Source organism: Terrapene carolina, unplaced genomic scaffold (assembly GCF_002925995.2).
Source record: "Terrapene carolina triunguis isolate 2854851 unplaced genomic scaffold, T_m_triunguis-2.0 Scaffold231, whole genome shotgun sequence".
Taxonomy (NCBI): Eukaryota; Metazoa; Chordata; order Testudines; family Emydidae; genus Terrapene; species Terrapene triunguis.
This window is the reverse complement of record NW_020664582.1, coordinates 13,648,624-13,720,468: the sequence shown is the minus strand read 5'-3', so window position 1 is coordinate 13,720,468 and position 71,845 is coordinate 13,648,624. Positions and strand designations below refer to the sequence as shown.

The 71,845-nt window shown below is 44.0% G+C and overlaps 2 protein-coding genes across 4 annotated transcripts in view; both read left to right on the top strand.

The window, feature by feature from the left end:
* DHRS11 (dehydrogenase/reductase 11) overlaps positions 1–6,422 on the top strand; it is a 70,504-nt gene extending 64,082 nt beyond the window's left edge. Inside the window, exons 6-7 of the mRNA XM_024195362.3 lie at positions 927–992; positions 4,510–6,422. Coding sequence (XP_024051130.2) covers positions 927–992; positions 4,510–4,551 — 108 coding nt within the window. The 3' untranslated portion in view covers positions 4,552–6,422. The remainder of the gene's footprint in view (positions 1–926; positions 993–4,509) is intronic.
* A 16,169-nt stretch (positions 6,423–22,591) lies between these two features.
* On the top strand, positions 22,592–42,916 carry MRM1 (mitochondrial rRNA methyltransferase 1). Of its 3 annotated transcripts, XM_026656437.2 has the most exons (6): positions 22,593–22,760; positions 23,977–24,852; positions 27,890–27,983; positions 33,238–33,358; positions 37,737–37,856; positions 37,962–38,482. In XM_026656437.2, coding segments are annotated over exons 1-6 (1,254 nt in total). In that variant the 5' UTR covers positions 22,593–22,758; the 3' UTR covers positions 38,003–38,482. The 3 variants fall into 3 exon arrangements, with proteins under 3 accessions (XP_026512224.1, XP_026512223.1, XP_026512222.1); XM_026656439.2 differs by lacking the exons at positions 37,737–37,856; positions 37,962–38,482 and adding an exon at positions 41,589–42,916 and having other exon boundaries at positions 22,592–22,760; XM_026656438.2 differs by lacking the exons at positions 37,737–37,856; positions 37,962–38,482 and adding an exon at positions 34,526–35,567 and having other exon boundaries at positions 22,592–22,760.
* The last annotated feature ends 28,929 nt before the right edge of the window (positions 42,917–71,845 follow it).

Genomic DNA, 71,845 nt, shown 5'->3' with positions numbered 1-71,845 from the left:
AGGAGTCTTGCTGGGGTGATTTTCCCACGTGTGGGCTCTGCTACTGCTGCTGCCCTTTGCTTATTGGACCAGATGTTTTTGGACACACCCTGGGACTTGTCCCTTCATCTTTAACACAATGACAATAATGGGAGTTTTATTCTGATCAGCCTTTAAGGTTGTAAATATATTAAGCAAGTGTCTAAATAAACAAATCCCATTAAAACAAGCTTAAAACCCAATCTGAGCCTGCCAGAGGGAATCCACGGAGTGTGATCACAATTTGCCTAACCTAGGGAGCAGGTCTTCCTTGCAGCTTGAAAACTCTCTCTGCACATCACAAACTCATTAGTCACACTGGTTAGCTCATGGTACCTTTTTTGTTTATACACAGTATGGAACATAAAAGTATCCAGCACAAGTGAGTGAAGTGCATAGGGTATGTTTAACTTTGATACTGAATAGTCTGCTGCTGACTAAGGCAGGAAGAGAAGAGTGTATATTTTTCCTTAGCAAACAGCCCAGTTCTGAAAATCTATTGCTCCGGTAAAATCATCTTTGCAGGCATTAAATTATGACTGTGCCACTGGTTGAAAATCTGCTAGAAGTATTTGCAATGTGTGTCTCATAGGGATAGTGTCCGAGGTCCAGAAAGTTGAAATACACTTTCTAGGGGCGGCAGAGTGATCTAGTGGACAGCACACGGTACTAGAAGCCAGGAGATCGAGGTTCTAGTTTCTGCTCTTCTGCTGCCCTACTGTGTGACCTTGGGCAAGTCACTTTCTCTCTCTCTGCTTCTGTTTCCCTTCTGAGTCTTGCCTGCCTCATCTATTTAGACTGTAAGCTCTTCAGGACAGTGTTGTTGATTGTTAAAAGCTGAGCAGTTTTACTGTTCAATTTTCCTAAGTAATCCTTTGTCTCAGTTAATATTGGTTCTGTCTTTCCAGTGTCTAAAAGCTGAAGATATGGCCAATGCTGTCATATATGTACTAAGTGCTCCACCTCATGTACAGGTAAGTTGCAGCTCATGTGAAATAACATCTCTGTTGTAACAACAACGAGGAGCCCTTGTGGCCCCTTAGAAACTAACAAATTTATTTGGGCATAAGCTTTTGTGGGCTACAGCCCACTTCATCAGATGCATGAAGTGAAAAATACAGGAGCGGGTATCAATACATGAAAGGATGGGGGTTTCTTTACCAAGTGTTAGGTCAGTCTAATGAGAGAAATCAATTAACAGCAGGATACCAAGGGAGGAAAAATAACTTTTGAAGTGGTAAGAGAGAGGCCCATTACAGACAGTTGACAAGAAGGTGTGAGTAACAGTAGGGAGAAATTAGTATTGGGGAAATTAAGTTTAGGTTTTGTAATGACCCAACCACTCCCAGTCTTTATTCAGGCCTAATCTGATGGTATCTAGTTTGCAAATTAATTCCAGTTCTGCAGCTTCACGTTGGAGTCTGTTTTTGAAGTTTTTTTTGTTGAAGAATTGCCACTTTTAGATCTGTTATTGAGTGACCAGAGAGATTGAAGTGTTCTCCTACTGGTTTTTGAATGTTATGATTCCTGATGTCAGATTTGTGTCCATTTATTCTTTTGCATAGAGACTGTCCGGTTTGGCCAATGTACATGGCAGAGGGGCATTGCTGGCACATGATGGCATATATCACATTGGTAGATGTGCAGGTGAACGAGCCCCAGATGGTGTGGCTGACGTGGTTAGGTCCTATGATGGTGTCCCTTGAATAGATACGTGGACAGAGTTCGCACTGGGGTTTGTAGCAGGGTTTGGTTCCTGGGTTGGTGTTTTTGTTGTGTGGTGTGTAGGTGCTGGTGAGTATTTGTTTCAGGTTCGCGGGCTGTCTGCAGGTGAGGACTGGCCTGTCTCCCAAGGTCTTTGAGAGTGAGGGATTGTCCTTCAGGATAGGTTGTAGATCCTTGATGATGCACTGGAGAGGTTTTAGTTGGGGGCTGTAGGTGACGGCTAGTGGCGTTCTGTTACTGTCTTTGTTGGGCCTGTCTTGTAGTAGGTGACTTCTCAGTATCCTTCTGGCTCTGTCAATCTGTTTCTTCACTTCACGTGCGTATTGGAGTTTTAAGAATGCTTGATAGAGATTCTGTAGGTGTTTGTCTCTTGTCTGAGGGATCGGAGCAAATGCGGTTGTATCTTAGAGCTTGGCTGTATCTTAGAGCTTGGATTGTGTGATGTGGTCTGGATGAAAGCTGGAGGCATGTAGGTAAGTATAGCGGTCAGTAGGTGTCCGGTATAGGGTGGTGTTTGTGACCATCGCTTATTAGCACTGTAGTGTCTAGGAAGTGGACCTCTTATGTGAACTGGTCAAGGCTGAGGTTGATGGTAGGGTGGAAATCCTCAAGGGCCTCCTTCCCATGGGTCCAGATGATGAAGATGTCATCAATGTAGTGCAAGTAGAGTAGGGGCGTAAGGGAACGAGAGCTGAGGAAGCGTTGTTCTAAGTCAGCCATAAAAATGTTGGCATACTGAGGGGCCATGCAGGTACCCATAGCATTCCTGCTGACTTGGAGGTATAAATTGTCCCCAAATCTGAAATAGTTGTGGGTGAGGACAAAGTCGCAAAGTTCAGCCACCAGGTTTGCCGTGATGGTATGTTGTGTGTAACTGAAAGAGTAAAGGGGAATTTTGCAGACCTGACATCTGTTCATCAGCATTGCAGTCTCCATATCAGCTGTGTGCTCAGGAGCGTATGGCCTAGAGATTAATATTGATCATTTTAGTTACATGTACCTTATGGCAATGTTGAAACTGCAAGGATCCAACAGCTAAAGCCTGCACGTCTACAAGATAACTTTTCTCTGGGGGTAGGAACTTTTTATCAGGGACTCCTTCTAGAACCTAGATTAAAATGGAAGGAACATGGACCTCTCTTGCCCCTTCTGAACTGAGTCTTCGGCTGTCCTGCTGACATTCTTGGGGCTAGATCAGATTCTACCAGTCACTAATTTAGGGCCCAATCTTGCTAAGTGCCCAGAGTCACACAGGATGCGTGTGGCGGAGTAGGAATTGAATGCAGGTTTCCTACAGGGCTAGCACTCTACCCACTTGAACCATCCTTCCTCTCCCTCCGCTCTTTCCAAGGGGTACTGAGTACCTCCCACAATGACGCCATATGGGCTGTTAACAGGTCTGATACATATGCTAAGTGCACCCGCTCCCCTCCAGTGGCTGGTCCACACAAAAGATAAGAGGCTACTACTGCTGCTCCTTTAGTCCTAGAAGCCTGTGCTTTTAGTGCTAAAGAGCACAGGTTCTATTACCAGTGAGGACACCTGCAAGCTGCCAAATTCAGAGTGAAGTTTCAAATTTCCAATACCTCAGCACAACTAAATCCAATAGTTCCTAGACACTTAAGAACTGATCCTCCGCTCCTTGCTGTCTTGCTTTAATGCCTCTATTAAATTTGCATTTGAGGTAGTTTTTACTTGGTAAATTCCCTTGGGTACTTTCAGTTGCTTTTAAAATCACAATGAATTTGTGGCTCAGACATGAAATAACTTTAGTGTCTCCCTCTGTGTTATGCACAAACTCCACTCATTCCTCAGCTATATGGCCAGATTTTGGGTGCTGAGCCCCTTAGGAAATCTGCCTGATATCTATTTTGCACTCGCAAAGGGATTAACATTGATCATTTCAGTTACACGTACTTTATGGCAACATTGCACTTGTTCCTCTTGATCGAGGGTCCCAAAGGGGTTTTCAAATCTTTTGTGCTTTCAGACTTAGTTTTCACCCACTACATAATAAATAAACAAACAGTTTGCTTCTCTGCTGCATTTCAGCTCTATGCTGGTGTGAAGTGACAAACCCCTGGCAATCCAGGTTTGTAGAGACTCTGAAAAAAATATTTGTGAGAAGGCTGAGTGGAGACCCATGTAAATATCAGGTCCATATCATGAAAGCAAGAAAACGTGTCAGATGACTTTGGACATGAAAAAATGACTAGCACGATCTTTACATGGGCTCCTGCAAAGGCAGGGCATGAGACACTTGGATATAAGAGCTGTCTTCCTGAATCATTACATTGGCCCATTTAGTCCAGTGTCCTGTCTCTGACACTGGTCACTACTTGCTTCAGAGAAAGTTTGCAAGAATCTGTGCAATAAGCAGTTATAACCTGGCCATGAGCAATGTTCCTTCGTGACTCTCATTAGGTAGAAGTTGGTTTATGCCCTGAAGCATGAGGATTTATAACCAATATCAGCTTACACTGTCTTCCTTCGCTTCTGTGTACTAAGATTAAAATCATTGTAATTCTGTTAGAAAAAAAAAATCATTGTTAAAAAAAAAACTGTTATTAAAAACAAACCAACAAAATCTAATGACTGGTGGTTGAATAACTGAAGGGATCTATATCTTGTCATATGCATTGTGTTCATTTGCAGTTTGTCATTATTATGTTTCACACATGTTTAGCGTGTTTATGTTTAGCACACTGTGAACCTCTTAAAATGGGCTTCAGTGCTACTGTAAAATCATGTATTGGTCTTTTCCAGATTGGAGATATTCAGATGAGGCCTACAGAGCAGATTTCATAGCAAATGAAGAGGAATGCAAGCAGCACCATGCATCAATCCCCTCTTCACACCCTCCAGCAGTTTAGGGTTTCATCTGCTGGTTGACGAAATTTTAATTGGATTCCAAGGATCACATTTGAAGAATTAATTTTCTCTCTCTCTCTCTCTCTCTCTCTCAGCTGGTGCTGAGCCAGTAAAAAAAAAATTCCTATTGGTCTTGGGTTTCTCTCCCCCTCACTATTACCGTAAATGTAATTTGAAAACACTGCAGGGAAGCAAATCAGTGGAATACTGTATATTATTGGTTTGGGTTTTTAGTTTTGTTTGGATCTCGTTTGCTGATGCTCCAGACAGACACAGGTGAAGCGTCATGAGATATTTGCCAACTTCAAAGCATCACTTGGTTGCTGATTCCTTTCTGCTGATGCACATTCTTTGAATTGTTGCAATTAATTAAATGGCACATGACCTGTCACTTTCTTCTCTGTTTTTTAAGTATTATTGTCAGAGGTGTCCCAACGACTTCATTTGGCAGATGTGATTTCCACCTCCTCCCTGTTCAGCTGTGACATACTAATGCATTGGAAGGAGATTTCCTTTGTACTTAGAACAAAGGATTTGTCTTAATCCTAGTCCTCTCTTCTAAAGTCAAAACAAGAGACAAGACATCCACTGTCCACCTTTTTCAACATACTTAATGCTTCAGATTTTTGGTGTATATCGTGTATCAGTCAGATCTAATTTCTGTTTCTCTTGCATCTATTCAAAGCTAATTTTGCTTGTCAATAATGGTGCATGTGACTCCCCCTTTCCCATTGTATCCCACGGTGCCAGAAGAAGTGTAAAGAATACTCCTTTCCTGTTTACATGAATTGTGCCTGACAGATCTGAAGAAGTATCTCTTGTGATTGCCATTACTCTCTCTTTCTAGGTAGGTAGATAGATGGAGGGATACGCACCTGAATTTCCACAGGTTAGGGAATGACTATCTAACATATAAGTGGCATAGTTAAAGTATGAGTGAGTTGTTTGGTCTTTTTAATAAAAGTAAAATAAAATTGTGTACGGTCTTCTTGTGATCATATATATCCTTTGTACCATCTCATAGCATTCTTGATGTTTTTGTATGTTTGATATTTGCATGTATTGACACTTTTTGGAAATATTGACAGTCTTAGAAATGCTGTATGGTGCTGTTTAAATGCTGATGCTGAAAGCTAGTGAGTTGGAAATGTTGAAACTGTGAAATGGTATATGATCAAATTCTTGGGGTGGGGGGGGGAGAGAGAGAGAGAGAGGGGTGAACCATACTGAAGCTGTCCAGAATACATGACTTCTAAACTGCAGGTATAAAGCCTCATTCTGCTCTCATAAACAGTTTTATGCTGGTGTAATTCCTCTGAGTTACACCTGATTTACACTGGTTTAGAACTGAGGAGAGTCAGGCCCATAGCTGATTACACTTACAGTTGCAAAACTACTTTAGCGACCATGTTTAGACTCCGTTAGAATGGTATAAAAGAGACATAGGTGTGCACTCCAACCTGATATGCAATTGTGGAGCTGTTAATATGTGTTGCCTTAAGATTCTGATTTCACTTCTGCTGTGCTCCGAATTTCCTGTAGCATTTCCGGTGGTGAACCTGTTGTATTAGGTGGAGCAGGTGTGGTCAAGTGACCTGAGCACAGGACTGGGAGCCAGGGAACTTGATTCTGATCTCTTCACGTACATCAGTTTTACACCATCTATGGGTGTTACTCCTTGTTTATATTAGTGTAAGAGAGACCAGGATCAGGCCAAATACCTTCTGTATTCCAACTCCCTCATTAACCATGGGCAAGTCACTTAACCTCTCTGCCTCAGTTTCCCCATCTGTAAAATGGGGATAATAATACTTACCTACCTCACAGGGGTGTTGTGAGGACTCATTATCTGTTTTGTAAAGCACTTTGAATATGAAAAGCGCTATGTAAGTGCTAAGTATTGTTATTAAGTATTATTAATTACATCTTGCGATACACAGAATTACTTGTGCCAAAGGTTGGCAACAGTAGACCGATATGGCCAGAATAGCTGGTAACGCATACGTTAGTAATGCTGGCATAAATGAAAAAAAATATAACTTTTTTTTCCTCTTTAAAAGTGTGTTCATTATTATTTTTTTTTCTTTCCATTCCTGGTTTCTCATCCCCTCCCTGCTGGGTAAGGCAAGTGCTGACTCAGCTGTTTCTGGATTTGGCTTTTTAATTCATTGTAGGTTATATTCATCACTGTGCAGAGAACTCGAACCAAGCAAATGCACCACTTAAGTCCCACTTAACTGATGTATTGGTCTTTGTGTAGGCCCTCTGCACAGATGTGAATTTTACCCTGGGTGCTGAATGTTTAGAAATTGGAAACCTGCTGGTGGGGGAAATCCTTAAGCCCCTGTCCAGCAAAGCACTTAACCACATGCTTAACATTGAAGTCAATGGGAATACTCACATGCTTAAGTGCTTTGCTGAATCAGGGCCTAAATTGATAATTCTGCTTTGACTTCAGAGAACATTACCTAAGGTATCTTCCTATGATTTAGTTGGTGTTGGTCCTGCTTTGAGCAGGGGGTTGGACTAGATGACTTCCTGAGGTCTCTTCCAACCCTAATCTTCTATGATTCTATGAAAAGGGCCATTCCAGTTTGCTAGTGTTCCTTAAAATATGAACTGGCGGCCTCATGGTTTTAAAAGTCCCATTCAAATGTTTTTCTACATTTGTAACCTTCTCAGACTGATAAAATAATGTGTTGTCTTTCAAATTATTTTGCTCCCAACTGTCCAGTATATTTTCCGTTCCAAATTTTTTAGGGAATTTTTTCCTGCTGCCAGTTAACTTTCTACCTTTGGCTGATTTCCTAAAACACGTGCAAATCTTAAAGGGGCTTGAAAACAGATGGCTACTTCTGCCACTCTGCCTCTCATTTATACTTACCTAGATGGATTGCACTTTGAACCATCTTTCCGGAATGATGTGGCATTGGCAACACTACTATGAAGAGGAAGAGTTGTTTTGAAACCCCCAAAGAGGAGGGTGAACTGTTTAATTTATCGATAGGTTTCTAATTGTGAACTGTAAAATAAAAAAAGAGAAAAATACTATGGCTTTGTCCTACTTTTTAAATATCTTAATATACAGTTAAATCCTTGTGTAAAAAACCATTTGTCTTATGAAAGCAGAGTGATTTCAGGGTGGGGAACATAGCTTCCTTTGTTTTTGTACAGGGCCTAGCACATTGTTGGCACTCTTGAAACCAATAATAATTCTTGATGTTAAACTGTAGCAGTGATGTGTTTTTATTAAAGATACAGATGTTCTTTCTGACAGTATCTGCCAATGCCTGTGTCCGAATATGGTGGAGGGAATATTCTCGGGTTACATGCCTAAGAATGGGTGACTCAGAAACTGGTATAAGAGTTGGTGGTGGTTTTGCGAGCCGTTAAGTGATGCAGCAGGCAGGCGGAGTTGCAGGAGAAAGACTTTTATTGAACATGCATAGAGACCAGTGTTTACACGCTGAGAGGCCACTGTTTGTCAGGTAGCACTGGGCCACCAACATACAATCCAGAGCCCCTGGTGTCACACCTAACTAGGTCCCTCCTGAAAGCTGTCCCTCTTCCTTCAGTCCCACTCTTCATTGTACAGGGGCAAAACGAACTATTTGTCTCAGTATTTTAAGTAAACATTTTCCAGCAGAATGGTTTTAAAACGATTGGGCCTGGGTCTGATCCCTTCCTTGGGTGAGTAATCCTTAATCAGGTGGGCCCCACGCCTGCAGTCAGGCCCCAGGGGTTGGCCTTGCACTTGTAGAGAGCCTTATTGCATTCAACAGGGGTCCACCAGAGCACAAGTTGCTACCCAAATGAATCCCACTGCAGGGTCTGTCGTCTGTGCTGTGGGTACTCTCACTAAAGCCAAGGTCTCAGATGAGTAAAGGCTGAAGGTTGGGCCCTTACTTTCATGGCAACCATTTGTGTAATTGCTTTAAAACATACAGGGGATGATCCAAAACCCACTGAAATCAATGTAAGGAGTCCCAATGACTCCAATGGTCTCTCGATTAGCCTCATGGATGTTCATCTGTCAGAGGGAGATGTTTGCAAAAAGAGCATTCTGTTATCTCGTGAATAACCAGTTTAGGTTGGATTCTGCTACTCGTCCTCACATTGAGTAGTACCTTAATCTGCAAGTACTTGCACTGATTTCAGTGGGACTGTCTATGAGGTAAAGTACTAAACATCGGGATGGCAGAATCTGACTCTGAATTGCATTTTTGAACTACTCAAGGAATGAGGTACCACCACCCTGGAAAACATAGATTTGCATCTGAAACTAGCACTGTATCCTTGTAGGGAGTCTTTCGTTCGTTACTGGGGGGGCAAACAATACAGAAGACTCTTTTTTTCCATCACGGCTATTTATTTATGAATCACCTTCCAATTTACCCAAGTGCAAAGGCACATTTAACAGCCAGTGTTTGCTGCCATCACAATAGAATTGTTTGCAACGACAAACAGGTGGCTGGAAAAAAATTGTTAACTGAGTATTAACAAATGGTTGGGTGTCTTGTGAGCAGCCAGAAAGACCTTGTGAAATAGAAGGGCAGTGTTGCCAACTCTTGTGATTTTTATCACACGTCTCCCATTATTTGCTATTTATCATGAAGCCCTAGCTCCAGGAGTCATGTGATTATGTGGGAATCTCAGCATTTATTTAAAAATAGTAAGTTGCTAGCCATCTGCAGAGAAAACCTTGGAAAGGTAATGTAAGTGCATCCTAAAGGTTCAAAAACCAGAAGGCAAATAAACAGAGTCCAGTGTTCCTTGACATTTTATGATTTTAAAGCCAATCTCATGATTTTGGGGGCCTGAATCATGTTTTTTGAAAGTTTCAGGTTGACAATACTAGAAAGGACTAAAAGAAACTTGACTGGTTCTATTAAATCCTTTGTTATTTAAAAGATTGTCCCAACGTTGGAATACACGCTCGAAGGCCTTGAACCTCCAGGTTTGCAGGAAGGGCTCAGCACTTTGCAGGAGAGGGGCCTAAGAGGATTACTTGTGTGAGCAAGTTGGACAGGAAAAAACCCTAAAGGTCCAAAAGCTCGAACTAACATTTATTATGGACATGATCCTGCACCCACTGAAGTCAATGGGCCCAGTTCACCTTTGCCCCGCACCCAGTTTAGTCATTTACACAAGTGTAAAGTGGACCTAAAAATACTTCCAAATAAGAATGGTAGCATTTTGCACTGGTGTAAAAGTGCAGGGTAATAGTGAATTGGAGCCAATGGGAGCAGATTTGGCTGATTCAATGCATCGTTTATGAGCCATTCCTATTTGTAATCCTAAGATTGCAAATATGATACAGCTCAGTTGTAAACACTTAGGGTAATATCCCAGCCTCAGTAAAGTCAATTGTAGTTTTGCTGTTGATTTCAGTGGGTCAGGATTTCACCTTTACAATTTATATTTCCAGCTGGTTAGACATTGTTTGGACAGACGCCACTGTCCACTGCATTTTACAGCCTGCCTGACTGCACAATGCCTAGCAGAAGGGAGTCACCGATCGTTCTGGAGTAACTGAAGTTCTAACACTTGCTTTTTAATATTTAAGGCGCTGCTTGGGCCTCAGAATGTACGTGTGCTTCGTGCCAGGCTGAGAGGCTCCTGAGTTCTCAGCATTCGTTTTTTTGCTGTTGGGTTTCTTGGGGTGGTGTTGCTGGAAGTGAGGAGTTCAAGAACAGCACTGGAAACCAGCAACACATCAGAGGAGCCTTCTAAGGCCCCGGTCCCACAGAGGGACCCTTCTGCCCACGGAGAGTCCCACTAACTTCACTGGGGTTCGGGGTGGACAGAAGAGACTGCCCGTGTGGGTCCCACAGTGGATCAGACCCCAGAGAGATGGTGTGGGTCCAGGTGTGTGCGCGCAGACCGATATCTAAGGCCAAATTCTGCCAGCCTTAAATCAATCTGTGGGCCAGGCAGTGGCGTGCCTCTGTGCAGCCATGAACAAGGCCTCCATCTCAAGCCCTCTCTACAGGGCCCAGCCACAACCACAGCCCTTATGCTCTCACAATCAGGAGCTGCTCAGAGCCGGCACCCACATGGGCTCAACAATAGGCAATGGAGTTACTCCAGATTTATACCAGCATACAAAAGAGGAGAATCCAGCCTAGTTTGCCTGCATGCAGTGCAATGCGTCCTCTGCCCGGAGCTCCCCTGGGGGCTGATATGGCTCCACAGAGCCCCCTGGTTGTGTCTGTGGCTTAGTGGCACAATCTGACCTCAAAACCGGAATAAATCCGTTAGTTTAAAGGGATACAACTGAGAGCTAAATTTAGCCATCAGTCCCCTCCTTAGTGCGCCTGTTTTCCTGGCTGTGCTGCCTCAGGCTGCTAGGTACACCTGACCCCTGCCTGTAAAGTTGTGGAGGGAGGAAACACTGCTGGATAAGGCAGCATTGTGCAGTCTCTTCCTGTTGCCTATCCCGGAGACTCATCGGTGCTTTCTGGCAAATACAGCAGCCTGCTCCCTTCTTTTATGTTGTTTGTAACCTTGCCCGTGAAATACAACATTGACCTTTACCAAGCCATATACGTTCCCCGTTGATAAAGGTCAATTGTCCAGCTAGCTTTGTTCTGCCCAGCTTCTTAAGTATTTTCCCTTTTTTTCCAGCTGTGCTGATGCTAATTTTCCTGTCCCCGTTGTCAGCCCGTCGATGACATGGCTTTCTGTTTGATTCCACTCAGCATTTGGATGCTGTTGTTGTCTACCATCCTGGGGGGATCCTCCGTGAAGCAGTGTCTGTGTGGGCTGGTTTCACCTTCTGCTGCACGTTGCCGGTGTCTACTTCACTTTGCAGAGGACAATGGGATCTGGGGGACAGAGTTCGTGGGCTTACCAGCCCTGAGGGAGGATCAGTTCTCTGCTCTCCAGCCATGTAGAGACTAGGAAAAGAATCCATGTTTAAAATGTTAGCTAATGTGTGTTTACATGCTAGTGTAGACGGGGTCTAACATCTTAAAAAAAAAAAAAAAGCATCAGTTGATCTTGTTCAAGCCTTGGAATTTAACTTGTTTTCCAACATGACCTATATTCCTAGTCTGGCTTCTGACTGCAGCCGCCTCAGCACGACTGCTGAACGCACCGCTCCTACTCTTGCTTTCCCTCCTGAGCAGTGTAGGCTCTGCTCTGGCTCACAGGCCTGAGCCCCAAGGCTCACTGCAGGTTCACGGGCGGAGTGGTGATCAGAGCACAGCAGCTGCTGCTGGGAAGCAGGAGAATGGGGATGGGCTCAGCACACACCTGCTCTGACCCCAGCCTGTGACATGTGATAATGAAGTGGTTAAAAAAATACCGGTGAGTTTTCCGTTTAATGTCTTGACAATGAAAACCTGATAATTGGATAGCGGGCGCTTGAGCTCAGCGTTAATGAGCTTAGAGGCACCGTGATGCACCATGTCCTTCATTGTTGTTAAGAATAATCTCTTTAACCTAGTAACCCCTAGAGGTATTGGAAACAAACCACTGGTTACAAAAATGCTGCTGGTATATGACCCTTTCTTTGCTAGCTCTCTGGGTGTCCTGCTACTATACCTTTAAGGCTCCCGTGAAATCAAGGAAGGGTCAGCCCTTACATATTACTGCCTGCTATTACATCCCGTTTCTTGTCCACTCAGACCTATGGTGCTCAGCACTAGCTGGGGGATTAGCATTGGGCACAAAAGCCCTGGTGCCTAGGTAGTGCTTTGGAGCTAAGGGACATGGAAACACTGAGGCAGATGGGCAATGGTTGGAGCAGGAGATTGGGAATCAGCACCTCTGGTTTCTACTCCGACCATTGCTCCTGATGCACTGTTTGAGCTCAGCCGAAGCCCTTCTGTGCATAAGTATCCCCCATCTGTAACCTGGGAATAATATTAATACCCACTTCATGGTGCCCTGATTGTCTATAGGTTGGAACGGGGACCTTTGGTGTTGCTATGTCCTAATTTTTCTTTCTTTTTCTGGTGTGAGTTAAACCATGCAAACGGTTGTTGCTTTGCAGAGCAGTTCCCCTCGCAAAGCCTGTCTCTCTGCCAGATGAGTATCTAGCTCCATCAGCGGGACAGACTGATGGATACCTCACGGTGACAAGGCCCAAATGTGGGATGCAGTGGGGAGAGAGATCCCCAAAACGAGCAGCTGCCCCTGCCTTAAAAAAAGAAGGCTCTAAAGAAATGGTTTGTATTGTCTGTAATGGCAGCTACATGACCCGCTGTCAGGAATGTCAATTCTGGATTATGATGAAAGCGAGAGGCTACAATATTGGATGGGACCGAAACAAATTTGAGTCTAAACTGAGGGTCATCCCGCCTAATGAGGGGCAGTTAAGAGGCAACCGGAAGGTACCAAGTTCAGACTGTCAAACCCAATCAGGGAGAAGACAGAACGTTCCTTTAACTGTGGTCAGCAAAGCAGAAGTCCCGGTTTTGAAAAATGCTTTGAGTTTGGCAGGCAGACAAAAGGCACTAGTGGAATCCAGTATATGGAGCACATCCTGCTCGGGCTAAAAGGGAAGGTAAAAACAAAGCCGCCTCTGAAAGATCATGGTAAATTAGGAGCCCAAAGAGTGTTCTTAGGTGGATTAGGTGGCGATGATATTTATCAGGGTTAGTTACAAGCAATAAATGCAAAGGTAATAAGGATTGCTCAATACCTCTTCCTTTGGGTTAGGGCTTGTTGGCACTCCAGTTGTGTCCAGTTGAGCATTGACAGGTTGTTCAGATCCACAACCTCTACCCAAATGCTACCGTGATAAGTATATCATAAATCAATGTACAGGAGCTAGACAGGTATAGCGCATGTGTCTGCTCATTAAAATCAGCGGCAACACTATCATCCGTTTCAGTGGGCTCAGGATCAGGCCTGTAGACAGATGCACGTAGACAGGGCACTGTCAGGTTAAAAATCAGGTTTCAATGGACATTTTCTAGCTGTGTTACTAATGGCAGAGGGAGAGCTCTGTACCTGCTTTGATGTTGAGGAATGACTTTGGTGACTTGTTCTCTTCTGGGAAGCAAATTAAATGATTTCCCCCCCCCCCCCTTAAGTAAATGGCATTTCTATTGGGAGGGGAGGAGACTGACTCTTCTGGAGCAAGGCCTTGATCTGTTTATAAACTCACGCAATGGCAGATGGATACTACCCTGATGGGCGCCTTATAAATGCGGCGGGTAATGTCTCATGAGCCCTGTTGTTGCCGTTGCAACGTGCAGCCTTGCTTCATTATTACATTGGAGTGAATCAGGAGTAATCCACTGAAGCCAAGTGGGTTACACCAATATGAAACTGGTGTGAGACCTTGGGCCTGATTCTCAGTCACGCAAAGGTCCCTTTACACCTGACAGCATAAAGACACCTAAAAGTCTGCAGAAAACAGACCCTAGCCGATGGAAAACTGCTGGCCCTGCCCAGTGGAGGAAGCTCATCAGGACATGGCCGAAGTGCATTGTACTACAACACAGTAACTTTTCTCTCTCACTTCCCAGGGTCTATTTATAAGGCGAGAAGGCTCAGGAGAGCAGAGGGCCAAATACTGCTGGAAAATGGAAGAGCTCCCAAAGGATCCCAGTCTCGCTGACCTGCTCTGTCCCCCACCAATGCCTTTTTGGATCTGATCTCCAGGTGCTCAGGCATAAGAGTAGAATCTGCCTCTGCACTTCTAAGTTTGATTTTATTTTTGTGGGCGCAAAGAGTGTGTGTGTGTATGTGTGTGTGTGTGTGTGTGTGAGAGAGAGAGAGATTTGCACAATAAATAAATAAAGCTGGAGAGAAACATATGGGCCTGCTTGCAAATGCCATCTGCCAGCAGCAGCCTGCAACTGCTCTAAATACCAGAGGGTAGGAAAGGCAAGTTGCTGTTGCATCTTTCTATTTCCTAAATGAACACAGTTTTAATGAAGAGGGCCTTAGGCCTTCTGATTTACACCCACATACATAGAACTGCTTCCCACTGCCTCTGGTCTCCAATGCACGGCTGTAATTCAGCGATGGGTCTGAAATTAACTGTCTGCCTTAGCATCACAACAAGGAGGTAGAGCCAGGTTAATGCACGCTCTATAGAAATGAAAGATGAAGTAATCTATAAGTTCCTGTATCTGTATATATCTTTTGTTTTTAAAGTGAGTTGCTAATGATGTAATGTCTTTTAATTGATCCGGGATAATAATAGTTTGTACTGTTACCCTGTGTTTATCACATGGTGCAGGGCAGAAAGGACAACTGGATTCACCTCTCCTATGTAGCATGCTAGACTTTTATGGAGCTGGCTAAAAGAGGTAGATGTAACAAATACAGCCCACAAGGATGAGGCAGAAAACCCCTAGAAATGGTTTGATTTGAAATACGCACACAGTAGGGACAATGTCCGTGTTTTTATGCTCAATGTTTGACTAAGCTGAAAGTAGCGAATGTGTTCCCCAGACACGCACACTTCTGATCAGGAACAGCCAAATCTACAAAGGTTTGTGTTTGAAAAGGGCTAGCTTTTGGGGTCTAAATTAGCTGCTACCACTTTAGAAAGAGATCTTGGAGCCATTGTGGATAGTTCTCTGAAAACATCTACTCAATGTGCAGCAGCAGTCAAAAAAGCGAACAGAATGTTGGGAATCATTAAGAAAGGGATAGAGAATAAGACAGAAAATACCATATTACCTCTATATAAATCCATGGTACACCCACATCTTGAATACTGTGGTCGCCCCATCTCAAAAAAGATATATTGGAATTGAAAAAGATTGAGAAAAGGGCAATAAAAATGATGAGGGGTATGGAATGGCTTCCATATGAGGAAAGATTAATAAGACTGGGGCTTTTCAGCTTGGAAAAGAGACGACTAAAGGGGGATATGATAGAGGTCTATAAAATCATGACTGGTGTGGAGAAAGTAAATAAGGAAGTGTTGTTTTACTCCTTCTCATAACACAAGAACTAGGGGCCACCAAATGAAATTAATAGGCAGCTGATTTAAAACAAACCAAAGGAAGTATTTTTTCACACAATACACAGTCAACCTGTGGAACTCCTTGCCAGAGGATGTTGTGAAGGCCAAGATTATAACAGGGTTCAAAAAGAACTAGATAGCCATTGATGGACCTATGCTCAATGGACTTATTAGGCAGGATGGGCAGGGATGGTGGCCCTCGCCTCTGTTTGCCAGAAGCTGGGAATGGGTGACAGAGGATGGATCACTTGATGATTCCCTGTTCTGTTCATTCCCTCTGGGGCACCTGGCATTGCCCACTGTCAGAAGACAGGACACTGGGCTAGATGGATCTTTGGTCTGACCCAGAATGGCCAGTCTCATGAGCCCTAATGTGGTCATATAGGGCAGTGAGTTGGGAAGGAAAACCCATCCTCCGCCCCGGAGCTATGTTGGGGGGGGGCCCTGGATCCATGGCTCCAGAGTGCAGCCTTTCTACACAGCTGCAGCTTCCCTTCAAGTCAAGTAGGTGGGGAAGGGGCAGAGATGAGCAGGGAGTGAACGGAGTCAACCACTATGGCAGCCGGCAGAGCTGGCTGGCTGGCTGCAGGGAGATGCAGGGGGGGGATGGACACTGCACCCTTTTCAGGGCTGCAGTCAATTATTCCCCCTCCCCCTGAAGCAAACGGGATGGCGGGGAGAAGGGGTGACCCTGCATTCCAGAGCAGCACACGCTGCCCCACCCCCACGTCTGTGTCTAAAGGCTCAGTCTGGCCCAAATAAACTTGCACTGATGTTGTGAACGTTTTTTGAGTCACTTGTGAAGACCCCTCCCCAATGCTTTGTGCCCGCTCTGGGCACCTACTTAATGCCACGAACGGCACTTGCTGTGGTTATTATTTGTTGCTTAGACAGCGCCGCAGCTGAGCACAGGGCTTTACCGTACTTCTCGCCGATGGAGCGGCTGACTCGGTGCTTGCAGACTCGGTGTTTAATCATACAAACCCTTCCAGCTGTGTGCTGGGCTTCCGACATGGAGCAGTCCCATTGAAGTCACCGGGGATCTTGCAGTGGGGGTGGAATTAATAGACTCTAAGGCCAGACGGGCCCCTTATGATCATCTCATCTGGTCTGACCTGCATAACACAGGCTGCAGACTCTCACCCAGGAATTCCTGCATCTAGCCTGATAGGCCTGGTTCAAACTATAGACCTGTTACTGCTTTCCTTGAAACCAGTGGGTGTTTTGCCACTGACTTCAATGGCCATTACCATTAAAATCCTACTCTACAGAGCTTGAAGATCCTTCAGGATAGAAAGTCCTAGATAAATGTAAGTTAGCACAATGGGCTCCTGGTCCATGACTGGAACTCCGTGGTGCTGTGGTAATACAAATAAGAAGAAATAACGGTACTGAACTGAAGTGAGTGGAGCTGCATTGCTGTGGGCCCAGTGGCTTTGAAGGCAGTCGCTTAAGAAAGGAGATTGTCTAAATAAAAGTGGCTTGTACAGGGTTCACTGAACACATGCGGAGAGAGAACGCTGGCTCTGTTTAGGGGAGTCATGTGCAAGCTGCCTGTGTAAATCAGCAAAGCTCCATTGAAATCAATGGAGATAATGCCAATCTACACCACCTGGGGGCTGGCCGAGGAAGCACAGCTGTGCAGGACTGAATGCCTCTGACCATACGCCTCTCGGAGCCCAGAGCCAAGCAGTCTGAAGATAGCTCCTGACACCTCCTGACACTTGATGGCGAAAGCCAAAAAATTCATTATGATGTAGAAAAAAGTTTCATTATCGCTGCAGCCACTTTGCTATTTAATTGAGCCGAGGGGAAAAAATCTGATTTATTTCAAGGCGTGTTAAAGGTCTGTGCTCCCAAACAGGCACTTCCCATCCCAGCTGAAATTGCCCATAAGGGCTTTCTAAGGAGACAGAGCACTTATCTGTCCCTAATAATATTTTTTATGTAGAGTAAAGAGAAGAGCTAAGTGGCAGGGTTCCAATTCCACCAGCCCGATAGTCAGCCTAACATGCTATTCCATTGCAGATTGCGACGCTGAGGCCAAGGAATTGTTTTCTTCTGTTCAGTTACCTTGCCATTGGTTCAATCACAACCCTACTCCACCTGGGTGGTTCATGTGTTGTCTCTGGGTCACAAGCAAAGTGTAACAGAAGTAGCACCTTCTACGATCACGTTGTGCAGTCATTCACACCTGCAGTTTTATCCATCTGCAGAGTTCGAGGGGTATGTCTTCACAGCACAGACAACCCTGCAGCTAGCCTATGCCAGCTGACCTGGGGTTACAGGGCTCAGGCTGTGGGGCTGTTTCACTGCTGTGTAAACTTCTGGCCTCGGGCGGGAGCCTGGGCTCTGGGACAGTGCAGGGTGGGAAATGGGAGTTAGGTGCCTAAATGCCTTTGATGATTTGGATCTAAATACTTGGTGCAGAAGTGCAGCTTGCGAGCTGAAGTGTGTACGTACGCCATCCAAGCTGCTGCTGTTCCTGAACACACATAATCAATGAAAGTACATTTGCCTTTATGCACACTGCGGATAGTGTATTATTACAAAAACTAACACTCAGCTCTTTCCATGTTCAAAGTACTGTACAAACATGAGTTAGTGCTCCAAACATCCCAGAGAGGCAAGTAGTATCGTTCCCATAATACAGATGGAACAAATGAGGGGTTAAAAGAGATGGCCAAGTCAGTCAGTGGCCGGGCCTGGATTAGAACTGGGTTTGTTCTTCTAGATGGTGTTGCCTCTCTTCACATCATCAAAGTCCTTTACAGGCATTAATTAAGCTTCACAACACCTAGGTAAATGGTATTATACTCATTTTACAGAGGGGTAAGTTGAGTCCCATATCGTTGGCTAACTACTGGACATCAGTGTCTATGGTATGTCTACACTAGCACTTTTATTGGTATAACTTATGTCACTCCGGGGTGTAAAAACACCACCCCCCTGAGTGACATAAGTTACACCGACAGGTGGGCTCTCACCAGCACTCCAAAGAAATAGCAAATGTAATAAATATAACACAAGAAAACATGTCAGATGCCCCTGACTAGGAGCCATGAAGAAATGTGGAGTAATGGCCTCCTGTGGTGCCTCGGAATGCGGCATAAGCAATTGTGAAGAGTGCGTAGGCAGAACCATCAAGAAAACAGACCCCAGGGGACAGAATGGCGCCTTTCCAGGCCCTCAGCCCAGCTAGGTTATTTGTAATCCTTATATGCTGCAGTCTCAGCCTTAACTGCACTGAACATCACAAGTAATCTGGGGGGAGAAGGCAGCAGCAAAGATTGATTTGGTCTGTTCCTGTAGCAGAAATCCAGAGGGCGATGTCCCCAGGACACTGCAGTTAGCGTGCAAAGATTCCTTCTGTTTCTAGAACCTCCTGTCCTGGAGGAGAAAACAAAGCGAGTCTGCAGCTCTGAACCTAGGATGTCTCTTTCTGTAGATCCTCCCAGTCTGCGTCTGGGCACCATAACGGCTCAGCAGTGCTGCGAGGACAGCTGCTCCACTGGCTGCGCAACAGAGGGGGTGTGGATGACTAGCAAAAATACAGACTTTGCTTCTGTTTTCAACAATGCAGCCCAGGGGGACTGTGACTGAGTGTTTGTAGGACAGCTCCTTCCATGAGCTCTCTGCCTACGTTGAGTCTAGTGCTACATACTGAGCTCTGCTGCAAGGCCTTATTCAAATATCTTTGATTATTAGAGATAGGAGGAGAGTCACTTCCCCGCCCTCTTGTAATATTTAAACAACATGCCTTAGAGGGAAAGGCAGACAGAGCACTCATTAGAAGGTGATTGTTACTGGGGGCGCAAGTGCGTCAGGCAGACCCTGGGCTCCTGTGGGAATGTTCTAATGAGACCATCATTAATTATAACGAGTTATTAACAACAGTAATCTAGAGCAAAACCCTTAACCTGTCTCCAGGCTCCTGCAGCTCATTGAAAGAAACACTTAATTCCCCTTTCCCCCCTACATGTACACCCATCCCACTCCTCAATGCTCCACCTGATCTTTGGATGGAAGGTCCACATAGAGTATTATTGTTGTAGAAGTATCCTGAGCACAAGGACTTGCTGGGTTGTGACTGTACATAACCAGCTGTCACTCTGCTTTCTCAGCGTCAGAAAGCAGGATGTGCATTGCTTTCGAGTGCCAGAGAACGCAAACTGGCAGGAGAGCAGGATGGCACATTGAGGGCACACACCTGCCATGTATCACAGAATTTGTGGGACAGCCTAGATTTTGTCCAATCAATCCCACATCCTGAAAGCTCTGCTTGTAGCACACTATCCAGTCCCTCTGATACTGTAACAGTTTTGTGACTCAAATGACACTAGGGGTAGATTTGCACTTGAAAGTTGTACTAATATAACTATGTCTGTTAGGAGTGTGATTTATCCTGGTATAACTGTAGTTTAGGTAGAGTTATACCATTATAAAGTTGCATTAGACTGGTATAGTTATTCCCCTTCCTGTATGAAAATAGCTATACCAGTATAAAGGTCCTTTCTACTGAATCCACGGGAGGAAGGTTCCACTGCTTTGCCTACACAGGTTTATTAAAGGGTACAACTTTCTATTGTAGATGAGGTCTCTGTCACCAAATTGTATCAGTATGTGATGCCACCGCCTTCTGACGTCATGACACAGTCTCACCTGATCATGTAACATACTATCTTGTATCAGGACATGGCAAATCCGGAGATCTGAAAAGTGGCAACCTTAGTCCATCATCACTGTGCTTTTAGCAGCAGGCCACGCCCAAGCCGCGAGCTGGCATTTTAAAACTATTGCAGCTTTTTCTTTGAGAGGAGCTGAGACGTTTGATCTTTAGCAGAAGAAGCTGCATTTTTAAATGTGCATTTTCAAGCACAAGACTGAGCCAGATTTCACTGAAGCCAATGGAATTACACCTGGGATGAATTTGGCTCTGTAAGATTTGTTTATACTGTCAGCCTTGTCAAGCATCTCTTTACCCTAATTGGATTTTAACATTGTTTATCAGGAGGTTTTCTGTGTATTGGTAGAAGCCAAGCTCCCTCTGCTGGCAACCAAGGAATCAAACATCTTTAGCAACTTGGCCCATTCTCTCCCATGTCCGAGGTTCGCTTGACACTGGGGGAAATGATATCAAGTTGTCAAACTAGGACAGATAAAGAGCTGGTCCCTGTTTTGGGGAATTTCTGAAGACATGCATCACTTTACAGAGAAGGGCCGTAATAATTGCCAAGAAGTTACTTTTTCCAAGAAAATATCAGCAAAGCTGGAGACCTGGATACCCCTCCCAGCTCTGCTGAGTGACGTTGGCAAGTCACTTCACCTCTCTGCCTCTGTCTCCCCTTTAGCTGTCTTGTCTATGTAGAATGGAAACTCTTTGGGGCAGAGACTGTCTCAGAGCACCTAGCGCAAGGGGGCTCTGATTGCCGTTGGGGTCTCAAAGTGCTATTGTAATACAAACTAATCCATACAATAAAGGATAGAAAATCATCATCATAAATGATGTCTTTACAAAATAAGCTTCTCTCTCTCAGGCCGTGGAATCATTTCGTGTGCAACTAAAGCCACAGTAGGTGGATCGGAGTCAAAAGCTTGTGCTCATCGTGAGATGGTGTGGTGGTGGTGGGGGGAATTTTCCTGAGTGGGGCAAGCAGGCAAATTTGCAGGTGCCAGGCAAGGTCTCTCCTCTCAGAGCACGCTGCCAAGGTGCTGTTTTCACTTTGATATTCCGGCCATGGGGCCTGAGCATCTGCCAGAGTCAGCATAATTATTCCCAGCCTCCGGGCACAGCTGCCGGGCAGGGGTGGGCCCTAGGGTGACCAGATGTCCCCATTTTATAGGGACAGACCTGATATTTGGGGCTTTGTCTTATATAGGTGCCAATTACCCTCCATCCCTGGTCCCGATTTGTCACCCTTGCTATCTGGTCACCCTAGCGGGCCCGCAGACGCCCTGCCGGGGATGGGGCACTCCTCTGGGATATGGCTATCTGCAGGGAATGGTGCTCTCTTGGGCACAGAGCACATGCTGGCCGGCCCACTCCAGGGCACATGCAGGGTGACCCCACCATGGGAGATCCTTGGGGGCGTGCACTGGCGCTCTCGGGCTGCGCCAGCACATTGCAGGGCATGCAGGGCGCATTGGTTCCCCCGGGCAACCTCCAGGGCGCAGCTGAGCTGCAGCACTGGTGCCCCCTGCCCAGCTGCCCCTAGAGACCTGAGTGACCCCAGCCGCCCACGCCACCAGGCCGCCCACCACGGGCACGCTCTGCACCGGACAACGCCTACCAGCAGGTGGCGCTGCAGCGCAGGGCGCCCCGCTGTCCTCTCCTCTCGCTGGTGGCGCGCGGACCCGGAAGTGGAGTGTGAGGTAGGGGCGTGTGTTTGGGGGCGCCCAGGGGAGGAGGCGGAGGTTGGTGCGGGGGGAGGGGGGGAGTTGCTGAGTCCTCAGCCCCCCCCCCCGGGCTGCTGCCGAGGGGTCACCGCTGGGGGGGGCGGGGGTCTGGGTGACCCCTCCCCCAGCCCGGGGAGACTGGAGCCGCTTCCCTGCGGGTCGCCCCCCCCCTCTGCGCTGCCCCCGGCGCCCAGGCCCGGCTCCCTTCCCCCGGGCAGAGCCCGCGGGTAACGCGCCTGGGGGGCGGTGGGGACGGGACCGCCCCGCTGCGCACGTGGGTTTTTCTAGCCCCGCAAAACTCCGTTTCCCTCCTGGGGTTTGGGCGGAACCCACCTCACCCGCGGGGAGAAAGCGTCAGCCCGGCGCAGCCGCCCGGAGGTGGGTCCCGTTCTCGTTTTCTCCCTCACAAGCCCCGTCTCCACTGTACTCACAGGCCCCCTGTCACCCGCGCTGCCTGGGCATCCCCTGCCCCACCGCCCCGGTGACACAGCGAAGCGGCCTCCTTGGGACAGACGACGGGCAACTGAGGCAGCGAGACTAGGACCTGCCCCGAGTCGCGTAGGAAGTCCACGGCAGAGCTGGGAATGGAACGGAGCGCCCTGGAGCCCCGGCCCTGTCAGCCCTAAAACCCACTCTTCTTCCCCCCTGGAGGCTGTTCGTTTCCATCTTCTTGTAATGCTACTGGATAGCAGACTAATGCGTTGGTGCTCCGGTTTGCAACAGCAGCAAGCACTGAAGATGACTGACGTGTTTGCAGCGAGGATCTCTGCAGACTTGGTGCAGCTGGGTGCTCAGCCCTGCTTATTGTTTTTATGTCTGTCGCAATATATTAACTAATAAAGCTGTGTCCAAGAGGGGAATGGGGATGGTCCAGTGGTTAGGATATAAGCCTAGAACGTGGGAAACCTTGCGTCATGTTCCTATTCTATTACAAGCTTCCTGTTTAACAGTCACTTAGCCTCTCTGTGCCTCAGTTCCCCATCTGGAAAATTGGGATAATAATAATAGCTAGTTCTTATCTAGCGCTTTTCAACAATAGATCTCAAAGCACTTTACAAAGGAAGTAATTATCATTAGCCCCCATTTTACAGATGGGGAAACTGAGGCATGGAAGGGGGACGTGACTAGGCCAAGGTCATCCAGTGGGAGAGCCCAGAATAGAAAGGACTTTCCTACCTCATGAGGGTATTGTGATAATAAATACGTTACAGTTTGCAAGGTGTTCAGTATGACAATGGGAGCCATATAAGAACCTAAAGTAGACTATATTCAGTGAACAAGTTCTGCTAGTTCAGTTTATCGCTGTAAATAATATATATATTCTTCTGTATATTTCTTTCATGGAGATCATCAATAATATATGATGTAGACAGGTAATACTCAGTATGACAACTTTATTGCAAATCTATGAAATACTCTCTCATGTGACATGGCACAACCTATGGCTTCTTAAGTCTGTTGATACAGTCAAATGCTTGCAGTATATAGATGTGTATTTAAAAGAAAATCATGCAGGGAACATTCTTGACCATGACTATAAGTTAATGTTATTGGCCAGAGGTTGAGGTGGGCTGGAGTGGTGAGATAGAGGACTAGATCATAAACTGATCTAAATTGGCATAGCATCTTCTATTTGAATGGTGCTAAACCAGTTTCCACCAGCTCAGAATCTGGCCCAGAGTATTTAACTATATTTTGAGAGTCAAGCGGGCCACTTTCTGTGGCTTACATGTGGCCAGCAGTGAAAGATTCGGCAGTTTGAACTTAGCTAATTCTGTTTGTGATGCATGAGTCAGAATGGAATCCAGCTCATTCTCCCGTGAGCATATTAGGCTAATATTAAAAACTTATTTTAGTCAACAAAGAGCAGCTATGACTTGGAACACAGGCAGGGAGTAGAGTGGAAGTTAAGTGTAAGGTTTCCATTTGTAAATAGTCCTTTTTCTGATCATAAGCATGTTTTAAAATTGTAAATATTAGTGGGATATTAACCCATATTGCATAACTAGCCCATTATCTCCTTTTTCAAGGGATAGCCGTTCCGAGGGAGGAGACTTGAGCGGTAGAATGGCCTTTGTGGTGGTGATGGTGAAGACCTTTAAGTTCAACATCTGGAAAACTGCAAGACTTTCATTTGCTTTTAGTTGCAACAGTCATTTTCGGGCAGTCAAACATTTTTTGGCTCAGGAGAAGGAGCCATCGCAATCTTCATCACCTGCGGGGTTCGGGAATGAAGGACATTCACAGCACCACGGCAGCCACCAGCTTCCAGTATCGGGACTTGGGGATGCTGCTGCACGAGTGATCCCCAAATCACATCCTCCTCCCAAAAGCTATAAAGGCCTCGCCCCTCAGAAGAATTTGCGGTGGCAGTGGAAGTCTAGAAAGAGCAGCACTGAGCAGGCTGCATCTTCCAGTGAGGAATTTAGGAACCTGAGAGAGGATGACTTTTCAAAACAGCAGAAAAGACCAGTGCCAAAGCCTATGTCCATTGAAAGGACCAAAGGTTCGGAGATCTTGTTTGGCATTGCGCCCTGCTCCCTGGCTTTCTCGCAGTCAAAGAGGGACTTTTTCCAGTTGTTCCTCAAGTCGGACAGCAGCTGCGCACGGCCTGTGATGGAAGAGTTTGCCCAACAAGCTAAGGCCTGCGGGGTCCCCGTGCACCATGTCAGAAGGCAGGTGCTGGATGCTCTTTGCAAAGGTCGAGTCCACCAGGGAGTTTGCTTAGAAGCCACTCCTCTCCATCTTAGCAGCTTGGAAGAAGCTGAAGCTTCCCAGGTTGGTCTGGGCACACAGCTGATTTGGCTGGTGCTGGAGCAGATACAGGATCCTATGAATCTGGGTGCAGTGCTGCGTTCTGCATACTTCTTAGGAGTTGACAGAGTGGTGACCAGCCAAAAGGACAGGTAAATTTTATGCTTTGCTTCTGTGGTGGGGTTTCCTGTTCACGTTACCACTGTCTTCCAAAGGATGTTACTATCTTGCATATTTGTATAGCTCCTTTTACCCCAAATGACCCCCAAAGTGTGCACCAAGCAGATATAGAAACTACACTGGCTGCTTTGGGACAGATGCTGATTTCGTTTCAGCAACCTGTGCTCCTTCAGGGATGGAAGGTGGGGAAGGTTCCTTTTGGGTCTCTCCGTTTTCAAATGCGTTCCCCCCTTTTATTGCTGAAGTCCTCCTTCTGTACCTGAGGCTGCTGAATGCAACTGCCTCAAGAGCCAATTAATGCAGTTTCCATTTGTCAGCTGGAAGGGGTGGTGTGTGTGTGTGTGTGCAACTTGCACCTTTTCCCATTGGACCCCTCTCACTGCCTCTGCAGCAGGACCATGAGCCAAAATCAGAAAATCCCCTGCTCCCCATTGGACAGTGTGTTGTGTAGCCACCAGCACACTGGGCAATCTCCGATTGTTGTTTTCTTCCCTTATTGCTATAAGAGTTTCTGAGTTGCAAAGGGATTAAAAACATATCTTAACCTCTGGCGTTCTAATTGCCCCCTCTGCATTCATTCATTTCAGTGACCGAAAAGCCATTCCCTTCCAGCCGTGGAGAGATTAAGGGATTTTTTTTCTGTAGTCCAAGTTTTCAAACCCTATGGGTCTGATCCTGCACGTGGAAAGACTCCAGGATATAATGAAGATTTGCTCACACGTACTTAACTGTCCTGTCCCCCAGTGCTGTATTACTAACTCCTCATAAAGGGAACTGGAGCCTTTCTCTGAGCTTATTCTATACAAGCTGCCAAGAGTAATTTCCTTCTTCCAGTAAGTATTGCTTTGTTGTCTCTGCCTAAACAGTTCACCAGTCTTTCAAATAAGATGTAAAACCAAGGTCCTTTTGTAGGCATTAAAGATCCCATCATCCTTTTTGTAAGGATAAGAGTGTCAGTCCCACCACTCTGGACGTATTCCAGCTCAGGTTGTTGCATCCTGCCTACCTTGTAGTTTCAGCTGGATGCTGCCTTTTTCACTTCCAGTCCTAAATTGTTGAGCTGCCATGTTCCACCCCGGAAGTGGATGGCCATATCCTTGTATAGGGTGTGTGTATATGTTTGAACTACTGAGGGTTTCAAAGCAATTAATAGATCATGCCCCAGCTACATCAATTTTGATTTGTTCACCACCACGACAGCTGCGCTCCTCTGGGTCAATGCGGATCACAAAGCCCAGGAAAAGGTGTGTGAGAGGTGGGGATGAAGCATTCTCGGTCGAGGGTATCTGGCTATGGAACAAACTCCCAGAGGACATCAGGTGAATCCAGAGTTTGACCATCTTTAGGAGATTTTGCAAAGCCTTCCTCTTTGAGAAGGCCTTTCCGTCATAAATATGACCCTCGCAGCACTAACATGCTTTCTACCTCGCAGCACTGACATGCTACGAAAAAATCGAAAACCCATACCCCCAAGTAGAGTTTTGCCCTGAAACAGAGCTGGAGCCCCCTGGAAGTCTGCTAGGGAGAAGATTATTGCTACTGATTTTACAGGGAAAGCGTTCAGATACTGTGGTGATGGGCAGCAGTATAAAACCTCAAGATAGCTAGAAAGATGGGATCTCTTGGGATGCAAAGAGATTTGTAAGCGTGCTCAGTTCTGTGCTGTGCACAAACACACACCCAGGCAGATTGCCAGGTGTCCACAGCTCCTAAGTGGAGTGTATAATTTGATTTAAAAGGCGCAGGTGCTGCTAGTCAGAACAGACCTGAATTCTTTTCTACCCTAGGTTTTTTTCTTTCTTTCCATGGTACACCTCTTCCCCGAGATAATGCGACCCGATATAACACGAATTCGGATATAATGCGGTAAAGCAGTGCTCCGGGGGGGGTGGGGCTGCGCGCTCCGGTGGATCAAAGCAAGTTTGATATAATGCGGTTTCACCTATAATGTGGTAAAATTTTTTGGCTCCCGAGGACAGCGTTATATCGGGGTAGAGGTGTATGTTTATTCTAGTCACTCTGCCTCTAGATTCAAAAGTGCAAGACTGCTGCTTGCAGGATTGCAAGATTTGGCCATGTCCCTGCTGTTCTCATTCCAGGGATGAATGCATTCTTGCACCTCTGAGCTGTGCTTTTCTGATCAATATCATTTGCTGAGCCACTCCACCACTGTGGTTTTTTTTTTGGAGATATATTTTAATGCAGAGGGAACATGATTATTTTGTAGTAGAACAATTAAGGTCGCACCTAGAGGCCCCAGTCCGGGAGCAAGGTGCCACCGTGCTAGGCACTGGGCATGCAAATAACATAAAGATAATCCCTGCCCTAAAGAAAGTACAATCTAAGTATAAGATGAGAAACAACAGGTGGAGATGGACAGACATGGGGAGCACAAGGGAATAGCAAGAGGATTAAGAGCAGGGTGATGAGCAATGGTCACAGCAGACCAGCAGCCTAACTATTGCATTGTAGGCATCACAGCAGAGGTGATTTTAAGGAGGACAGTGGAGAAGCCTTGTGTGGCCAGTGATGGTGGGAGGGATGCTCGCTTCTCACTGCCTTCTCTCTTCTGAACAGCTTCTGCTGAGGGAGGCAAATAGGGGATTAGCCCCGCTGATACAGGCGTGTGGCACAAGGGTCTCATGTATGCAAGGCTAGGATTCACATAGATTTTTAACAATGGGAAGGAGTCACCAGTGCAGTAGGTACATATAAAGATAGCCAGTTGTATTTAAACTTGGTTTGATGAGAAGTTTTGTTTTGTTATCATTTTTAGTTAGTCTTGATGTTAATTGTGCTCAAAAGTGCTCCTCCAGCCTTGTCCCTGTGTTCCTGTCAAAACCTCCCATTCCCTATAAGAAAGTGCATCTATAAAGTGAGTAGAATCATTTGTAAACTGATTTAAAGTGAGTCGTGAAGGCAATCGGATGAGCTAGCAAAAACAGTTTTTCAGGGTTTTTGTTTTGCTTTGTTTTAACTTGGAACTTTTCTTGGCTTCTCTACTCACAGCTGCCCCCTTACTCCTACGGTGAGCAAAGCAAGCTCTGGAGCCATGGAAGTTTTGGAGGTATACAGCACAGATAATCTCCAGAGATTTCTGAAGGTAGAAGAACCCAGCTTTCTTTTTTTTTTCTTTGTCCTTTTACCACTAAAGGTCCCAAAAACTTTCAGGCCATCTCACCAGCTAGATCGTGTGGCCTGTCAGTAGGGGAGATCACTTTTTTACAACATTTGGTGCAGTTATAGACTGTTACACACATATCCTATCTATATTTATAAGCTAAATCTTTATCTATCAAGTAAATAAAGGCACTTGCCTGGGTTGATGCTTTTGAACTAAGCACCTTGTAACCTTTTAGCATGAATATCCCTTAAACAGCTAAGGGAATTTAAAATAAATATATATCAACTGCTTATTTTAGGCCACCAAACCATGTATTAGCTGAACAATAACAGCACTGCCACTTATTCTGATTCTCCTCAGCCATGAGAATCTGGTTCAGACACTTAATTATTTATTTGTATTGTGTTGGTGCCTATGACCCCAATCAGGGATTAAGGCCCCGTTGTGCTAGGCGCTGTACAAATATATAACATGAAGATGGTTCCTGCTCCAGTGAGTTTACAATCTAACTAGATAAAAATCCCAAACTGTTTTTAGACAAGTAACAGCCTTGGTCCAAGGCGTCTGTGGGAGAACTCCCCACTGGTTGCAGACAATGGTTCAAGCCAAAGGAGACTGTGCAGTGTCTGCTTTCTCAGGGAGCTAAAATCAGTAAATAAGTGCAATAAATGCATTGCAGGGCCAAGTGAGTAGCTCTCTTGTATCAATGGGTATAGATTTTAATGCTTCATATAGGAACATTTTTATAAACTGAAACAAATAAAGGCACCTGCTTCCATGGTGTCAGGGTTGATGCTTTTGAACTAAGCACCCTGTACTCCTTTTGAATGAATATCCCTTAAAGAGCAAAGGGAATTTTCAAAAGCACCTAAGTCACTTAGGAACACAACTCCTATTGAAAGTCAACGGCACGTGTGGTCCTATATCACTTATGTGCTTCTGAAAATCCCCCTAAATGTGCATAGAGAACAGATCTAATATTGATGTAACTTATGGGTATGGTTTTCAAAATCGACTGAATCCCATTTTCAGAGACTTAAGTTACTTTGAAAAATGGGATTTAGGCTCATGAGTCACTTAGTTGCTTTTGAAATTTGTACCCTACACCTGTCACGGTGTGACTGACCCTTTAAAGGGAGATGGGTCCCAGCCCCACCCGTGACACTTAACAGGTGGAGAGAATGATAATGTCACATGACAGGCAGGTCATGCGGCTAAATCAGGCTTTCTGAGGGGGAAGTTGAAAAGGGAGCAGGAGGATTGTGTGAGCAGGTCTACACAACTCTTCTTAGCTCCCAGGCACAGGGCCTGGGAAGTGCAAGAGCTAATACCCGCTAGAGAGGCTAGAGTGTAGAGACCAAGCTTGCTGAAGGAGAAGCTTCAGCAGGGGGTTTGTTCCCTCTAGAACTTGGCATTAATAAACCAGATCCCAAGAAGGGGTGTTAGCTGATACACAAAAGCCTTTGTGAAGTTATTAAGGAGCCTGAGAGAAAGAAACTGAAGCAGCCACGTCACTGAGCCCAGAGCAAGTAGGCAGCTCTGCGATCGCCTTTAGGAGCGTGTCTGCACTGCAGCTGGGAGGAAGGCTCCCAGCCTAGGTGGACAGCTGTGTGGACATTGCAGCATGGGCAGCGGTACGGGCTCGCCACCTGAGCGTGGATTAGGGTGACCAGACAGCAAGTGGTCAGGGGACAGAGGGAGGGGGGTAATAGGAGCCTACATAAGAAAAAGACCCAAAAATCGGGACTGTCCCTATAAAACCGGGACATCTGGTTATCCTCGCGTGGATCCACTGGGTCAGACGAGCTGATAATTGTGCGGCTAGTGCGTGCTACCGCCCATGCTGCAACCTCCACACTGCTATTTTTAGTGAGCTAGCTTGAGTGGAGCTAGCGCCTGCCTGTCTTTCCTGGGCCGGGACGCTCGCTCTCAGCTGCAGTGTAGACATACCCGGTGAGGCCTCTGTTGAGTCTGCGCATTGTTTCTCTGTCTCATGCACCACCAGCTACAGGCTGCTGCTCAAAGGCTGCTCACATGAGGGCAGCATTGTGCAGCAGTTAAAATGTAGAGGAAAAGAGAAACCGTGGGTGGGTTGAAATGCTGTGAACCTTGTTGGAGTGGCAGCTACAAAATGAATCTGGAGATTTGAGCTCCATAATGAAGCCTCTGACGAATGACTCCACGGAAGCGGGAGAAGGCTTTGAAAAGACTCTTAAAACAAAAAATATCCTTGCATTAGGGTTGCCAGGCGTCCGGTTTTCGACCGGAACACCCAGTTGAAAAGGGACCCTGGCGGCTCCAGTCAGCACTACTGACCGGGCTGCTAAAAGTCCGGTTGGTGGCGCAACAGGGCCAAGGCAGGCTCCCTGCCTGCCCTTGCACCGCGTGGCTCCCGGAAGCGGCCAGCATGTCCGGCTCCTAGGTGCAGGGGTGGCTACGGGGGCTCTGCACGCTCCCCTTGCCCTGAGCAGCGGTTCCGCAGCTCCCATTGGCCTGCACCTCGAATACCCTCCTGCACCCCAACACCCTGCCTCAGCCTTGAGACCCCTCCCGCACCCAAACTCCCTCCCAGAGCCCACACCCCAACCCTCTGCCCCAGCCCTGAGCCCCCTCCCACACTCTGAAGCCCTCGGCCCCAGCCCGGAGCTCCCTCCTGCACCCCAAACCCCGGCCGCACCCCAGAGCCCATACCCCCAGCCGGAGCCTCACTCCTTCCTGCACCCCAACCCATTGCCCCACCCCAGAGCCCCCTCCTGCATCTTGAACCCTCATTTCTGGCCCCACCCCAAAGACCACACCTCCAGCCGGAGCCCTCACTCCCTTCCGCACCCCAACCCCCTGCCTCAGCCTGGTGAAAGTGAGTGAGGTGGGAGAGAGTAAGCGATGGAGGGAGGGGGGATGGAGGGAGCGGGGCGGGGCCTCGGGGAAGAGGCGGGGCAAGGGTGTTCAGTTTTGTGTGATTAGAAAGTTGGCATCCTTACTTCACATTAGAGAGAGTATCTGATCAGTTTTGGAGGAGTGTTTGGAGGCCAGTGAATTGCGTGGAGTTGGTGTTACAGAAATGCCTGTGGAGTTCACACTTGTTTGCTGTGTAGTTGTAGCTGTGTTGGTTCCAAGGTATTAGAGAGACAAGGTAGGTGAGGTAATATCTTTTATTGGACCAACTTCTGTTGGTGGAGATCCCAAGAAGTCAGTATTTTTCTCCCTGCATATCCTGTTTTGACCACCAGGGAGGTACCGAGATCTCTAGCCCCCTTCCTTCCAGTGCAAAGCTGGAAACCTTCTCCAGCCCCACCATAGATCTATGGCAGCCGGAGCTCTGGATGATAGTGAGATAAAAAGCACATAAAAGATATTGATATTTAATTGAAACACCTGGAAGAATCACCGTGTTACTATAAAGCTCAATTTATTAACATTTTGGGCCATTGCTGCAGTCCATTTAATTGGACCCAGATTGGTCAGTCTAACCTGTGGCATCACAGGAGTGTAAATTTAATGTAGTGTAATGTAAAAAGTGCAGATTTCACAGGAAATGAGGTTGGCAAGAAGCAGCAACTTGACTCTTGTTAAAGTGGATTTTCTAGTTAAAGGGACCCTGGCCAAATTAAGGCACCTGTACTGAGATTTTGTCAAATAAAACAGGATTGCTAGTCTTCTAAGGGTACGTCTATACCCAGCTGCTAGTTCGGCGGCTGGCAATCGAACTTCTGGGTTCGACTTATCGCGTCTTGTCTGGACGCGATAAGTCGAACCCGGAAGTGCTCGCCGTCGACTGCAGTACTCCTGCTCGGCGAGAGGAGTACCGCGGAGTCGACGGGGGAGCCTGCCTGCCGCGTGTGGACCGAGGTAAGATCGAACTAAGGTACTTCGAACTTCAGCTACGTTATTCACGTAGCTGAAGTTGCGTACCTTAGTTCGATTTGGGGGGTTAGTGTAGACCAAGCCTAAGCTGCCACTCAACAAGAGTAAGGGAAGCAGAATTGACCCACTAGTTAGGTAAGGACATTGAGAGCTGAAAGTGCTCAGAGTGTTTGAAAATCAGGTAGCATATTTAAGGGCATAATTTTAGGCATCCAAGTTTGAAAATTTTGGTTTGGGCTTTTAAAGACAGGTCTACGCTTAACGTTTTGCAGGCGTAGCTGTATTGGTTACAGGGGTGATATTTTTTTTAGGGACTTAGCAATGCTGGCAGAAATCCTAGTGGAGATGCAGCTACAGCGGCAAAAAATTCCTTTTGCCAGCATAGTTTATTTTGCTCACCGGACTGGAATAAGTTATGCCAGCAAAAGCACTTTTTTGCTGGTATAAGCTATGTGACAGATATTTGCAACCCCATGCAGTATCTTTGGGGGCATTGTGTTAAATTTATATACAACTCTGTGGGAGGGTTACCACAGCTCTCCAGGAACCAGAAACAGTGGAGTTCGATTAAAGTGAAACACTTAGATTGCAAACACCTCCAGAGAGGTACCACCTTCTTGGGAGGTTTGCATGTACTGATTCAAACTGGTTTTCCCAGAAACCAACAGACAAAGAAAGGGATTTTGGTATTAAAAGGCTGGGTTTGAACTGACTCAGGGCCTTCTTTCTGATCCAGTGAACGGACAAGAGGGATCCTGACCCTTGCGGAAGGGTTGGAAAGATTTTGGCCTACTAGGGCCTCATAAGACTGATGGGTAATTCCTGGTATGTTTCGTGTGTGTTTAAATCTGTTTACTGTTTTCTGTGTTTTCTCTGTAATTCTTTCTACCTTTAGAAAATATGTGTGTGCTTGGAAAGAGCTGTGTGGTAACTTGTAACAGCTGGGAATACACTGTTCATAGCCCTCGGAAAGAGCAGCAGGCTGGTCTGCTGGGGATATCACAGCAGGGAGCTGTCCAGCCTTAAAAATCCCCGGTCAGAAGGGAGTGGGAGAAGGGTCCCTCCCAGAGACCTGACTGGGAACTTCTGGAGTGGCCCATGGGGGTGGGGTTACAGGTGCAGTTACCCTGAAACGGTAGCAAGCTATCTCTACAGTTGCAGGGTTTTGCCGGTATAGCTATATTGGTATAAGTTTTAAGTGTAAACAAGACCTAGATGTATTAAAAAAACAAACAAACAAAAAGAAGCAAAGTAGGTTAGCTGCATGTTTGTGCTGAAAATCTAAAAGCTTGTATGTGTATGTATTGTTCTTATACATTTAAAGAACCTGGAATCATATTTTTCTTTTTTGTCCCCTTTTCTTTCTAAGGCTAAAACTGAAGAAGGCTGGGAAGTCATAGGAACAGTCAGCAAATCTGAGGTCGAGGATAAGGTCCCCGTCATCAGCTGCTTAGAGTTTCACTGGAATAAACCCACTGTTTTAGTATTAGGTATGGTACGGTGCAAAACTTTAACTGGGGTGAAGGTGCGTGATATGGAGACGTCACCTCTTAAACTAGTGCTGATGTAGTGGCCAGGGAGTTCAGTGTTCATGTGTACATGGCTCTAAATTTGTAAGTGCTCAGACAGGTGCAGGATGGCATTTCTAAGGGGATGAGTGCAGGTAAGTCTCCATGCTATACAGGCTTGGCCTCTACTGAGATTGCCAACAAGAGTGTCCATTACATGGGTAGCTTTGATAATGTGGACAGCTGCCCCAGCGGATATAGGATCTAGCTGCTCATTTCACACAGGTGGCTACCAAACAGCCATCAGTGGTTCTCAAGCCAGGGGTATGTGTACCTCTGGGTGTACTCAGAGGTCTTCCAGGGTGTACATCAACTCATCTAGATATTTGCCTAGTTTTACAGCAGGCTACACTAGCAAAGTTAGTACAAACTAAAATTTCATACAGACAATGACTTGTTTATACTGCTCTATACACTATATGCTGAAATGTAAGTAAAATATTTATATTCAAATTGATTTATTTTATAATCATATGGTAAAAATTGGAACGTAAGCAATTTTTCAGTAATAGTGTGCTGTGACACTTTGTGTTTTTAATATCTGATTTTTGTAAGCAAGTAGTTTTTAAGTGAGGTGAAACTTGGGAGTATGCAAGACAAATCAGACTCCTGAAAAGGGGTACAGTAGTCAGGAAAGGTTGAGAGCCACGGAGATACAATATTAACTTTTGGTCACTTCCAACCTCTTTCTCATTTGGAGCAACTGTAGTTTGTTACTTGACCCCTGAGCAATGCACATCCCTCCTCCCCCCAAACTTATCTTAAGCAGATAAAGGAGATGGTTGCAATGAATTTACCAAGATGGTGTCTTTTATGGAGAAATGTTTGAGTTTATATGGTCTGAATGGTAGAGAAGCAAGTGGACGTTACAGCTGAAGTAAGAAACATTGCAGAATCATCCAGGAATGCATATTTGGAAGCCCTTTTTGCTGCTCCATGTCAGCAGGCAACGAAGGTGGTTTGAACCATTGCACTGAAGGGTAATGTCATGTTGACGATCAGCCATTGAGGGGCTGTAATCCTGCCTGATGCTACCATTTACTTGGCTCTGAAGACATTTCTTTAATTAAAATGTTTATTGAACTCCAGGAAATACTGACAAGACAACACAGCAAATCTGGCATCTCTACAAGATGTGTGGCACTATATTACAAAGGGAATAGAAAGGCTGGCAATGCAGATGATGGACCACAAAGAAATACATACCAGAAACGATGACAACAGCAAGAGAAAGGAAGAGAGAGAAAGTGACAGCAGTGTCATTACCTTGAATTATAAGAGATTTTTCCAGGAAAAAGTCCAAATATTCTTTTGTCAGGGGAGACTGGAGGCTGATTGGTAGATGCATGAGAAGAGTTCCCAAACCTTACAACAGTAATGACTTCAACTCTCTACTGAGCACTAACTCTTCGCTGAAAAGAAAATTGAACATTATGGAGTTGTGTGATACTGGGGTTGTTTGAAGAAATGTCCTGGATCTAAATATGTAGCGTACCTGTGGCAGCAAACAGAGAAGAGCAGCAATAAATTAGTGTGGAAGCAAGCTTCCCCACACACTGTCTTATAAGAAAAGTGTTACAGACTTGAATTTGCCTTCCCAGCATCCTAGTCAGCTACAGTCTTGCTCGCTTGCCAAAGAGAATGATCTGAACAATATCTCTTAATGTTGTCTGTGTGCAAAGTCAATGCCTAAGGCAACAGATTGACTTCCCTAGAGACTGAAGGTCTCTGCATGGGCCGGGATAGGATTAACTCCCTTTCCTGTCCTGCCAGCTCTGCATATCCTTTCAGTTCTTGGCATGGGTGCTGAGTCTGGGAATAAGGGTGCCTACCATGGTTTTGTTTATTTGGACACCTGTCCACTTAGATCAATCAAATTCATTTTTAACAGGCCACTGAACAACCATCATCTTTTGGTCGGTGCTTATTTTGGCTGGATTTGAGCTGTCAACATCCAACGTTACAATAGTTAATGATAACATAAATTCTGGCCGTGATATTCAACATCATGCTTCATGGCGTAAGCCAAGTTCTAACTATGTGGTGTAGGAGGTTTTTTGCACTGTCCTCTGAAGCATCAGGGGCTGGTCACTATGGAGATGGGATACTGGACTAAATGTGGAGGTGAAAGTAAGCCGGTCCGGTCCGGCGTACTGGCAAGAGCCGGTACACAGCCGACTGTACTGGCAGGGCGATTTAAAGGGCCCGGGACTCCTGGCAATACCGGTAAGTCCTTTAAGTTACTTTCACCCCTGACTAAATGGACCATGGTCTGATCCCGTCTGGCAAATCCTAACTTAGAGATGAAAGGCTCTGCATCCCATTATCGACCCCCAGAATCATCAGGCCACACCCTGAACAATATTACAGTCAGAAATGGGGATAAAAAATAATAATTAAATGATTGCATTTCAGCTGCACTCTGAGATAAAACTATGAGATTAAAGTCAAAGAGCCAAAGTGGTAAATGTTTTGTGCAGCAATATAAACTAGCATCTTGTATTATTTTATCTGATTCCATCAGCACTCCCTCCCACATCATTCTCTATCTGCAAGTCTTTTTGCCCTGAATTTATGGGTTCTAATTATCTTAAGCGACTAAGGCCATAAAAAGCTTTGTAAAAGCTGGAAGCAAAATTGCTGCTTTTATTGGGAATCATAAGACCCTTATCAGTGAGAGAAAGGGAGTGTTCCAGGAAACATGACATATCTGACAATAGCTGCTGTCCCAAGCTGAAGGAACACACCAGAATATGAGCGCGAAAGGCTGATGAGACGAATGTTGCTTGAAGTTATAAAACTTTTCTCTTCTGTATCAAATCAAGAAAAAGTAGAGGGGAAGGTGAAATCCTTGCTTTTCCCACCAACATCTTGTGACTGAGAGGAATGGTGACCCAGTGGTTGGGATGCTAGCCTGGGAGACCCAGGTTTGAGTCCCTGCTCTGCCTCAGACTGCCTGTGTGACCTTGGGCAAGTCACCTTAGCTGCTCTGTGTCTCAGTTTCCAATCCATAGTATGGGAATAATAGCACTGCCCTATCTCACTGGGGTGTTGAGTGGATAAATATATTAAAGACTGAGGTGTTCAGATAGTACAGCAATGGTGGCAATATAAGTACCTTAGAAAGACTGGAGAGATGATTTGGTGACAGCATCAGAAGATGGAGGCTTGCAGGCATTTTACAGAGACAATTCCAGCATGTAGGACAGCTGCTAGATTCTAGAGTAATACGTCTAAAATCTAGTAGAGATGGCCAGTGTGTCTATTAACAATCCCTTTTTGGCAAGGCTAAGAAAGGGGAATGGGTGGCTTCCTGTTCCATGGATCTATTCTGTTGGCTGCAGACCAGGGACCTTATTCTGTCTTTGTCTAAACTGTACCAGGTGCACCCGTGGAGCTCGATAAATAATGAACACGAAAACACCTTTTGATAATAGAGCCGATCTGGAGTCCGAGGTAGGGGGATGGTACTGGGGTTAGCCTGGGCCTTCTGTATTCATTTGTCTACAAGTGGAATTGTTTTAAGCAGCTCCCTTTCCATTTTCCTTTGTGACAATACAAGCCAAACTACTACTAATGACCTGGCATAGATTTCTACTCTGCTTCACTAGTGTATCAGGTCAAACATATTGGGGTTGTTGGATGGTTTAGCAACTAATCAATTGAAACCTCTTGTTAAACTCTCTGTGTTCACGAGTTGCACCCAGCTGGTAGTATCGTCTACTGGAAAAGTTGAACAAGTCAATATCAATAGAGACATACGAGTTGCTGTACCAGATCAGACCATTGGTCCATCAACCCCTATATTCAGCTTCCAGCATTGGACACTATGAAGCTTCCTCCTGTAATGTACCTGATCAGCTATGCATTGCTCTACATTGGGAATAGGGAAGGATTTCCCCTGGCCCTTGAAAGGGTGCTGTGAGGCTTTGTAATGAAAGTGCTGCAGAAGCGCAAGGTATTAGCACTGGCTCAGAAACTCCCATGAGCTCTACAAACAAATCCAGATAGGTTGAAATGGGCCAGTAGGGAAAACTAGATACATTGCTGTCATTTGTTACCTCCGATTTCAATTTAACAGCTGGATCCTGCAAAACTGCTCTTGATCATGTATATTGTCCTATCAAAGTCAATGGGACAACTCCTGTGAGTCAGCATTGGTCAGGGGGGTGTTCTGGTTTTATTTTAAAAAGGCATTTGTTGACGGGTTTATTCATAAATCAGTGGCAGAGTTGTGAAAATGTGTGAAGTTGGCGACACAAATGCATGAACATACCCATACAATATCTTTTTTCTGCAGGGAATGAAGGGTATGGGCTATCTTCGGAGACACGAAGTTTGTGCCACAGGATGCTAATCATCCCTCCTGGAAGAACGTTGCAGCCTGGGATTGAATCATTAAATGTTTCTGTTGCTACTGGTAAAAATAATTTAATTGCTCAAACTGATTGCAATTCCTGTTTCTTTAAAGATAAACATTTTCAGGATGAGTTTCTATTAGTGATGCCTTTTTGTTTTTTTGCAGGGATTCTCTTGCATTCTATATGCAGCCAAAAAATAAAGTAACGGAATATGATTTTACCGTGAATTGCGTAGATCTTTAAAAATCCAACCTTTTTGAGCAGGGAAAACAGTTCAGTGTTGTGTGGCTTCACTGACAATCAGTAGAGGCAGACACCCTGTTGCACTTTCCAGAGTCTTTCTACAGCTGTGAGCTCCTGAGAAGCTAAGAAGAAAGTAAACACTGAAACTTCTGCTGTAGAATGTTCAACTTAAACTTTAGAAGATTCCAGATACCATTCCAGGTTATGTCCAATGTCCTGCACTCCAGGTTGTCTCTGCACAATGTTCCACCTGAGTATTGGATGCAGTGGCTTCATCATGCTGTGTTTACAGACTGCTAAAAGCTCCAGGAACCTGTTGAATACATAAACTCCAAGAGACAAGATTAAAAGAAAATGTGACAGAGAGAAAGCTAGATTTTAAAAACAGGGAGCCAAATCTCTCTGTGTATACTGATGCAAAACAGCCATTAAAATAAATGAACCTTGGGTACACTAACACTCCTTTACAGAACTCATTCCCAGTGAGATCTTTGCTGGAATAAGGACTGCAGAATCGGGCCTATTCTGTATTTTTTTCATAGTGTGATGGTGTTTCCCATTCCACATCACTGTTTGAACATCTGAAAACATGTTGCATTGAATTTGACTGTAAAATAGGTCGGTGAACTCAATCGTGTGACAGATGTGACCTATAATGAAACTCAGTTGAGGGGGAAAAAAGTAACCCATTGAAATAAAACTGTCTAAAGATTTGTTGTAGATTTGTATTAAATTGTTCCTTTTGTTCTCTCTCATATATAAACCCACCACATGATTAGTGAACCAGGACACAGCATATTTGTGTGAGCTCTGGGTGAGGAACAAGGATATGGATTCACTAGCATGTTCTTTCATTCATATTGTGAATGTTCCTCTTTCGTTATGGTTCTGGTCCTGTAGGATGCTGAACACCCCAGCACCTTCAACTCCCAGTGAAGTCAATGGGAATTCATGACGTTCAGCATCTTGCCTTGCATTTGGGTGAGGGGGTGTATGTGATGGGGGTTTCATTTGCAAATATTTCTGGCTTGAAAACCACACTTGCTAAATTATTGAAAACAAAATGAATGTTATCGCTTAGCACCTTGACTATTTTATTTAGTTACTGTGGCCCTTTGCATAGGATCAGTCATTAACACTTGATTTACAGTACCCTTTAGGGATAATTTCAAACAATTTAGCTTACTCCATCCCCCCCTTCCAAATGAGCAGCTAAATCACTCAGAGAGACTAATTAGACTTGCCTGTGAGCTAAATGAAGTCTGTAAACTCTGGTCTGTGAATCTGAAAGTTTTTCAGATGCTTCAGGCCGGTGGCTGGTTTCACAGTCTTTGGAAAAGCTGTGGTGTCTGCCAGCCCAGTCTCCATTCCGTTGCCTGGATTTGCCTTGGCTTATTTAGTAGGAAGGAAGGTGATGTCCTAGCACGTTTTCATGTACGTAAATTCCTTTTGGGGCTGCTGTAGGTTCTATTAGATGCAGTGGGTCTGAATCTCTGTTACATTTGTATTTTGGTAGCTCTTAAAGGCCACAATCAGATTGGGCCTCATCGTGCTAGGTGCTGCATAAGCACATAATAAATGAAACCCTCCCTGCCACAAAGAACTTTCAGTCTAAACAATGCTCTCTTCCCAATTTGTTGCTGTTAGGGGATTTGGTTTTTTTAGAGTAATACTTTCTTTGGTTGCTTTGTTTTTGCAGTCTCTCTTCATCGCAGCCCCTCTTTGGAGCAGTTATGGGGTTGGCTCCTGCATTCCTGTGCAGACCCCAAAATTGCCACTGAAATTGATGAGAATTTCAGGTGTGCAAGGAATACGGGCTTGCCCCAAGGGCGAGATGCTCAACTGGTATAAATCAGTGTAGCTCCAGTGAAGCTACCTGATTTACATCAACTCAGGTTCTGGCCCATAATCTTTTTCAGTATGCTACGGGAGATTGCATTCTTTACTTCACACTCAGCCATTTCTCCCTCTTGTTCTTGACATGGGCCTAGGTTTCTGCAGAGATGTGTTGCCGTGAAATATTTCCTTTAGGGTGGATGTTTGGGAGCTGAAATGTACAGAGTCATAATAATCTTACTGCTCATTAAGGTGCCGTTCCTTCAGGATTTCTTTTTGCATTATCTGAGGTGTGTGCCTCTGGCTTGCTATTTTTACTAATATTTCTATTCAGTTATACTTGGCACTGTAGAGTCTCCTTAAAACCTTCTTGATCAAACGAATGGTTTCTCAGAAAGGGAATGGACCTTGAAGCCTTACACAGGCAAAGTTCATTGACGTTTGCCTTGTTTCTAAAACTAACCTGCCAAATGTTTTCAAGAACTGAATTGTCTTGTGGCTGCTTTGCACACATTATTTTTCCTTTGATGCTGGCACCTAAATAGCCTGCCTTGTGCAGCTCATAGCAAGATCCCAGTGACTGGCCTTTGTTATAAATTGTTGCTTTTGGCATTTCTTAAAGCATGGTTTCAGATTGTTTTTCCAAAGACAGAATCTGTGTACCTTTTTACATTAATAAAATAGAGGACTTGTTTATATGGGAAAGACGCACTGGGATAACCTGAGGTGTGAATTTAAACCAGTAGACTTAAACTGAGTCAAACTTCTGTGTAGACACACTGATTCTGATATGGGAGTGGCTTTTTTCAGTTTAGCTTAAATTGATCGAGAAAAGATTTAAGTTTAAACCAGTGTAAGCCCCCCTTAAACTAAAATAAGAGCATCTACATGGATTTACACTGGTTTAACTATATTGCCTTAAAAACGGATTACATGAAACCTTTGCAACTTTTCCACAGAGACAAGGTCAGAGAAAAAAGTTCGCATAGAGGTTAAGGTATTGGTCTGGGACTTGAGAGATGACTCTAACATTTGCCCTGCCACAGATTTTCAGTGTGACCTTGAGCAAGTCACTTAATCTTTCTGTGCCGCAGTTCCCCTTCTGTAAAAGGGGGAGAGTAACATTGTAAGCTCTTCAGGACCGAACTGTCTCCTTTCATCTGTTTGTATAGTGCTTACCAAACATTTCATATTAAGGCCTTTTGGTGTAACTGTAATATAAATGAATAATAGATTGTGATCATCTGTATTTTGTGTTGAATTCTTGACATTTTACTTTTATTTGGCCTGATTTTCAAAGGTGCTGAGCACTCACGTTTTCTATTGCAAACCAGGGAAGATGTGGGTGCGCAGCATCCCTGCAACAGACTGGTTATGCTTAATTATATTTTCCCCTTCAACTCTTAATTGAGAAAATAAAACACTGGCCAAGCAAACAATTATTATTTTGTGAAACACAGCTCTTTGGAACTCAGATTCTTTGTAGTTATCAGATTTAAAGATGAGAGCTGTCTATTAGGTGACATTGAAACAACTGGTTGCTGGAGAGTAGTAATGCTTTTCTGGTAGATATATAGCAGTTTAGTTTCCTGTGCAGAATGAATCAGTTTTAATATAGTAATAAAAAAGGCTAGGGATAAAGAAAGGTTCATATGAATTTTTTCCCTGTATTTCAGGTTGTTATTAAGGAAAACGCTTGTTCTGTCCATTAGGTGGTGCCCACTATGCATTTTTGCATTTGTGGAGGAAAGAAAGATTCTAGAGACTTAGAAGCAAACAAAATCCATCCTTGTTAACATCAGGAGAGGCGAATAAAGCCATTTCTTTATTCTTGTCATATAGGTAGGTATATATATTTTTCTATGTACTAACTGATTTTTGGATGTAATTAGTTGGCAAGGGGAGGCACATTTTTAGGTTTGATTTGATCCTGTATGTATGCTGAGAAATGACTTGTAATTTCAAGTCTAAGAATAGTAAAGCAAAGCTACACATTAACAAAGAGGCGGTTGTAAATAACGTCAATATGTTTGATAATTATTTTGCCCATTTCCTGAAGGTTCCAAAAGTACTTTGCACACACTACACCTACAGCAGTTCTGTTACGAGTGGAGACTGATGGGAACTTTTGGAACATTACGTTGTTGTATTCTCCTCCTGTTGTTATTGTTTATTGCCACCCAGCTCCTGTCTGTTGTGAAGTCCCAATCCTGACTTCCTGATATCACAACATGCTGCTGTGTAAACAGTGGCTTTCCACTCTCATAGAAGGAAGAAATGCATTTGGAAGTGAGAGGATATGGAGGTCAGAATGTGAGAATTTAGAGCCAAATCTTGCCGGTCTTACCCTTAGAAGTCAGCCATGCCTACTCACATGCGGAAGCCTAGCAGAAGTTGGCTTTAAGTTTGTGAAGAGCTTAGAGGTGGAGAAAGACCTATTAGGTCTCCCTGGCCAGTGCATAATTGTTCTCTGTTGTATGTACAGTTGCAAGTGCTTTGTTCAATCTTGTTTTTAAATGTGCCAAGCAGAGAGGTTTCCACCACTTCTCTTGGTAGATTATTCCATAGGTTTTATAGATCTCACTATTAGTTTGCACGTGCATATCAGAAATAAGAAACTGTAGTTGTTTATCTTGTAGTTTAATTGCATTTACCAAAAGGGATGTCAGACTCCTTGCCTTCTTCTCTATTTTTTCTCATTCTTGTGCTCTCACTCTTTTAGGTAATCTGATTTGGCAACAGAGGATCAAAGGACGAGGGCTGGCCGTGGCGTATAGTGTACATTTCATGGTAGCAACATTGTTTTTTAATATTTTTAATGAGTCTGTGTTTTAATGCGCTGCTGGATCTCTATGGAAATACAGCTGGTGTGCTAGTGACCACATTAGGTCTAATGCAGACATAGGGTAGGGGTATGAATTGACACTCATGTGTACACAGGCATGATTCACATTGCCAGCTCCACAGCTGCACTGAGTACTTAGAATTGCATATCTGTTCCTGTATTTATATATGCTGAATTAAAGGTATTGTAAGCGTATTAACACCCAGTCAGGACTGCGTTCTCTGTTCTCTAGGGTTCTTCCTATCCAAATCCCCATGGAGGGAGGGTCACTTGATGCTCTCACCCTTGTTTCACTGCAGCAGTGGACCAGGTGGCTGGGATAGTCACGATCATTTGCCATCAGAATTTCTCTCCCTATTTTGACCCCTATCTTGCAAGATGCTGATAGCTTCCTAAGAAGCACTGAGCACCCTGGAATCCCATTGAAATCAACAGGAGCCAAGGGTCTTTGGCCCCCTGGCAGGATCATGCCCTTTGCGACAGAGCTCTGTGCTATCTAATTTGCCCCCTGATTTAATAAATGCGATTCGTTAATTGGATCATTGCCTTCTTCTCCAGTTAATTTCCTGGGTATTTTTAAATGTTAAAATGTAGTTTTTATAGTCTTTCATTATTTTTAGCCTTGAGCTTGAATATAATTGTCCCTGTAATGTAACTGTAAAAAACTCCCAGCTTCATATCATAAAGGAAGTTATTAATTGTCATTTTTGTGTACATCTGCAAGATCAAAACATGTTGGCTGATTACTTCTGTTTGTACATACCATCTCTTTGATACTTCGATATGAATAACGTGAGTGTGTAATTTGAAAGTCAATTTTTCCCTCCCTGCTGCTTGTCATGGATTATTTTCAGGAACATATTTACCAAATTGATTTTAAAATTTAGTAATTGCCCTTCTACAATGATTTTTCAATAGTCAAAGTGTCTACACACACTGGCAAAATATTTTCCTTATTAGTTCAGTAGGTATTTTGTGCACATTGTGTCTTTGCCCAGACAAAGCTGAGTACATCTGGTTCATGCCCAATCTTCACTGTTCAAGTGAGGCATTATTTAAAGGGACTCCGTTAATTTAGTTTAAGCCCCAAATTTAGGTTTTGTGCTTTAAAACAGAAACCAAAAAACCCCCTACAACCCCAAACTAAAATCAAATATTTGTCTCAATGAGATTTGCACGTATACTTGGATTGGAAGCTCCTTGGGAGCAGAAACTGCCTTCTTGTTCTGTGTTTGTACAGCGCCTAACACCAAAGGGTCCTGGTGCATGACTGGGGCTTTCACAAGACAAATAATAATAATTAATAAATTCTAATAGTACTGTGTGCAGCAGATGTTAGTGCAAATTTAGGTGTTTACACGTGCAAAATTGCACATACACAAATGGAAGCTACTTCTAAAAATACAAATATATTTTATTTTCAGTTGAAAGTTTTTAAATTTTTAAAATTCATTTAATCATTTCCCCGCCCCTGCCCTCCCATGTTAGGAATCTGGCCAATATCGTTTTAGTGCAGGAGAACTGCCTTGACTGTAAAGTGAAAGGGAAAGAGTTCCATTTTCATTGCTCAAAGTGAATGAAGTGCAAACAGACCGTGCAAATGGTGAAAAGTAAAGGAGATTTGAAGGCTGAGAATGTCAAAGCTGCCTAAGGGATCTGGACACCCAAATTCTATTAATTGTAATGGGCCCAATTCAGGAAAGCATTTAAAAATGTGCTTATACCTTAAAACTCGACAGTGATTAGGCAGCTGCTGGGCTAAGACCACTGCCCATCATGCTGACCAGTATTGTCTCCTTGTTTCCTGGTGCTCTCACATCTGTCTATATCCACCTGTTGTTTCTTGCCATATACTGTGACAAAGTTCCTCCTCTATCTTGGTGGGTCCTGTGCTTATTGGCGGATTTTCTTGCCTCAGAGATTCACCATGTGGGTTGGGGAACAGCCCAGAGACCTTCCCCTTTGGAAGAACCCACAGTCCAGGTCAATTGGGAGGTTTGGGGGGGAACCCGGGCCCGCCCTCTACTCCGGGTTCCAGCCCAGGGCCCTGTGGACTGCAGCTGTCTATAGTGCCTCCTGTAACAGCTGCATGACAGCTACAACTCCCTGAGCTACTTCCCCATGGCCTCCTCCAAACACCTTCCTCCTGGTGTCTGATAACACTTGTGCTCCTCAGTCCTCCAGCAGCACACCCTCTCACTCTCAGCTCCTTGCGCCTCTTGCTCCCAGCTCCTCACACTCGCACCACAAACTGAAGTGAGCTCCTTTTAAAACCCAGGTGCCCTGATTAGCCTGCCTTAATTGATTCTAGCAGCTTCTTAATTGGCTCCAGGTGTCCTAATTAGCCTGCCTGCCTTAACTGGTTCTAGCAGGTTCCTGATTACTCTAGTGCAGCCCCTGCTCTGGTCACTCAGGGAACAGAAAACTACTCATCCAGTGACCAGTATATTTGCCCTCTACCAGACTCCTGTACCCCACTGGTCTGGGTCTGTCATACTTACAATACTTAGAGTGTAAATACGCTGGGGGCAGGAACCATCTTTTTGTTTTGTTTGTACAGCACCTTGAGGTCCTGATCCATGACATTGGCTCCTGAGCACTACTGCAAGACAAGTAATAATACTTAAGTCCCTTCCTAGTCAGGAAAGTACTTAAGCATGTGCTTCAGGTGCATGGACTTCAATGGAACTTAGGTACATGCATAAAGCTAAACACATAGTTAAATGCTTTGCCTAACTGGGGCCAATGTGTCCAAGTCTCTTTGGATATGTCTGCATGGCCATAAAGCCACCGTAGGCGTGCGGGGCTCGGGCTGTGGGGCTGTAAAATTGCAATGTAGACATACGGGCTCGGGACCTCCAGCCTGAGCCTGAACATGTACTCTGCAATTGTATAGCCCTGCAGTCAGAGCCCCTTGAGCCCGAGTCAGCTGCCATGGCCAGCTGTGGGAGTTCTACTGTAGCGCAGCCGTACCCTCAGGCTTCCTTGAACATCCCTGCCTGCCCTACACGTTCTTTCAGGTTTAATCGGGGAAAGTTTTGGATCCCTTTCTTTTGGTATCTTGGCAGTGCCCCCTCTTAACAAATATACAGTGCATATCAAATTCTTGTTTCTTGTTATGATATCTTCTTAAAAGGGATATCGATGTCATATTTGTTTTAGATATGCCATGCTGTTTCGTGAACAAAGTTCTCTGAGTTTTCCATTTACCCAGTGCCTGCGCTCTATACAGTGCACAAAGTGGATGTATTTTTTTTGCCACAATTATAACCACATAATCTTGATCGCCTCTAAGCTTACCAACCAAGCTGCAACACTGAGCCTGTTGGGCTAGGCCTGTTTTTATTGGCTCTTACACAATTAAAATGTCTAAGACAGATGGAAAATCCCCCACCAAACTCCAGCACTCTGCCTCATGCAGGGTTAAATTCAGCCTGGGTGTGACACAGCTCTCTTAGCTTTAGACGGGTTAATACTCACTTCCATTTGGTTTGACTTTGGCTCCTAATTCAGAGAAGTTTACACATACATATCTCATCTCTCATGCATACGATTAACTCTGCATGTTAATTTCTTTGAGGCTCACACATGTCCCTTTTCAGAGGTGATGCCAATTAACCTTCTCCCCCTAAAGCATACAAACATTAAATGTGAAAACAACATACACACAATGCCGCCAATCCCAAGTTGTGAACAAATCCCAGCTTGTTCTTTTTAGGAATTTAAAAATGATTTTGCAGGAACCTGTCTAGTTGTTCGTCGTTCTGATTTGAAGTGTAAAGTCTGGAAATCAGTGTAATGTGATTCTGTTTTGTTTCTGAGAGGATGACTGGTTAATGTTACCAAAATACTTAGGTCCCAATCCTGCATTGAGAGCTGCTAGTGCAGATCCCTATGCTCATATAGATTCCCACTGAGAGTCCCCATGGATGCATGCTGTTGGATCTGATGCTGGATTGGCACTTAGGCCCTGATTCAGCAGTCTGTCACTATTCACATTGACTTCACTGGCACTAAGCTCAACGAGCCAGATTTTTAAAGGTATTTAAGTGTCTAAAGATGCAGATAGGTGCCTAGTGAGATTTTCAAAAGTGCCTAAATGTCTGTCTCCCATTGAAAATCCCATTAGGTGTCTATCTGCATCTTTAGTAGTCTAAATATCTTTAAAAACCTGGCCCCGTGTCTCCTCCATTCCCATTCCTATCAATGAGAGTTGAGAAGATTTAGCACGTCCCAGAATTGGGCCCTTTAAAGAGCTTTTTAAAAAGTTCCTCTTCCTACTTTTTCCTGAAGCTGTTTTCAAGAAAGTTGCACAGTCATTATTTTGTTAGCTGTTTCATGTTTGGCCTGGTCTACATTGGGGGGGGGAGGGTCCATCTAAGTTACGCAACTTCAGCTACGTGAATAACGTAGCTGAAGTCGACGTACTTAGACTTACTCACCGCGGTGTCTTCACTGCGGTGAGTCGACTGCTGCCGCTCCCCCATCAACCCTGCCTGCGCTTTTCGCGGCAGTGGAGTACAGGAGTCGACGGGAGAGCACTCGGGGGTCAATTTATCGCATCTAGACTAGATGTGATAAATCGACCCCTGCTGGATCGATCACTGCCCGCCGATCCGGCGGGTAGTATAGACATACCCTTTGTTAAACCCAACGCCCCACCCATTCAATATCCCAGGTCCCCACCGCTGTTAATTGTCCCAAGTTTGTTTGTGTCAGCCTTATAAAGAGGTCGTGATGAAAATATTGCTTGTTGATTCATTTTGCAGACTGTTCTTCCTGAATAATGATACCTCTGGGTACTGTGTTGAATCCTCCAGCCGCACCGTAGTGATAATCGGAGTTTGTAAATGTAATCAACCTTGAGGTCTTGTTACTTCCACAGGTGCAATTAACATTACCATCTGCTAATCCATGATTAACGATGTTTACAAATATGCTACAACATGTTAAAATGTGCCTGTACTCTTTCCCCCCCCACTTTGTGTGTGTGTGTGTTACCATTAGAAGTGGGAGCACGGAAGGAATTTCCCGGTGGAGGGTTCTCAATACTCCGCCATTAATTCACAGGACATTTTGTTTTCATTATTTAAAAGTGCTGTTAAACTCCAAACCAGCTGTAGGAATGACAAGTTCAAATCAAAAGGTCGCTGCAGCTAAATGGGATTTAATTGCATGGGGGTTGGGGCACTAACTGATGAATCTGAATAATAAAACTTTGTTGGAAGCGACATATGGCGTGGTTTAAAGTAAATTTTTATTGATCATCCCACAACTGATGTGTTAATGAAATGGCAGTGTTCGCTTTGAGTTTGATATTGATGTTGAGTTTTAATAATGTCACCCAGGAATATAGTGGCACATGGCTTTTAATGGGAGTTTTTATAAAAAAAGTTGTTTTCACAAACAAAGGAATGTATTACAGCTCAAATATATGTCCTCCAGATCTATGTTACATGTAATTTTTTTGTAATTGGTAGAAGCATAACAAAGCCATCATATTTGCCAGTGAAACTTAAGTTACCATGATATTGAAGTGTGATATTACTCTCTGTAAGACTTGTGTTACTCAAATATTGTATACAATCAGTTTTTGTTTGCTACAGATATAGTTTTGTTATACACCATATATATACATGAAATATTGCACCAATATCAACATTAAGGAACATTCATTTTTGGCACACAAGGTCAAAACATTATTTGGTTACATGGGAAGATTATTGAACCTCACTATCCTTCAGTTTCACTATTGGTAAAATAAGGATATTATAAGGCTAAAATTCAAGAAGTTTGGATTTTTCAAGAGATTTAGGGGAATCAGGTACCTAGCTCTAATTGAATTTTCAGTGCAATTTGGGCATCTAATTCTCCTAAGTTATTTAAAAAATCCCAGCCTAATATTTGTAAATTGCTTTGAGATCCTCAGATGGAAGTTACTATGGAAATACATATTGTTGTTATGCCCTCGATGACTAGGCTTACCAGGGTCTATTAAGAAAACCAGTAATATAGAATCATAGAAATATAGGGCTGGAAGAGACCTTGAGAGGTCATTAAGTCTAGCCCCCAGCACTGAGGAAGGACCAAATAAACCTAGACCATCCCTGGCAGGTGTCTGTCCAACCTGTTCTTAAAAACCTCCACTGATGTGAATTCTACAGCCTCCCTTGGAAGGTCTGTTGTGCTTAAGTTTTCGGGAACATGGTATGTAGCACACGTACTGTAGCTGAACATTGTTTGCATTGATTTGCATCACCTCGTGTGTTGTTTTGTTTTAAAGTTGTTCCTGGTTAATGGGTTTGGTAATTACGTGTGACCAGCCATACTAAACGGTTGTTTGGTGACTCAAACTGGGGACATTCATTCTTCACGTGTCTGAAATCAGATCTGGTACCATTCTTCTGCATAGAACAGATTACATCCTCAGACCAGTTTGAGCTCTATGGATGTCAGTGCAAGAACATCATTGGCTATTGTCCTATTCAGATTGGGTCTGATCCTGTGTTCACCTAAGTGAATGGGACTTAAATGGGCAAAAAATTATCGTTGACTTAAATGGATGCACGATCAGACCCATAGTCTTTTTTTGGGTTTAGTAAAAATATAAGTGGAAGGTGTTTACAGTTCTCCCACTCAAATCAAACTGGCCCCAAGGGTTGACGTAGTGTCTAGATTGTCCCCATATTGATGAGGATGAAGTGGAAGCACAATGATATTAAATGACGTCCAAATCCAATCTGATCTCAATCTGGAAGTTCATGAGAAAAATGCTACCATGCCTGTTCAGATCATGCTGATCCCAGGAATCAATCCACGTTCCTCAAAGAAATTCACAGTTAATCATAAATTACTATGAGATGAATTTTCCTTTGAGACTGGCTTGGTTCCAGAAAGTCCGTACAGTTCACACCCATGTAAAACTAGGTATAAATGAGAGGCAAATCATGTCCCAAGAGCCTGTGAAATGGTGTATTTTGAACTTGTCTAGTTTTTGTTCCTGGGGCTGTTTTAGTAGTGAATAAATCCCAGAACCAGAGTAAAAATGGGAGAGGGGAAGGATGATACAGTGGGGTGGGTGCTAGCCGGGCCTTAGGAGATCTGGGTTCAATCTACTACTCTGTCATAGACTTCTGGTGTGACTGAGGGCAAGTCATTCATTCTTTCTGTGCCTCAATTCTCCATCTGTGAAATGGAGATAATAGCACTGCCCTACCTCTCAGGGGTCTGGCAAGGATAAAGAGTATAAGATGCTCAGAAACTACGGTAATGGGAGCCCTATAAGTACCTCATCATGACAAATGTCCCAAAGAAAGTGCATGTCTGTTTGTCCCTCCATCTATACCCCGGTGCCCTTCGTGAAAAGTAATACCTGCCAAAGTATGGAGAGATGCAACACTTGTGCCCTTTGAGCTCAATAAAAATAGCTGTTGATAGATTCTGAAATCTTTAGCGCTGGAATTATTCTGTTAACAACCTGTATATGTTTAGAGTAAGTGCAGCGTACGGCACTTATTGAAACCAGCAGTCCTGGGCATAATATGCTGGGGTTCCAATATAATTACCCTTCTCTTGTCTTTTTTCTGACTTGGGCTTTTCCCCCCCAGGTGTAAAATGGAGTGTGCATTACTGGTCTATGTCTATTAAGCAATCACTCCTTGTTTGCCTAGCATGTGACTTAAAATATGGGGAAAGGTAATTGAGTTGCATGTAATGCTTGCTTATAATCAATAGTTTATATATTGTAAAGTGTAACAATGCAGTATGAATTTGATGCAAAGTTAATGCTGCCAATTTTTTTCTGTTGGCCTGTTTTAGAAGCTGCAAAATCAGCAGAGTTTTTCATGTGCTCAATAAGTGATGGATCAGCTGTTTTCTTTGAACATCTAAAAATTTGATCCCTTACGTCATGTAGATACTAAGATCCTGGAGCTGCTGTTCCTTTGAGTGCCAATTTCACAGAGCAAAAGTTCTACTAGCCCCAGTTCAGCACAGATGTATACGTCTTAAACATTTTTTAAAAATGTCTCGGGCTAAAGGTTTTTGTTCTTAATCCAAATGTCTTGAACTATTGGAAAAATAACGTTCAGGCCAAGGATTATTTATACTGTGGCTGCTTTGGGCGCTGATTGCACAAATTTATCAACTCACTACAAAAGTTGTATTGCTGTGATGTGTGCAGATGAATAATACTACTTGGCACTAATATTTATTTATTTAGATTTATGCAGACTTAAAAAGGGGCTAATACTGCAGGGGCACTGAGGGTCTTGTATAGACTACAGAAACAAGTAAAACCTGTAAAACACCAAACTCCTTTCCTCACAAAATCTGATTTCCTTAAAAAAAAAAACAACCCTTTCTGCAGCACCAAGCGCAAGTAGATGCATCTTGTAGTGTGTGCCCTGAAGGTCAGGAGACTGGGCTATTTAGGACTGAGGGTAGCTTGTTGCAAAGAAAGGGCCACTCGCAGAGAACGCTCTACAATTAGTCCATGCTCCTTTAAATTGAGATACATTAATAGCTACCTAGGGTGTATGTATAATATATGTAAATGTGTGTGCGTGCATATGTATACTGTGTATCATTGCTTTTTATCCCTAGATCTCAAAGTTGTTCACAAAGGAGGCTGAGTATGATCATTACCATTTCACAGATGGAGCAAGTGAGGCACATAGGGGTGACACAATCTCCCTGAGGGCATGAGTGAGTCAGTGTCAGAGCTGTGAATAAAATCCAGGTCTCCTGACTCACCTTCCCATGTCCTTTTCACTGCACCATACCACCCCTTCAAAACTGCCCGGTAGGACAGTGCATCCCGGCAAAAACGTTATATCCTGAGAGTTGATATCAAAACACGCATTACTGTCAGCAGGATTCAGGTGCCCGTGAGTAAGGTTTCCCTGCTGCCCCAGGAAGGCAACCACATGTCTCCACATCCAGCTGTTAAGCTTTACCTTTACACAGTCAAGAACTGATGTTCAAATCCATCTGACTCCTCCACCCGTCACTTTTCTGAATCATTCCCAGAGAGATTTTCAACTCTTAAACAGATGTCTTGCAATTTATTGTCCTCCATATCGCAGAGCAGGCATGATGAATGATCCTCACCCCAGTGTTGTTCCTGCAGCCTCATTGTTTAAGTGGTCATCTTGACTGGTCTGCTGCCTAAGGTGGCGTTGTCCAATGGTTATAAGGGTCTGGGAATGCTGGGTTCTATTCCTAGTTTTGCCACTGCCTTCCTGTGGCCTAGGCCATGTGACCCTTCTCTGTCCTGGTTTTACCATCTAGATGATAACATTTATTTACCTCACTGGCAGGAGTGGTGTGTGTGTGTGTGTGTGTGTGTGTTGTGAGGCTTAATTAATGTTTGTAAAGGGCTTTGAGATCCTCAGATGGAAGATGCTATATATGTGCAAAGTATTATAACGAGTGAAATATTTGATCAGTTATTGGAGCAATCTTTAGTTGCCCCTCTCTGCAGGAGCAAATAGGTGGTAAAATTGTGCTTTGGCTTTATTGAAAACCAGTTTTTCCCCGCAGAAACCAAACCTGGAGTTCAAACCTTTAGGATGTCCAGATTCTAAGATGGCCTGCAAATGTCCATTTTACATACCCAAGTGTTGATTTGGGCATCCCCCACAGTGGCTTTGGGTCACATTTGCAAACTAGGCCCACAGTTTCTCATTCAGAGGGGGCACTCGTTCCCTCCAGACCAGTTACCACCACTATTTCAGCTCCTGGTGAATACCTGTATTCTCATGCTGCTAGTTTGGTACATTTCATGTTTTACCTCTTTGTACGTTTCATGATGAGTCATTTGAGGTTGGCTCAGTGTTGGAGAGCATCAAAAGAGGTAGGAGCGGAAAAGTGGAGTGTGGATGCTGCATGGAATATAGGACATAGAGTAGAGGACTTCCCCATTTTAGGTGTGGAAGAAGGATACAAAGCAAAAATGGAAGGAAGTGGAATTGGCAGAGCACAGGGCCAGAGGGGGCAATGAGAGCTGAGATGTAGGCAGGGGAAGAGATATCTAGAGCAATGAAGGTGAGGTCTAGGAGCTGGAGGTTATGAATAGTTTGATCAGCATATACAAGATGGCAAAGTGAACCAAATGGTGTCATTGTGCACGTTGGGAAGAATGCCTTGCATTTCTGCAGTGCTTTCAAGCAAACCTACCTTCCTTAGTAACGGCAAGGAAAATTGCTGGTGCCCCTTTCCTTGGCTTTCCATGTGGGATTATTATTGAGACACAAACACCACCAAATTGTGCATTGATTCCGAAGAACTGAGTAGTTTTGCAATCTCACACAAAGATTCTCTAAAAGCCCAATGAATAACATTGGCGTATATAGACTAAGACCCCCCCCCAAAAAAAAACCATCACCTGCATTTTTCCAAATGGATCATAGGTGAATTGGCAGCATTATAATATTTAAAAGTGACTGGGGATGCAAGTATGATGTGCTAGGTTTTGTATTACCCAGCAGAATAAATTAGGCAGCAGTGTCTGTCAACACGTTCACAGCTTTACCTAGCCTCATTAGCACCTCTCAGCAAAGCGGCGCTTGTTCAAACTATATCACAAATATTTTACTTTAGATTTCATCTGTGCCTAATATACATTTTGATATAAACAAAGGTACTAAATGGCCTTTCAGATCCTTTCCTAATGCCTTTTTTAATAGACGGTCCTGAATTAAAAACATATATGTGTGACTTTAAGAATTTTCTAAGTGACACTGAAAACCTATTGTAAAGTAGGATTTCTTCTTGCAAAATTATTTTAATGAGGTTCTGGTTTATTTTCTGGGTATATTTTACGTATTTAATCCTCCAGAGGGGTTTTCAGAGGCAGCATCTCATTTTCAATGCCAGGGAAAACTACCTTTCTGAAATGCATGGAGGGGAAAAAAACAAACAACCCACCACCAGAGGAGAATGTATGAGATAAGAATAGACTTGAAAAGCTTTGAGGTGGTTTATGGCTTCTCTTGAAAGAATAACAGTTCGTGTGTTTTTGTTATGGTGCAGTTTAATGATGCTTGCAGAAAAAAGATAAGGTAGAAATGGAAATATAAAATTAAACCAGGAACTGTAATGTGCTTATTTTAGTTACTAGTATTACCTGGGGAAAATGTACTCAGAGTTCTTTATCTAGTCTAAATATTTGCTTTTGTAAAAGGAAGGGCCGTTAGCACCTTGCAAGATCAGGCCCTATGTTAAAACAGTCCCATGTATTCCAACACCTTGCAGGGGGGCATAACTGGAAGTTAATTTTTTTCTCCCCCACTTCTCTCTGCTTTATACCAAGTACTGCAGTAATTCTGACTGGATCCCATTCCAAATTCCCAGTTTGATTCCTTCTGGTGTCTCCTTGCACCCCCTTAACAGATTCATCAATGGCTTAATCACCGGTAATTACAAGTTGTACTTTTACTTTCTCTTAAAGTTCATACAGTGTTTTGATCTTTGATTGTTATATGTAGAGGGGGGAGCCGGCTCATGCTCAGCCTGCATGCTATTTTGTTTAGATTAGATGCTGTTTTTGCATCTTGCCTTTTGTTTTTAGGGACCTGAGATACTCTAAGTGGCTTTGTCTCTGAATTCTTTTGGAGACAGCTCCTTTGGCTCTCCTTGGGTCTTACTGCCAGTTCTAATAATAGATGTTTAAATTGTCTAATCCAAGGCTTCGATTGCAATTGCCCAGGGTCCAATAGCAGAGTTTCTAGGACGTGCTGTTGTCTGGGTTGTCATGCACACCAATCTCACACACCCCTCCAATGACCCACATGTCTGCGGAGAGCAAAGGTCTGGAAAGCAGGAGATTTTCTGACACAGAGACAGAAAGGGGGCTTGTTGCCCATTTTAAAAAATCTTTCCCACCTGTACTTTGTGGCTTTTTTCTTGCTCTTTCCCTTTTCTTTGTTTCTTTTGGGGGCATCTCTCCTCTCGACTCCCCACTCTCCATTTGTTCCTGCTTTATTTTGTGCCTTTCCCTCTGCCTCCTGTATTATTATCGTGAATTTTGGAGGGGGCAGGATTCCTTGTAATCTCTCTCCTTGCTTTTGTAAACCCTTTGCAGGAAGAGCAGCTCAGTGGAAGGGCTGGAAAGGGCTAGTTCTCATATCCTAAGATCACAAGTTGTATGGGGCTTGTCTTGTCTTTTAACTATGTGTATATACAGTACCTAGCATAAGGAGGGGCTTGATTCCTGATTAGGGCTTCTAGACGCTACCACAATCCAAATAGTAAACAATAATAATCCACATCACCAGCTGACTAGCCATCGAAGGGGAAATTCCCAAAGGCACCAGTGTGAATGAGACTTCCAGCTCCCATTGAAAATCTCCCTCCTAGTCAATTTTCCCTCTTACATACTTATGTGCCTGGAGTGCTCATGCAACTACTGCCCATGATGTGCATATTTCTGTGGATATGCAGAGACCATCAGTCTTCAAGGCTGTCAGTCTGGCCCCGTTCACCCCCACAAAACTCATCTACGAGACGTATTTCAAAATGTATTTGTCTGCTCTATATTCGCCTCTGCTGAGGTTCTTATTCCCCAGCCATTCACGGTGGTGTCTGAACATCTTTAAGATTTGCTTGACTTTAACATTTGATTCCAACTATGATGCTTTAGGCTATCATTATAATTAAGGATTTGTCAGCATTGCTCTCGGGGATTTATAACTCAGCAATTTCACATTACTAGGCCGACAGCCTGGCATCCCAGCATTGTCACGTCCCATCCCTCCACAAATGCCTGTTTCTGTGTAGATAATGTTCTCCCACCTGTGAGCCTGTAGAATGCTGCTACCCTCCTTAACTATGGTGTGTTGCTGCCATAAAGATCATGTCTGATTCTGATAGATCAGCAGGCACATTCCACCCCCTGTGGCTGGAATCTGCTATTGCTAGTGATGGTGGTCAGCTAATCGGAAGATGGAGAAAAACAAATTGAACAGCGCAAACAAATGTCAAATTCAGAAATTTCCCTCTCGCTTCCACTTAGCATCTAATAAGGGTAGGTTTTTTGAGCCAGTCCGCCGTTTGGGAGCACATTACCGTGGTTCAGTAATATAGACAGCAACTGGTGTTATTTTCTTGAATGAGAGAAATGTGGCTGATTTTGCCATGGTTCTGAGCCCCCTGCAGCCCCAGCTGATTTCAGTGGGACCTTGGGGCTGATCTGTGCCTCTAAAAATTAGTCCGTATATCTTTCAGTCCCCACTCAGTTTGTGCAAATGAAGAGACCAAGTTAACTGGATAACAAGATAATATAAATATTATCTTGACTTGTAGCAATTCCTTCAGCCTCAGCATTTTTAAAAGTTGATCTGATAAAACAAGCAAAATAATGTCATTACTTGTGATAACATTAAAGGACCATAAAAGCCACACCCTTGTCTCCTGGCATTTGTATTATTATTTGTTATTTGTTTTACTGTAGTGCCTAGGAGCCCTAATTATGGAAGAGGACCCTGTGGTGCTAGGTGCTGTACAAACATAGGACAAAAAATGGCCTCTGCCCCAGAGAGGTTGCGATCTAATTATAAGACAAGAGCCAACAGATAGGGACAGGCAGACAGACCAATTGGGGGAGTACAAAAAGGAGACAGTGTGTGTCGCTGAGTGCAGTCCTGGTCGATCCACTGCAGCTGGGGGTTAGATGATGCTCTTGATTTTTCATATTGTAACCTAAAACATTAGGCAATGACTTGATCAGGGCTAGATTCAGGCTAGAAGACATTGCCCATGGTAAGAGCATTGTGCAGGCACATCCCTTGGCGGTAGTGCCAACAGGCTTGTGCTTGAAGAAGGCACAACGGCTGTAAGAGTGCAGGTTGCCATCTGCTACACCCTTTCATAGGCTGCAATATATGATCCTTCCTTTCTGTGCTGGCCCAGCGCTGCTTGTTCCTATGTGAGCCTCAACCCCTGCACCTCCTCTGCAGTTTCTAGCACCTGGTCCTTACATACTAAGAGCAAGATTGTTCCTGGGCCCCTGCTCAGAAGTGCCATCTCCATCACCATCCCCCTGGTGCACCTGTGACCTAGTTACAATCCACATGCCACTGTGGGGGGAGCAGCAGCACTTCAGAATCATTTGCCAGCCAGGGGTTGTATTTATGGAAATGAAATTGGTTACTGAATGCTATTGTGAGGGAAGACGGAACATGGGCTACTCAAGGAATTTCTTTGCTGTCTAATGACTGTTTAGTGCAGACCATATTTAGAAGAGAAACACTCCTGAGTGAGACCCTTTGACGTCAGTTTGGAAATCTTTACAGCTGTAGAGAAATGACCCTTTAAAGAACCAGAGGACTGGCTAGACTAGACTGTCAGATGTCCCTCTTTTATAGGTTTCAGCCTAGACTGCATTGCATACATCCCTTTCACCAGATGTCTTTTATAGCATCATTGTGATATTTCTATGGAAGGAAGTGTACTCTGGAGGAATGGGCACAAGGAAGGTCTGACTGCTGAGCCTGGCGCTGCCACTGATTCACAGTGTGACCTTGGGTGAGTCACTTACCCTTTCTGTCTCTTTCCCTGTCTGTAAAATGGGCATAATGATGCTTACCCACCTACCTCATGGTGGTGATGTCAGGATTATTAATTACTCAGTGCTTTAATATGCAAAGTTGGTGTAAATACTAAATATTAGTATAATGTTAGAACTGACATTTAATGGATTTCATTCCGTTTCTATCCTTTCTGGAAAAAGCCCTCCAAAAGTTGCTTGCATGTTTTAAAAATCAGTAAATGCTTATGTTCCTACAGTGGTTCCCAGTGACAATAAGTAGTATCCATGCAGTATGGTTGTTGCTATTTATTATTCATTTCTTGTATTGTGGTAGTGTCCAGAGGCCCCAGTCAGGGATCAAACCTCATTGTGCTGGGCATGTGTGAGTCCCTGCCCCAAATAGCTTGCAGTCTAAGGGTGATGCCTAGTGTCTTAGGTCACATGTACAGTGCCCTGCAGTTCAGACGATGGGGGTGTGAATAGCAGTGTGCACCAAAGTGCTGCACTGCAACTCCCCCTTGTGGACACGGACTAAGAGGTTCCTAGTTCACGTTACTCTAATCCGGTTTGAAGAGGATTAGGTTAACACGAACTAACTGCCCACAGCACCCACATGGGGGAGTTACAGTGGAGCGCTTTGGTGCGCACTGCTATTCACATCCCTGTAGTCGGAACTGTGGGTCAATATAGACGTAGCCTTAGAGTTCAAATCTGGATTCCCTTTTACGTTTCTCCTTGCCTATTACCCATTCTGGGCTTTTTCTTTTCTTACAACCTGAGGCCATTCGGGGCTTTTTTCCAAACTGAACGTAAGTGCTTGGCGCTACCCTTCATATAGTTGTCCCTGTTAACAAAAAGAAATAAGAATATTCTTGACACACAGGCCTGTTTTTCATTGTATTTGTAGGTTGAAAAGCCACCTGCCTCCAAGCAAATCCATGTTGCGCTGTTCCCACTCCCTGACTGCGTTTTACAAATCCTATTGCTGTAGAGTTCTGTTGTGTAATTTTAATGCCCTGAAGAGCGTTCATATCTTCCGTATTTTGTAATAATTAGGTTACTTTGCAATAATGCAGAGCCTTTCAGCCAATGATCTCTGTGCACTTTCCACATTCTAATGAAGACAACACACCTCTGAGATGTTATCAGCATCCACATCACACATGACTGAAGTGGGGCCCGTGGGTTCCTAAAGGCCACAAAGGGCAAAGATGCCATCATGCTGTCCACACCTGGGCAAAAGTCAGTAACAGAGTGGGGAGCTGAACCTGAGAGACTTTATGCTCTATTCCCGGCTATTCTAATGACTAAACAACATTCTTTCTCCTATTCTCCATCACTCTGTTAAGGTTTTATTTTTCCTTCTTCATGGGCTATTTCTTAATTAACAGTTTGACTCTCCAAGAAAATTCGTGGCCAACATCCAACTCCAAAATAGGTCCCGATTCAATGACCCTTACTCCTGTGAGTAATTCCTCCAACTCTGTTTGAAAATCATTGGGAATAGTCATACGAGTAAGGCCTGTAGGAGCATACTCTTGTAGATATAGCGATGCTTTGCTAGGTTTAGTTAAGTTCTCAACCTAAAAGTACAACAGGCAAAATTACATTTGAGTTCTGACATACATAGAATCATAGGACTGGAAGGGACCTCGAGAGGTCATCTAGTCCAGTCCCCTGCACCCAGAGCTCCTTGCTGTCTCATTCCGGCCCCTCTCTAGTTGGTGAGCCTAGTCTAAAGGTCACAAGAGTTAATTTGTAGATGAATTAAGTATGACATGGCCTTGAGCTTTACTGGGTAGTTAATTTTTCAGTTTCTTTCATGGATCCGAAATAGAGAGCAGTTTGTTTATAATGAAAGTACTTGAGGATTTATATTTTAATTCAAATAGCTGAAAAGAAGCAGTTTCTGTGTAGGTTTCTTCACTATCAGAATCTAAAAAAGATTATTATGTAAATTTTTTCTATCCTAAATTCATTATAATATTCAATTTCAGGAAATGCTCTTGACCATCTGCTTCTGCTCTAAGAAATGAGTCTTGGAGATTGTTTACTACCAGAAATATTGTAGGTATTTAGGCTATATCACAGTGGAATGTAGGGGCAATGTATTTATTTCCGAATCCTGATGATATAAATCAGTAATACTAAAGCCACAAGCCTAATAAGTTATAAAAGCATGTACCCTCTACTGGCAAAGGTACATGTATCATGATACAGCTCACTATTGTTCAAACATCCCAGTTGATACCACAGCTTAAAAAAAATACAAATTCCATAGTATGTTGCCAGCGGTGAATTAGAGTGGAGTAAGCACTTGAATACTATGGTGATGGATGCATAGCTAGGTAGATAAGATGCATTTATTTTCTCTCAGAGGCACTTACAATGCTCTTTAGCTACTATGGGCCATATTCTGAAATCTTTACTCACAATGGATAGCTGTGAGTTTGTCTGTTTACTCTTGTGACCCACTGGTCAATGTGTGTTGTGCGTCCTGCTTTGTGTCTGGTCCACAGAGGATGTCAGTCTGGTACAGTCCACAAGTTACAGAGCCTGTCTCTTTTTGCACAAGCTGTAGAGACTCATGCTTTTAATTCTGGTCCCTGGTTGAGTTCTTGGTGTGCCAGTAAAGAGATGGTCACTGCACTCTCACAGTGAAAGACAGGGGGCATAAGCCACCTTGGCTTCTAGCATAGGCCACCTGCATTTCCAGGCTCTGTGTGGGTGGGAAAGCAGCTGTTTCTGAATCATGGCTTTGGTCCCCCAAAAAGAGCAATCTCTTATTTAATTATAGAAAGTACGCTCTCCAATAATTGCTTTAAAGTGAATGCAGATTCCTGCTGCTTTGCCCCTAAATTCATCACCTCTGTCCTTGGTTAGGCTCTATTTAAAAGGTCTCTGATGTCTTGAAAAGAATAGCTTTAGTTTACAGTAACATTAAAATAAACAGAGCCTTTCATAAAATGCATATTGAGCTACAGATTTAGCTTTATTAGTCTTCTAATAAAAAAAAAGTCCTAGCTCCATGAGTCAATCATTTATGAAAACTGCAGTTTATGGAAAGACCCTAGTTTAAAAAAATAGTATTCTGTTAGAAATTCATATTCATTATATGAAATCTAATTTGAGAAGGACATTTTCATTATGGTCCTAGTACAGGACCATGATTCGTCTAGGTCCTCTCCTGCTAAACCATTTAAAACAAAGTCAAGCCCCTTTAGTGGGAGAGATGTACAGTTGACCACTCAGCTGATATTTTCAAGGCGTGCTCAGGGAGAGATTCTCAGAGGGCCAGCACAACGGCTATTTTGAAGACTTGAATGGTACATAGGACTTGTGCAGGTCCTCTAGGCAAGGGCGAATTTCACTCTTGTGTCAGTCTTTCACTAGCCTGTAAACCACAGCATCCATCTTAGGGCTAGATCCAAAGCCACTGAAGTCACAGAAGTCAGGAGATCGGGGTGCTGTTCCCAGCTCTGCTGCGTGGCCTGAGGGAAGTCAGTTAACTTCTGTCCCTCAGTTTCCCCATCTGTAAAAATGGGGTAGTAATACTTACTGATCTCCTAGAGGTGTGGTGAGGCTTAATGCATAGTCTTAGCAAAAATGCTTTGAGATCCTCAGCTGAGGAGAGCTATAAAATGTATCATTTACCAATTATTGTAATCTCTAAACTTGCCAAGACAAGTCAAATCCTGATTTGCAGAGCGCTTTCCATCCAGATGATTTCTTAGAGTAAAGCTACCCCAAACCGCCAGACAAAGAGGAAATGCAAGGTGAAGACCTCTTTATCAGGAACCGTGCAGGACCAAGAGCCCATAGTTACCACTGTGCCACTATGAAGTTTAATCTATTTTTTCCAGTGTATTTTATTACCAGTAGCTTGTCAGTCGTTAGCTGTGTCAGATGCAATGGCTGAAACACAATGAATGGTGATACAGATGTGTTAAGGAAGCCCTTGCTTCTCAAGGCAAACCTCAAATCCCTTGTTTGGCATTTCTTTTTGCCAACAACGTCATTAGCATTGGAAAGTTTATTACAAGGCTTTATGCTGCTCCTGCCCTCTGATTTTTAAAAAACGGGTCCCTATTAAATATGATTTTTCTTTTCTTAGCTTCAGCCAACGAGTGTGGCGCTGTACACGCTGGCCCATCTCCCAGCACAAACCGAAATGAAATTCCCAACAGGGTCATCAATAGTGGCTGCTGCCTATTGATTAGGATGGGAGCCTGAGCAGTGATGCTTGGAGCAAGAATGTGCTCTCTCTTCATGGTGATTGGGTCGAGTATTGACAGGTTGAATTGGCTATCAGGGTCCTATTATGGGAACAAACGTCTGCTGGCTGTACATGGGAGGGGGGGTTGAAGGCAGAGTGGTGTCTCTAAGGATTAGACTCTGTAAAATGACCCGACCCAACCCCAAACATATTAACTTCTTTTCACTGCAGCAGAGGGAACAAAATATTTCAGTTTATAACTTGAGGTCACTTTGGACTTCAAGAGTAATGGTCTATAATATGTGACTCGCTGCACCTGAAAGTGGCAATATTTAGGAGGGCTAGTAATATTAACGTGTGTGCAGGATGGGGGACTGTTCCTAAGAGCTAGTACTCTTAATAGGAGCACACAGCATGGGGCTAGTAGGATAGACAGGGGGAAATTTAGTAACCTTTAGTATTAAGAAGTATGCAATATGTGACGTATTAATAGATTAGTAGCATTAATGTGGGAGATTATGTAGCATGGAGAATATTCAGTACAGTTAATTTGCATTAATATGAGAGTATGTAGAGTATTTAATAAGATTAACTATTAATACGGGAGTGTGGGGAGTATTCAGAAGGGCTAGTAGTATTGGCATGAAAGTGTGCATGACAGTGTACCTATTTATAAGAGCTGGTAATATTAAAAAGTCTGCAGTATAGGTCTCCAGTATCGGTGTCAGAGTATACAGTATTCAGAGGAGGCAGTAGTTTTGGTCAGTGGACAATACTGAAAGCATTAGGTAGGGTTACTTAGGGCACGATGCAGTATGAGGCGTGGTCGGTAACATTAGCTTTATTAAAATGAGTGAATGGGGCATGGGGAATATTCAGAAAGGCTAGCGGTATTTAATAGAAGAGGCTGTAATTTGGGGAATGAATCATAGAATATCAGGGTTGGAAGGGACCTCAGGAGGTCATCTAGTCCAACCCCCTGCTCAAAGCAGGACCAATTCCCAACTAAATCATCCCAGCCAGGTTTTTGTCAAGCCTGACCTTAAAAACCTCTAAGGAAGGAGATTCCACCACCTCCCTAGGTAACCCATTCCAGTGCTTCACCACCCTCCTAGTAGTTCAGTAGGCCTAATATAAATGTCTGAGCATAAACTATAACAAATAATTATTTTGTTCCTGTTGTTTTGCATTCATGTACAAACCAGTGAAAACACCATTTTCTTATCAGGAACCCTTTCTAGGATTCGGTATTCAAATACTCATGAACGCTAATCGTCTTACTTTCCCTCCATTAGGGAAATTTTAACTCTTGTCCTCAGTTGCTGAGTAGATATTTAAGCTGGTAATAATGTGAGACAGAGGGGAATTAGCTGGCTCTGTCTGCCCATTCTGTTTACGAAGACCTCCAAAGATCATAGCTGTAGAATTAAAGGGGTATAAATTTGCATTCAAATTATTTTTCTGCTGTGGAGGGGTTCATTTTTAACATGATGTGAGGAATATTATGTACATTTCCCCCCCTTGTCATCTCTTTTATCTTTAGCTGCTTCCCTCCAAGCTTTTGGCACAGGTATAATTAGGTGTGTATTACGTACTATTCTCCCACAGTGCAGTCTCAAGGTTAGTTATTCTGTAGTGACCAGTGTGTTGTGTTGTTGTGGTGCAAGATTACCTGTAAATTCTCCTTCCATAATTTATTTCCTCAGTCAAGGAACCTGTTTAAAAACTAGCATCTATACGTAGCCTGCCAGTTTCTAGGAAACTTCTGCCATGAGGCCAGATTCTATAATACTGGAATAACTGCACTAAAGTCAGTCATAAATAAGATCAAAATCTGGCCCTTGGTTTCTAACTTAGAGGGAATGGTAAGGATCTTACCGCTGCTTGATATGAACAAAAGTCACTGACTGTCCCCCGGGACCCATTTCTCTTGAAGCTGTTGGGCTGGGTATAACAAGAGAGGAGGGGAACTACCACCACTCCTCAGGATGGGGATTGCAGCTCTGTATTGCTGGGATTGCATGGAAATGAGTCCCCCCGTTTCCCTTAGCAGCTCTTACCTGCTGGGGCAGGAGGTGGAAGATGAGAGACAAGGGGTAGGACTTGAACCTTGCAGGGTGGGTTGCCATGCCTGTGCAGGGTAGGGTGGAGGTTACCTTCAGCCTAGCTGGATTCCGGGCTACCCAGAGATATCAAGACTCCTTAGCCAGGGAGATGACTTCAAGCCACATAGTCCTTTAAAGTCTCTCCCTCCTGCTGATTGTCAATCAGCTGTGAAAGATTCCATTCTCTGCTGATTGAAGGGAGTTCCTGTGTCTCTCCCAACCTACCTCCTCCTTAATATACAGTGGTGGGGCTTGGTGGAGAGAAATTCTGCTCCTGGGCAGTGAGAAAAGTTAACAAATTTGGGTGCTTCTCCCACCAGGTATATAGTAGCTTCTATAATCATGACTCACAGAAACTCCTTAGCCCCACAGCCATGGAAATGATTCTGGCAAGACGTACGTCCCCTTAAGTGCCCAGAACATATGCATGGAAATAGGATCTTTTTCGCTTACAGTAGTTTATTTGCTTCAGCTACTCTTTACCTGCCTCATAAATCATAATCCTCATTGGTCCTCCCACCTCCTCACTGCTGTTAAGGTGACAAACAGGATTAGGAATGTGGATGAGGGAATAAAAAGCCAGGAGTAACTGCCCTCCCAAGCAAAAGACACCTCATGAATGAATAAACAGAGAGAAGGGAAATGTGCTCAATATGATGGCAGTGGTGGGATTGTGTCTACGATGTTCTTCACCCTTTCCCAGAAACCATTAGTAGTTTCATCCATTTATGAATATTTCCGTTTGGACTTCAGTTTGCTTCAAGGAAGTTTTTGCATTAACTTTTCCTGGTGATTCTGGAGCCCCTGAGAAGATCATGAGAGAGGGGAAACTTAAAGTGCCCTGTTGATCTGGCATTGGGGGCCCATATGTGAGTTTGTGGAATGACTCAGCAGGAAAAGAAACAAAGCGTCGCAGTCAGCATGGTCTTCTCCTCAAAAGTTAGTGTTTAAAACAAAAGGATAAAGTGAGTCAATGTAATCAGGAAATAAAGAGGAGAACTCCCCAGTTCGGGGATCAGCCCAGTGGCACTTCATCTATGCTGAGAATTTTAGGCACGGGCGCAGCTGTACTGGTGTCAAGATTGGTGCGAATGCTCATGTAGACTGGTAGTTGGCCTTTTTACCATGGTGTGGACCATGCTGAGAAGGGTGACATGGACTTCTGGAAAATAGGCTGAGAACTACCATCATTTAACAGAGGACACTAAACATTAACCACACGTGTGGATTTTGTTTTCTACTCATAGACTTTAAGGTCAGAAGGCTCCTTTCTAATAGTTCCACTGTTGGTTTCTCTCCTGCTTCTACATTAATCCTGTTCTGTTTCTGAAGCAGCAGCTGTGGTCACACAGGTATAGATGTCAAGAGTAGTTGGGGGCGTGTCCTTGGTTCTGTCAGCTTCACTCTAGGCAGTTGCCTTGCTCTATATTCCACTTTTCTATTGATAATAATAATAATAATAATTAATAATGTATTTGTATTGTGGTAGCATGTTGGCGTCTAAGTCATGCACCGGGCCCCGCTGTGCTAGGTGCTGTACAAACATTGAACAAAAAGATGGCCCCTTCCCCAAAGAGTTTACAATCTAAACAAAAAAAATGTCGAGGTCCAACAGAGACTTGAACTCGGGTTGCTGGCTTCAGGGTCCAGAAGCTGGCTGTTACCCCATGGAAGTAGCTAGGCTCTTGGGCTCTCTAGTGAGGATGGGAATCTCTGCATTTCAGGGGGACAGCTGGAGTCAGGAATTTTAAGTAGCAGGATGAACGTTACGCTCAGTGCCTTAAGAGATGGAAGGAGGCGGTGGGTTTGTGTGATCTCACCTAGTCACCTGAGGTGGAGTACACTGCAAGAAGTGAATGTGAACTAGAAGGAAATTCATCATTACAGATGCTTTGTCTCTCAGACTTGCCCCATTATACATGCACACAGAGAGAGCGGGGCCTCCTGCTGACATTTAGGAGGAGGAATGCATCGTCGCTTGCTTTTTGTGTGTTTTGATTTTAGTCACATCTAAACGTTTCCCACATATCTGCAGTCTGACGCTTGTGTCTTTCATGCATTGCACTCCGGGGTGTAGCATCAGATGAAGGGCAAATTCTCCTCCCACTTGACTGTAAGTAAATGTGGAGATGCTCCATTGGCTTCAGGAGTTACTCTGGATTTACAGTTGTGTATTTGGGAGGACAGTTTAGCATAAGGACTGCAGAAAATGGGAGTAATGAACAGGCTTAAAGTGGTGCTCAAGCAAGAAGCAAACAAACCCTAAAGCACCCCAAATCTCCCCCTATAGCCCAGAAATAAAAGGTGACCCCCCACTGATTATGTAAGGTTCTGTCTTCACTGCAGAAAAAGGGGTGTGTTTGCAGACAAGGCAGGTAGTTTTTACTTTGATGAGGCTAGTTGAGGTCAGCCCTATACCCCACAGCTGAGATTCACCTTGACTAGCTACAGCAGGGGTAGGCAACCTATGGGCACATGTGCCAAAGGCAGCACGCGAGCTGGTTTTCAGTGGCACTCACACTGCCAGGGTCCTGGCCACCAGTCCGGGGGGCTCTGCATTTTAATTTAATTTTAAATGAAGCTTCTTAAACATTTTAAAAACCTTATTCACTTTACATACAACAATAGTTTAGTTATTTATTATAGACTTATAGAAAGAAACCTTCTAAAAATGTTAAAATGCATTACTGGCACACAAAACCTTAAATCAGAGTGAATAAATGAAGACTTGGCACCCCACTTCTGAAAGGTTGCCGACCCCTGAGCTACAGCAAGGTCGAAACGACAGTGCTTTATCTCCACTAGAATTTTATATGGAGTTAGTATCTGAATATAAACACACACCTTTTTTGAAGTGATAGTCATTGGGGTGTCACATTTTATTTCAGGATTGTAGAGGGGCATTGTGTGTGGTTTGAGGTTTGTTCGCTATCAAGCTATCTTGATGGAAGAAACCTTGTGAAGACAAAGCCTAAGTTTTATTTTCATAGTTTACTTTCTACAGATCAAATAAATATCAGTATGTGCATGTTGACTAGACTTTTTCTTCCCTATGGACCAGATTGTTATCTCCATTACACTAGTATAAACCCAGAATAACTCTATTGACTTCAGTGGCGTTATTCCAGATTTATGCTGGGGTAACTGAGAGCAGAATTAAGACCAAAGTCTTTCGTGGATACAGTAAAATCTGGCAATTGCCTCATTCACAGATCAGAGATTTTAATTCTTTTTTAGGGAAAATAACATGGTCCAAGTTCTACAGTCTCTACTCAGGCAAAGCTGCCATTGATTTTACTGGGGTTATTTGCTGAGTCCTTGATTTTCCAAAAGTCCTCTCACCACCCTTGTATGCTCTAGCTCAAACTGTGGGTCGGGAACCCAAAGTGGGTTAGACTTAGACTTGCTGGGGTCCAGGGCCAGAGCAGAAACCCAAGACCCACCGCCCAGGGCTGAAGCCCTCAGACTTCAGCCCTGGGCTGCGGGTCTCAGGTTACATGCTCCCTGCAGGGGCTGAAGCCCTTGGGCTTCGGCTTTGGCCTCCCTGCCCGGGGCTTTGGCTCAGGCTTCGGTCCTCCCTCCTGGGGTCGTGTAGTAATTTTTGTTGTCAGAAGAGGGTCGCGGTGCAATGAAGTTTGAGAACCCCTGCGCTAGCTCAAGGGTTCTTAGATGTCAAAGGATCACGATCATTCTGCCCTTTCCATATTGCTAAACGGGAGAGGATCCTGGTTAGATTGAAGAGGTGTTCTGGGATGATCCCACTGAGAATAAGGTTGAGAATAACTGATTTAATCAATATGGGGCCAGTACAGTGTAAGGAATATCGGATTTGGATCCATATTAATTAAGACATGTTCTAGCAGGACTAGGAACATAGAGCCCAGTTCTCCACAAAGGTAAATCAGTGTATCGCCATTGATTCCAATGAAACGATGCTGATTTACACATGCTGAAGACCTGGCCCATCTTTTAGAATGAGGGGTTACTTATTTACCAAGTGCCATGGGTGCACGTGGTGTGGTGGAGAGACGTTTTTCCCTACACAAATCTTGTTGATTGCCCCATAGCAGCTGCAGCTTTCAGTCATCTGTCATTGCATCGGAGACATAACTAAGGGGTGATTGGCTGCCTAAACAGTCAAGCTGAGCTTATTGCACTTTCCGGCATAACTCATGGCAGATTTTGTACTTCGCAATCAGAAGTGGAGGGAACTTGGAGGCAATAACGTCCCTTGAGAACGCATCGTCCTTTCAGCAGCCCGGGAGGGAGTTATTTGTGCGGTACGTTAGCTATTGTTTTCAGTTTTAATCCTGGGGCAAAATTTCCTGAGTTTCTTGGGGGTAAATCCTCAGCTGGTGTAATTTGACATTGTCATTAGAGCTATTCTGATTTACACCAGGCATGGCTCTGACCCGGAGTCTTTTCTGTCAAAGATTTATCCAACAAATGCCATTGTTTCATTGACTTTTATTCTGATTTCACATACATCAGCTACACCAGGGGAACTCCATTGTCTTTAGTGGAGTTACTCTTGATTTACACAAACATAAACAAGAGGGGAAAGTTTCCAGTTAAACTAAACACGACTTTTCTTGTGGCTGTGAAGGAAAAGAAATACTGTTTGTATCTTTAGTCTGCAGCCTTGCCTAAGTGTTATGATAAGGTTACAGGGTTACTAAAAGTGGGGTATCTTTTGTGTGTGTGTGAGAAACAGATGTGAATAAACCCAAGTTCGATTTCCAAGCACTGCCTGGGGAATATTGTTAACTAATTATAGAAAACAGAAGATGCGCTCCCCTCTTCTTGCATTTTTGATAAACATTGTCTCCTCTCAACAGCTGAGTATTTAATTAGGGTTGATTGTTGTTAACATGTTCAATAACTACTCATTAGAAGGGGGAGGTGTCCTCTGATCCAACGTGGCCTGAAGCACAGAAGAACGGAGGGTGTTCATAATTAAGGATGCAATTTATTTTAGTAAGTCGTGTACAGCAGCCAACATTTTAGGTTAATTTTCAAGGTTAAAGGGTAGAATTTAAAAAACCTCCTCTGCAACTTCTGAGGACAGTCTTGTTTGATAGCTACCCATCTATACCCATGGTGTGAGTGACTTCACCTGTTTGACCTCAGATCAAATAGGTCTCAGAGAGTCCAAAGATGCCAGGTATCAGTGGATATAAAATATATGCTAGGGTTGCTCATACCTCTATAAATCCATGCCATGGGGGACATTTGATACAGCAAGATGTGTATATATTTGCTACTAAACCTCTGTCCAAAATGGCAAAGCAAAGCAGTGGAAAGGTTTTACCCTGTTTATCAGAAATGAACGATCAGGTAAGATGGAGTTAGCACTGAGCCTTAACTCAAGCCCCCAGATCTGGGCACCCCTTAATTATGGTGAAGTTTGGGTCTTGATGTGAACTTGGCAGCTCAGGTTTGTCTTTATTTCTTAAGAGAAATTAGTGAAGAAGGAAGATCTCTAACTGAATATTCATACAAAAAAAGGTGTCCTGGACGGTGAATCCTCCATTTCGAAAAGTTCTCAGCAAGGTAGCATGGACTTGTAACCCCATTAAGAGTCATGAGGAACAGAGTTGGCAGAACCAGCGCTATAAACAGCCCATAGAGTTTGGTTTATTCAGGTCTACTATTGTTTCTCAACCAGATGTTTAATTCTGAGTTACGACATTGTCTCTAAACTCAAGAAGATGAACGCTAGAGCTAAACCAGTTGAATATCCAGAGAAGATAGATATGATAGTGTAGTGTGATATAAAGGTATTGACAGCTTGTGTTTGGGATAGCAGTGTCACTCGTGCTGCAAGTGTCAAGTGAGTTCAACGGGCTATCCTGAAGGAGTATTGGCGTGCACATCTCCCATCACGTTTTCTATAGTTGCCATATATTTTAGAAAAGTGTAGGTGAATTTAAAAACAAGTATTGGGATGCTTTCTTTTGTATAGCTCTGACTGTAAAGCCTGACTCATTGGTGCCACAAGACCAATTCTACAAATCTCTGCAGGAAAGAAAAAAATCACTAATACATTAAAAACAACTACCCAATTTACCTACAATAGGTCTTCTAAACATAAAAAAATCCCAACTTTAAAGTCTTGGATTTCTACATCTCTGGACCTTCAAGGCCAAAACCAAATAATACGTGTTGTTATGGTAGGGCCCTACCAAATTCACGGTCCATTTTGGTCAATTTCACGGCCATAGGATTTTTAAAATCTTAAATTTTATGATTTCAACTACTTAAATCTGAAATTTCATGGTGTTGTAATTGTAGGGGTCCTGACCCAAAAAGGAATTGTGGGGGGTGGGGTTGCAAGGTTATTGTAGGAGGATTGTGGTACAGCTACCCATACTTCTGTGCTGCTGCTGGCGGCGGCGCTACCTTCAGAGCTGGGCAGCTGGAGAGCGGCGGCGGCTAGCTGGGAGCCCAGCTCTGAAGGCAGAGCTGTTGGCTGCAGAGCTGGCCCTCAGCCAGCAGCTGCTGCTCTCTGGCTGCCCAGCTCCAAAGGCAGCAGCACAGAAGAAAGGATGACCGGGTATGGTATTGCCACCCTTACATTTGTGCTGCTGCTGGTGGGGCATTGCCTTCAGAGCTGGGCACCCGGCCAACAGCCGCCGCTCTCCAGCCACCCAGCTCTGAAGGCAGTGCAGAAGTAACCTTGCAACCCCCCTTCAACTCTCTTTTGGGTCAGGACCCCCAATTTGAGAAACGCTGGTCTCCTCTGTGAAATCTATATAGTATACGGTAGAAGCACAAAAAAGACCAGTTTCACAGGGGGAGACCAGATTTCATGGACTTTAATGCATTTTTCTAAATGGTCATGAATTTGGTAGGCTCCTAGTTATGGGTTGAGTTAAAGCTTGCTGAAAATCGTGGGTGTAGCATCCACCCTTCATTATAAATAAATGTAAGAAACAATTAAGCCCCTCTACGGAACCACGTAGCTAAAATAATAGCAGGGTCCACTCAGAACAGGAGGTCAGACTAGATGATCCAATGGTCTCTTCTGACCTTAAACTTTATGACCATGACAAACCACAGGTACATATCACCACTCAAAACAAAGGCACATGTGGGTTGCAGGGGTTTTGCTGGGTGTTATTTGGTGGAGAGGTGTGTGTCTGTCTCTATTGGAGAAGCATGAGAAGAAACAGCTGAGAGAGAAGCAGCAGAATGCAAAGGACATAGCCAGAACAAGCACTGGGCATGTGGCCCTGAGAAAAGCCTAGAAGGAGAGAGAGCTTTTGGGTTAGGTGCTGGCTGGAAAGTGGTTTGGAACTGTGTGCAAGGAAACTGTCACCTGCTGTTTGATTCCTGTTGTGTTTAGGGAAACAGGCTTTGACACCTTTTTTATGAATAGACAGGATTGCATCAAAGAGACTTGACTCCAGCATCAATTTCTCCTCCTAAACTTAACAACCCCTTGGATCCTGAATTTTGGCTAGCCGGTGACGTAAAATAGGGGAAGCAATGCCATGTTGGAAAAGCTGAAAAATTTCACGTTTGGGAAAGAAAGAAGGAAACATTTTTGTGGCAGATGTATTTAAAAAAAAGGTATCTCTTTGAGGCTGCTTGGTGGTTTGGAGTGTTAGGGTAAATCCTGGGTGGGATGGATTAGTGAGCAGAGTGCACGGGAGGTGATCAAAGGTGCATGTTCAAATGCAGTTTTTCATATGGCTGTGCAATTTATCACACTCCTATCCTGTGACCTGAAGAAGAGCTCTGTGAAACTTGAAATTTGTTCCTTCCCCCAACAGAAGTTGGTCCAATAAACGATATTACTTCACCTCCCTGTCTCTGTCATATGGTATATGTTAAAACCACCATGTAAAGAATACACACAAGAAACCATTTATAGGACACAAGTTGTATTGGTCCTACAAAAATCAGGAACTATGCCTTATGTTCTTGAACATCCTCTGCTCGCATTTTATTAAACTCTTTGTGTGTATATGGACATCTCTCATTTATAGAGCACTCCTATATCAGAGTATCCCTCTCTCTTTGTGTGAATTATAATTTAAACATAGGTTTTATTTTTTTTAGCATTTATGGTTAAGGGCATGATTTAAACTGAAAGTTGAAGGAAATTCTGAGGTTACATACCTTAAACCTCTCTATGCCTAGGGACTGTAGAAATCAGAATAGTGACACCACCTTACAAATCAGACTTTGTTACCCTATAACATCTTCAGATAACTCTGCAGTACTATTTAGTATTTGTATTTATTATGGACAAGGACCCCATTGTG

Bases quoted from the DNA above. Each gene is read 5' to 3' on its own strand.
- MRM1 (XM_026656437.2), top strand. The intron at 24,853-27,889 runs GTAAATTTTATG...CTCTACTCACAG, and splicing joins GTGACCAGCCAAAAGGACAG to CTGCCCCCTTACTCCTACGG. The intron at 33,359-37,736 runs GTATGGTACGGT...TTTTTTCTGCAG, and splicing joins ACCCACTGTTTTAGTATTAG to GGAATGAAGGGTATGGGCTA.